The 72,089-nt window shown below is 42.5% G+C and overlaps 1 protein-coding gene across 1 annotated transcript; it reads right to left on the bottom strand.

Moving 5' to 3' along the window:
* Positions 1–29,177: 29,177 nt before the first annotated feature.
* Positions 29,178–60,687, bottom strand: CCZ1 (CCZ1 homolog, vacuolar protein trafficking and biogenesis associated). The gene is made up of 16 exons (XM_063428867.1): positions 60,584–60,687; positions 55,395–55,485; positions 53,336–53,433; positions 53,142–53,235; positions 52,075–52,149; positions 49,787–49,834; positions 49,163–49,246; positions 48,141–48,316; positions 40,313–40,394; positions 38,699–38,760; positions 37,951–38,062; positions 37,404–37,437; positions 35,543–35,660; positions 33,655–33,813; positions 33,303–33,430; positions 29,178–29,492 (listed from the first exon to the last, which is right to left on the bottom strand). Exons 2-16 carry the CDS (start codon positions 55,482–55,484, stop codon positions 29,437–29,439), a joined length of 1,416 nt encoding a protein of 471 aa, XP_063284937.1. The 5' UTR covers position 55,485; positions 60,584–60,687; the 3' UTR covers positions 29,178–29,436.
* Positions 60,688–72,089: the final 11,402 nt, after the last annotated feature.

Here is a 72,089-nt window from a genome sequence, read left to right as displayed (position 1 = left end):
AGACTGTGTGCGTTAGAGCCAGTGTGTATGTGTAAGCAGTATGTGTGTAATGGTCAGTGAGTGTGTGACGCAAGGGGGTAAAGAAGAGTGGGATGAAGACACAAAACACATAAAAATGAATGCCAAACGGGATACAATATACAAAAAGGGAAAACGAGAAAAAGGTGGTAAGATGCACAAAAGGGGCAAAAGAATGGGTAAGAGGGGCAAAAGTGTGAATATTAGACAGACAGGTGAAGATAAATTTTGGGGGCAGCAAAATGTGTCTCCGCCTGTGTAGACAGAAGTCCTTGCCCCGGCCCTGCAGATAGTGTGCTAAAGCTCAGGGTTAACTGAAGTCCCTTATTTGAAAATAATACCCTCTTGCTATGGTTGTGGATGTGATTTGGTAACCAACCCTTTGAGAGTAATCAAGTTGTGTCTAAAAAATTTAGTGAAGAAATATCAGGTGAGATCTGATCTGTCTTTCTAAGTTTATACCATATGATCAATGTTGTGTTAATTGTAGTATGCCAATCATGACAACAGTGTTGTATTGACGCTAATTGTCAAGGTTAAGTTGCTAGTGTTAGTAAAAAGGAAGAAAGCTTCAAAAGGGGACCACGTTAGATAAGGGGGTGTTACCCCCATTCAGTCAACTTAAAGGGACACTATAGTCACCAGAACAACTACAGCTTAATGCCGTTGTTCTGGTGAGTATAATAGCTCCCTTCAAGCTTTTTTCATGCAAACACTGCCTTTTCAGAGAAAAGGCAGTGTTTACATTGCCTCTAGGAACACCTCAAAGTGGCCACTCCTCCTATTGCCACTGGAGGGGCTTTCTGGCTCAGGGCTGCACAGTAGGCAGCTCTGCATGGGAGACGCTGAATTTTCCTCATAGAGGTGTATTGATTTTTAAACATTTATAGATGGGCTAAGGATGCCTCAATCCATGGAGCCAGGACTCCAATATTCCTAATGTAGAATTGGAAAGCCCTATTAATATTCGGTATTAGCCAAAATACCATAGTATTGCTGTATGCAATTGTACATTTTTCATTGGTCTAACACAGGGGTCGGCAACCTCTGGCGAGTGGCACGCGGGGTGCATTTGAGCGTCACGCGAGGCTGCCGACCGATCTACACTGAGGGAAACCGGAAGGGAACTTGCGCGGCGGTGGAATTTCCAGCATCACAAGAACTTGCGATCTGGAGTTCCGCCTATAAGGCTGTTCTTACCTCAGCTCCAATGATCTGTGCCTCGGCTCCAGCCCTGCCACTCCGTCAGCAGCATCCTCAGCCCCGCCTCCTGCCTGGTCTTTAGCCTCAATCCCTATAAATTCTATCAAACGTAAATTTCTGAACCATAATGTATCCAAACATTTTGCTGAAGTACACAACGGAGATCCGAGAGGTATAGAATTTATAGGGATTGATATGATTAAAACCCACTGGAGAGGTGGGGATAAAGAATACACCTTAGGATACGCAGAGATGAAATGGATGTTCGAGCTGGACACCATGGTTCCAAAAGGTCTGAATGTTGACTTTGAAATTAATAAATATATTTAATTTTATTCCATTTTATCTTTTGTTTTTTTTAGATTGTATTTATTTAAAAGCAGTAATTTAGTATTTTATCTTTTCTTATATATCCTAAATTCTAAATTGGGGGAATTATACCCTTTAATATTTTACTTTGTATTATGCTTTAGCTCATTTATTATCACATTATGTGGGACAAAGATGCCTAAGTATTATCCATTATGATGTGTTTTCTCTCTTCTCCTTTTGCTCTTATGGTCTTATTTGGTAATTTTCATGTTCCATATATTGAAAATGTACGGACTTTTTTCATGACGGTTCCCACACGTCATTCTCGACGAAACCGGAAGTAACGTCAGGACGTGATGACGCAGGACACGTCCTGACGACAGAACCCGGAAGTAAAGTGCCGGGTAGACGGCGAAAATGGCGCCAAATCAGGCTTAAAAGGGACTTTCCGCCTGAACAGAATACAGCACCTCTGATGAAGGCTTTGTGCCGAAACGCGTAAGGTGGACTCTAAGGACATTTTGGGACATTTTCCATATTCATGGGACTTTCCATATTTTAATAGATTGTTTTATGAAGTTTTGTTTTTACTAGTTTATATTAAAAGTTTGTGTGCAATCTTCAACCTGCGTTCCTAACTTTTGCATCAACTCTGGGAAGACACCCATCAATACATTTTTGTTCCAGTCCTTAGGAATATTTCTGTTCAAGGCGTTTAGCTTGAGCCAGCTTCCAATTGGCTCCGTGTATGTGAGTGCAATTAATCCATTTTGATATTTGGTTTATTTGACGTTATTACCCTATATTATTTTCTGTTTCTTTCAGCGTTATCCTAAACAGTGGGTAATATTTTTCTATATTGAGTGCTCTCACCACTTTGTTTCATTTTATCACTTGTGTTTATTTTAGTGGTTATTGTGGGCTCTGTGATATGTTCATACACTGCATTTATTACATTCATATTACTGTGATTGTTTTTGCAGTTGAGCTGTGTGATACACTCAAACTCCTTACATACATGAACATTTTATTGCTGTAGGGCTCTGTAATACATTCAGCGATGCATTTACCGTGAGGCTAACAAGGTATTTGCGTTGGGCAGCACTTTCCAGGGGACGGCAAAAAACACAGCTCCAAATGCCCATGCCTTGTCAGCCTTGTTTTATGGGGGCCTAAGAGCTGACCGGTTAGCCAGTGTTGGGCCGCCGTGGGGCGGACAGCTAGTTGTTTTCCATGTGGGCTTCACGGATCGCTGACCTGTGAGCTCTTCCTGCTTAGTGTTGCTCCGAGCTGAAATACAACATCATATTTCAGCTCCCGGCATCAGTAAGTGGCATGCAAGCAAGCGAGCAAAGCAAGAGGATCACAGCTCCCTCGCTGCCTACTTTGCAAGCCCATCTGCCTGCCCGCCCATGAGCCCCACTGGACCCCAGGTAAATAATCCACCCAGTTTTCTCAACAGTAATGAGGCTGGGTAGATTATTATTTTTTTTTTTTTAAAGAAATAGCAAAAATTTGTGACTGTTGGGGAAAAATGTGTGTGTATGTGCTTGTCAGTGAATATATGTGTGTCTGTCTGTCAGTACGTGTGTGGGTCTTTGAGTGTGTGTATTTATATCTTTCCGTGTGTCTTTGAGTGTTTGAGTGAGTAAGTTTGTGTCTGTCAGTGAGTTTGTGTCGGTCTGTCAATGAATGTGTGAGTGTGTGTGCCTGTAAGTGAATGTGTGTGCGGGTCAGTGAATGTGGGTGGATGGGTGTGTGTGTCTGTGAGTGAGTTTGTGTATGTCTGTCAGTGTGTGTCTGAGTGAGTGTGTATGCGTTTGTCAGTGAATGTGTGTCTCTGAGTGATTATACGTGTCTGTCAATGAATGTGTGAGTGTGCGTGTCTGTCAGTGCATGTACGCTTCTGTCAGTGTGTGTCCGAGTGATTGTGTGTGTCTGTCAGATTGTGTCAATTCAATTTAAATGTCAATTCAGTGAGTGTGTGTGTGTGTGTGTCAGTCAAAATGTGAGTTAATCTTTAACAGGAAAGGTGGGGCAAATTTAAATTAGAGGGTTCCCAAGTTCATCATGCCTTGGGCAGCACAAATCCAAAATATGCCACTGAATACATTAATAAACTCCGTACATAGTTTCAGAACTGTGATAAACTGTCAACTAAGCACTCTCAGTCAATCACTGTCTTAATCTCTGATATGTCTTGAGATGGAAGCATAGTTCTGTCTCCTCTGCATCATCATTGGAGGCCGGATTACTGGGGACCAACCTGCACTGCTAAATGGTAGTGATGTGGATCCTGGCACCCACGGACTCCAGGTAACATAACAATGGTTGTTTTTGGGGACTCTAAATCAATATTGCAGTAGCTCTAACCTGGGCTTACCCGACTACTGGCGACAAGCTGTGATTGTGGCTGACAGTCCTGGAGGGGGCTCCGAGCATATTACGGCCTGGTGTGCAGCGTGGTAGGGAGGGGCGGACAATCTCTCACCTGGAGCAGCCTGTGCCAAGCCAAACACCAGCTTGTGCCCTGTTCTCCCTCCTCAGTGAGCTAGGAGCACACGACACCACCACAAAGCCAACACCATGTGGCAACTAAAATGACAGCCACCATGTGTGCTTCTGACCCAGGCAGTGGGAAATGGGATATGCAGTATCGGCTGAACCGGCTCTGACGCCTTTTGGGAGAAGCTGGCAGCTTGCCTGGAACCAGTGGCCCCAGCAGCAGCGATCACACACCTAATGTCTATGGCTGAGGCCTTCTGGGTGTACCACTATTTTCTAGATCTAATTGTCATTACATGTCTATTTTTGATTGCTCATCCACTACTACTGAAACAGACACAGACATGTAAACCTGGCCTGTTACTGCAAATAGTGAAGTATATAAAAATGGCATACAATCGTTTCATTATATGCCTTGTATGTGTTTTACTTCTCGCTGTTGTGGCAATAAAAGTTGAAATGTAATCTCATTCACAAGAAAAATAAAGAATTATAAATAAAGGAAAGAGGATCTTTGTACTTATTCAACCTCTTATGGAAACCCATTTTGTCTCTGTGTCATTTGTTATTCTCTGGTGTTATTAGACTGCGGCTGAACTCTACAGGCCTGTCTGTGGCATGTACACTACTAGTCATTTCTGACAAAATGGGACATTTACACCTCCTTTAATATTCCTTACTGCGCCTCTTGATTCATCTTATTTTTCTGTTCAATTTTTTTTGAGGGGATGGGAGATTGGTTCACAAATTTGTTGGTTCTAGTGTATAAAAGAGAGGTGCACAAATGCACCCAACAATATTTCCAACCACTGTCAGCGTGGCGGTTTTCGGAGAAAGAAAGGCAGCTTTTATGATGTTCATTTGTTTTGGGGATGTAATCAATGTTAAAAATAGAATAAAAAATAAAAAATCCAAAAGAGGAATAAAAAATATCAGAAATATGGATTTTTGTGGCACATTATAGAAACGGGGTATTTTTGCTTATTTGCAGGATCCACAGGGAGCAATGACATTGTTTGAACGAACAGTTCTTCTCAGCCTTCTCAGCTTTAGATTGCAGATCCTACTTCCATTTGCTAAAATGTCTACCGCCAAAAAGCAAAAGCTCAACATCCGCACTTTTCAGCCTTCATGGACTCTGGAATATGGAGTTGTACAGCAGAAAGATCGTGCTGTGTGTGCATTATGCTGTGAAAGTATTGTTTGCCGAACATCAAGTGTCAAAAGACATTTTCAAACTAAACATGAATCGTCATTTAATAACATGGAGGACAAAATGGAAACCATAAAAAGAGCAGTTTGTAGACATAAAAAACAAATTCAGCCAAGTAGTTGGAGCAAAGAATAAAGCTACTGAATGTAGTTATAAAATTGCTCAGTGTGTAGCAAGAAAAGGGAAACCTTTCACAGATGGTGAATATATTAAAGAAGCCTTTATAAATGGTGCTGAAGTTTTATTTGGCGATTTGCCTAATAAAGATACAATATTATCACGGATAAAAGATATACCAGTATCGGCAAGAACAATAGAAAGACGAGTGACCGAAATGACAGACAATATACAAGATAAGCAAAGAAGAAGTTTAACCCCTTAAGGACCAAATTTCTGGAATAAAAGGGAATTATGACATGTCACACATGTCATGTGTCCTTAAGGGGTTAAAAGACGCTCTTGTCTTTAGTGTCGCTGTGGATGAAAGTGTTGATGTAAATGACATGGCTCGCCTCGCAGTGATGTAGAATTATTAAAAATCTTTATTGAACTTGTATTGAATTATTGCACTAACTCCATTTTAACTTCATACTATGACAAATCCTCCATTTTGTCCTCATAACCTGACTTCTTCATTTTAAAACTACATTACATGACAGAATTTCCCAGCACATCTAACACAATGGACAAAGACTGTATTTTCTATAAAGACATGACTAACTCAGGAACTGCTGAATTTCCCCTAACTCGCAACATAGTATAAATTGAAGGCCATGAGAACACTGTAGTAATGAAATGTTCTATTCATAAGAGACCTTGCACCTGACCACAAGACCTGACATCACTGACCGTGTAAAATAACGCTCAAGCCCCCCTTTCCACCGAGTAAACCTCATGCTAAAGGAAATGGCGCTTGAGCCCCTTGTCCCCACCCGTGTCCAAACAATACCACCTCTCGGTGGGTGGACACATAGCTAACCACTTAGTTTTTGAGCCAATTAATTATATTGATAGGTGGACACTAATCCAGACACTTAACAATTAATCCAATTAATGATGTGTATTTACTGATATTCTGATAATCAATGATGACGCAAAATGCCTCTTAAAAGGGCCTGCGCGCCCGCTTTTCTTCACTTGCCAATACATTTTCTCGAAGTTATTTTAACCTGAACTCCGTGTGTCAGACTGAATTACTTCAGCGTATATACGCAATTCAATTTTCTTAATTTGGACAGGAACAGATAGACATTTAAACATTTTGGTTTACTGCTAAAAAGTACCATAACAACTTTGGCGCCCAACGTGGGGCATCGGGCTATGTCTGGCCGGTGAGCCGTCCTAAGGAAGACGCGGTTGGACGGAGGAATCCGGGGGGAAGGAAAGGAGATTGATCACCTCCAGGTACACGGTAGAGACTACTGCAGAGCCACCGGTATGTTCCGGCCCCTTTGATTGTCCCGTCCACGTGTCTGTGACTGCTTCCCGGGAGGACATCAAAGACAGGTAATATCTTGCCCGGTGTCTCGTTACTCACTTGTTTACCTGCATTTAGTCTATCTGTTGCCTGGGTGTGTTTGAATTGTTTGCCTGTTTCCCCTTTTGGGATAAAGGGGGGTGGACCTGCGGGGGTTTTGCCTGGGGTCCTTTGTTTGCCTGTTTTTCCCTTTTTGGGATAAAGGGGGGTGGACCTGCGGGGGTTTTGCCTGGGGTCCTCTGTTCGCCTGTTTGCTAGTTTACCCCTTTTGGGATAAAGGGGGGTGGACCCGGGGGATTTGCCTGGAGTCCTGTTGCCTGTTTTACTCCTTTTAGGAGCCCCGTGGCTGTAGGGAAAAAGGGGGGTTGACCTGTGGAAGTTTTCCTGGGGGTCTTCTTTGCCTGTTTAACTCTTTTAGGAGCCTCGTGGCTGTGGCTGTATGGAAAAAGAGGTGTGTTGGATCTGTGGAGATTGTGTAGACTCATAGTTTCCTGGGGATCCTTCTGGTGTTACTTTGATAGCCTAGCTAGCTTCATTGTGCACATAACTCTGCTTGCAGAGAGGTGGTACCCTCCAGCTTTGAGCGCTGAGCTGGAGTCATTCCAATTGTTATTTGTGGTGTGTGGATTCGGGCAGGCATTGCTGTCTTCATCACCACGGGGTAGTGGGACTTATGAGTGGGTTTCATAGGGGCACTACGAGGGTGAGGATAGAGGTGGCCACTCTTAGTGGACTGCTGTAACGAGGGAGGCTTACGGATCTCGGACCGGTGTCAGTTGTTTTCCGTGGCCGTTGGTGGTGAGACTTGAGGAAGTCGTTCTCCGAGCGGGGACACTACGAGGTTGAGGGAGGTGACTTTGGAGTAAGCACACGAGTAAAGGAAAGGAATTTTGAACTGTAATGCATGCACTGTATTTCAATTGTATTGTTGTCTTGTTTGTTTAATTAGGAGTCATTCAAACTCCTGTGTCTGTCTCTAAGGATTTCTCCTTACCTTTTTTACCTTCTCTACACTTCCTGTATTATTACTCTATCCACTCCTATTTCTCTTGATAGAGAAGTGATTGGTCACACACTTCTCACCTCGCTCCAATCCGTGTCTACCACCCCGGGTAGGCGGATTCAGTGACTAGTCTACGTTTTGGGAAGACGCACTTGAGGGGGACCCACCCCTATCCTCGAGTGGCAGTCGAGCATTGTAGACGTTCTTGTTCCTTTTTCCTTTTCTTTCCCTATATCTAGGACGCTGGTGTAGGGGGAGGGGGAATATGGGGCAAGAATTGAGTAAGCCCGGTAGGGGCTGGCTCGCATGTGATTTAGTTGAAGACAGAGAGGGAGAGGAAATGGTTAAAGGTGTTGAGAGAATTGCTAAAGTGTGTAAAATTGCTGTGCCTTCATGTGGTAGATTACAACCAGAAAGCTGGCGTAGATTACTGACAGAGAAGAAAGGCAAGCTCACAGATAACGATTTATTAAAGACTGCTGAAGCATGGTACAGAGTAGCGAAGGCTATTCAGCAGGAAGGTTGGGTTGAGGAAGAAATAAATCACAAAGGTGTGAAATTGTTTGTGTATCATAATAATTGTGTTGCTGGGGTATTTCCTCAGCCAGCGCCCCAAAATGGCGCCCAGGGAATGTCTATTCCCAAGGTTCAGTCAGCAATAGGTGATAGCCAGCTGACTATGTTCCCCACTCCCAATCCTCCCGATGCCCATCCCATCACCTCCCCTGTCTGCCCGGTCCTGAATTCTGATGGATCTTTCTTTTCCCCTTCCCCGTCTCTAACATTCCCATCATCCTCATCCATCCCTACACTACCTTCTGTACCTAATCCTAACATTTCCACTGCCATTTCTTCTCTACACTCTCTCTCCGTTGATAACCCTACCCTCCCTTCTGCATCCGCCCAGCTAACTACCCCCTCCTCCCTTGCTCCGGCTCCTCCTTCTGCACCCACCCCTACCAATCCCTCTCCGTCCTCTCCCGTAACCGCCTCCACCCCGGCCCAATATCCCACCTCCTTCCCAAATCCCCACCCAACTCTCCTGCCCTCCCCAGCCTGGCCATACCCTTTCCCGTATCCCATGGCCCTGCCCTATCCAAACTATCCATACCCCCTTCCCCAAGCCACTCCCCAGGTTCCGGTCATGCCCAGTACGGCACAGTCTGCCCCGGATGTGCCCACATCCAACATGGCCGCCACTTCTTCCCTTAACCCCAATGCAGCTTCCTTTCACGCCCCCAATATGGCGGCCCCCAGTCATTCAGCACCCCTGATGCCGGTACTTCCCGGTGACTACTTATCCCAAGATTATGACCCGCAAGCCACCCCTGCATCTGGGACTCCCTCTCACCCCCCGGTCCTGACACCTCAAGCAGGCCCCTCACGCAGGAGAGCCCAAATCGTAGAAATAGATGAGGAAGAGGATGACAGGGTATCCCAGGACTCATTGGAAGCTGCGGGGGCCTCAGCTCATCGTTCTATCGATGATCCCTTTGGACACAAGGGTCGGGGAGAACGGGCCCCTCCTAAGTATGTTGCCTTTAACCCCACTCAAGCTAGTGCTTTAATGAAATCACTCCCTGACCCAGAAAAGCAGCCTATGCCTTTTTATCGAGGGATAGTTCAAGTTCAAAAGACTTATTCCGCCGCATGGCGTGATTTACTGAGCATTTGTGCTATTAAAGCAGGGGATGCATATTGGCCCAGCATGGCCCGCCACCTCAGTACAGATCTGCTCACCAGTGATGTTGATTACCCCTCCGGAGTTACCTTTTGCAACCAATTAAGAGAATGGGCTAAGGACAAACTTGCAGATCAGGCTGCTGGCCTTACTGATGTTATACAAGATAAAGGAGAATCAGTGGAAAGGTTTCATGCAAGTCTGTATCAAATGTTTACAGATTTGGGGTTCGATCTTACCGATAAGATCCATTCACAAATGCTGTCTGGTGCATTTGTCCAAGGTCTTAAAGATTCCATACGTAAGGGAATCATTGCTGCACGCCCCGAATATAAGGTTGTTCCTCTGGATACTTTACTCTTGGTTGCTAGGGGTCTAGAGTCTGCCCAGACCCCCAGAAGGCCCAGTTCCGCTCCTCTTATGGTGTCCCGCACCACCCCTGTTCCCAAGGGCACCAGACCAGAGGATGGTTATTGCTTTAATTGCAAGGCTAAAGGACATTTTAAAAATGATTGCCCAGAACCTAAAAGAGAGCCAAGAAAGCCGTCCAGGCCTGCCCCGGCCCCCAAGGCCGAGACAGCGGTTCCGATAGTTGAGGAACCCGATGATTAGGAAATTGGCAAGCCTGTGTCTGTAACCCCTGTCATGGCAGTGTCTGCAGGGGATAAGGGGGGGCCACTTGCTACAGTGACTTTACCCATTGAGGGCCAACCAACCACATTTCTTGTTGACACAGGTGCAGCCCGTAGTGTTCTGCGAGAACAAGACCTGCCAGACCCATCTTTTCTGTCAAATATTGATGTCTCTTGTGTTGGAGTGGATGGCCAACCAAGACACAGCCCTTTAACAACTCCACTACGAGTTGGCTCTAGCCTGCTTGCTCGCTTTGTGGTATCCTCCACATGCCCAATTAACCTGTTAGGCGCTGATGTTCTCTCACGCCTGCAGGCATCTATCACCTTCACTCCAGATGGACAAGTAGAAATGTCTACACCTCTATCTGAATCAGACACCTCAGCCTTGTGCTCCTTACCTCTGATGCTGCATTTAGAAGGACCCCGTGGGGAAGCAGCAGAACCGAGGTCCAATTTCCCAGAAGTATTAAAAACACAGGTGCCTGCTAAATTATGGTCCTCAGGCCCAGAGGACATAGGTCACCTAAATGTCCCCCCTGTGGTGGTAAAGCTTATTCCAGGAGCTAAGTTACCCAGAAAACCACAATATCCTTTAAAACCAGCACAGGCTGCAGCCATTTCTATCCAAATCAAAGCACTCTTGGAGAAGGGTGCTCTAGTGAAATGTAAATCTGAATGTAATACTCCATTATTTCCTGTGAAAAATAAAACTCCAAAAGGTGAGCCAGAGAAGTACAGGATGGTTCAGGATCTCTGTGCCGTCAATGAAGCTACTGTCCTGGACACCCCTCTTGTACCAAATCCTCACACTCTGCTCTCTGGAGTCCCACCATCTGCAAAGTATTTCACAGTCATTGACCTGGCTAATGCTTTTTTCAGTGTCCCACTGGACCCATCCTGTCAATACCTGTTTGCTTTCACCCATGAAATGCAACAGTATACCTGGACTGTCATGCCCCAAGGGGCACAAAATTCTCCAAGTCAATTTGCAAGAGCCATGGGCACCATCCTTGACCCATGGCAAGCTGAACACCCAGAAGTTGTTTTGCTCCAGTATGTGGATGATTTACTACTCTGTGGAGATGATATACCCACTACTGAAAAGTGTTCAATTAGTCTCCTTCGCTATTTGGCAGAACAAGGATGCAAAGCTTCACTTATCAAGCTGCAATTCTGTCAACCTTCAGTAATTTTCCTTGGACATTGCCTATCTCAAGGTACCAGACATCTTACTCGGGACCGGGTAAGAGCAGTACTGGATATCCCACCTCCAAGGACTTCAAAATCTCTTCATGCCTTCTTAGGCCTCATTTCCTACTGCAGAGCATGGATCCCAGAAGCCTCTCTGCTTATGCAACCTCTCTATGATGCACTCAAGTCAGACCCATTCTGCCTGACCAATGAAGCTCTGGATAACTTCAAATCTCTTAAACGTGCAATTGCTTCTGCTCCTGCCTTGGGCCTACCAGACTATACCAAACCTTTCAAATTATTCGTCTCTGAAAGACAAGGCCATGCTACAGGAGTTCTTACCCAAACTAATGACTTAAGAGGCCGCCAGAGGCCTATTGGATATTTCTCATGTTAACTGGACATTGTGGCCAGAGGGACTCCTTCATGCCTTAGGGCTGTTTTTGCTGCAAGAGAACTCATTGAAAGAACTTCAGACCTGGTCCTTGGCCACCCTCTGGTTGTTTTGGCCCCTCATGACATCTCTGCCATTATCAACCAAGTCCAGCTCAAGCACGTGTCTCCTGCTAGACACTTGCGTCTGCAATTTCATCTTCTTCTACCTGACAACATTTCTATACAAAGATGTCAAGTCCTTAATCCATCCACTCTTCTTCCACTCCCTGAGGGGGGTATCTACTATGGATTTATCACGGATGAGACCTACATCTACCGGCTCTGTGGATGTATCAAGAAAATCATGCATCCACATTTAACATTTTACGAAGATGAGACACCTCTTTGTGAAGGCCCGGATTACGCCTTCTGTACCATGTGGTACAAGCCAAACATTACCCCTGAACCTTGCTACGAAGATGAGCTTTACCACTGGATTGATGTGAAGCTCACTGCTCAAGATTTCTATTGTGACTCTGAAGGCAATAGCATGGTTCTGATCCAATTACCTCCAGAACTCAATTACCTGTACCGTCATTGGGATACTGCTATCCCACATATTCCTGTTACCAAGTTGAAAACAAGGTCATGGAATGATCTTGGGCCCATGGCAAAGTTATGGGCCACCATGGATGAAACACAGCTACAGGAAAATGGTATTGCCAAATACCCAACAACTGACCTTCTGGAAGCATGGCCACGCCATTTCCTGGAAAAGGAATTCCAAGATCTGGTCATAGTGAATGATTATGACCCAGAAACACCTCATGACTGTTTTGAACAGATGAAAATGGAGACAGTGCACTTACCAACTGTGCATGAGAATCCATTACCAGATCCAGATTTCACCCTGTTTGTGGACGGTTCAAGATATGCTGATGAAGAAGGAAAATACCATACAGGATATGCCGTAACCACAACAGATGAAGTTATCAAATCATCATCTTTACCGCCAGCAATGTCTGCGCAAGAAGCTGAATTACAAGCCCTGACTTCAGCATGCAAAATTTCCGAAGGAAAACGTGCCAACATCTATACAGATTCAAGATATGCTCTGGGTGTGGCACATGACTTCGGCCTCATTTGGAAGACAAGAGGATTTCTTACCACCGCCGGTACACCAGTTAAACACAGCTCTGCAATCAAGGAACTAATGGATGCCCTCCTACTCCCTGAAGAAGTGGCCATTTTGAAAGTCAAGGCACATGGGAAATTGGATACAGATGAAGCGAAGGGCAACCATTTGGCTGATCAGGCCGCTAATTAAGCAGCCAGAGATTTGCAGGAAGTGGATGAAGAAGTGTCCGGACAAGAAGAAGAAGTTCCTGTTTTTGCTCTGCAAACCCTTCCTACTGATTTAAGAATTTTGCGAGAACAGCAAGCTGCAATCACCCCTGAAGAAATCCAGAAATGGAAGAAGAAAGGAGCTATCCTAAAGGACGGAATATATTACAACAACTTTAAATTCTGCCTTCCAAGAAATTTATATCCAGCAGTTGTCCAATGGGCACATGGGCCTGCACACCTGTCAAAAGACTTAATGGCCGCCCTCATACAAAAGTATTATGAAGCACCTGGAATCACAACATTGATCAACAGCTTCTGTAGGGCCTGTGTCATTTGTGCAAAATGCAATCCAGGAAAACCAATCAAAGTGCCTTCAAAACACCTGGCAAAACCCATGTACCCATTCCAGAGAATTCAAATTGACCACATTCAAATGCCCAAGAGTGGGCCTCATGAATATGCACTAGTAATAGTGGACATGTTCTCAGGCTGGCCAGAAGCCTACCCAGTGGCCAATATCACTGCAAAAACAACCGCAGATATTGTATGTAGATTCGGACTTCCAGAAGTCATTGAAAGTGATCAAGGTCCAGCTTTTACAGCAACAGTGACTAAAGAAATTTGGACTGCTCTGGGGGTGACCCTAGCCTTCCACACCCCTTACCACCCACAAAGTAGTGGTAAAGTAGAGCGCATGAATGGCACTTTGAAAGCCAGAATGTTAAAAATGTCACAAGAAACAAAGATGCCCTGGCCAGAAAGCCTGGCAATAGCTTTATTCAGCGTTAGGCACACACCTAGAGGGAAGCACTCATTATCCCCATATGAGATTCTATTTGGGACAGCACCCAGACTACGTTGTTATTTTCCGCAACAGTTACAGCTCCAATCAGATGTTTTAGTAGACTATGTAACTGAACTTGCAAGTGCCTTAAACAAAATACATGCCCAAGTTTTCTCTTCAATTCCAGATCCCGATTTGGATACAGGCACCCACAACCTGCTTCCCGGAGATTGGGTTCTGGTTAAGAAATTTGTGCGGAAAAATACCCTGGAACCAAGATTTGACGGTCCATTCCAAGTTCTTCTGATCACTGCAACCTCCGTCAAACTGGCCGGTAGGCCACATTGGATCCACGCTTCCCACTGCAAGAAGTCTCCTGCCCCAGAGGAAGCAGATACCGCACAAGCATGTACCTCTGGTACATTATCTCCTTAATTAGCCTAATTAAGGCTCAGCAAGTAGCCATCACCAAAGATGTTAGTGGGTACACCTTCTGGTATAACTCATCATGCACCCATGTGGCTACTTATACCTTTGATTATTGTGACATCGTAGAATGCCCATTCCCTACATCACAAATTCAGAATATCTATAGAGATATCCCTCATGCAAAAGACCCATATGTTTGTGTAGTTGACAAACAATGGGGGCACAATTGTGACCATTGGGGGGCGGCGGGATGGAATGCCGGGCCTGCCTGGGGTTACAAACCAAAAAGTGCCTTATCTAAAGTAGATGATCATGGTAGATCCCTTCTCCAGAGAATGACTTTGAGAAAGCCTGGGGGGGGGGGTACACCAATGAAATTAATCCTTAATATTGAGCATCCAAGTCCAACAGATGCAGACCAATATGTGATGGGAATGTATTGGGAAAATGGTTCCTACCACAAGTTAGGGCATTTCTACCTCAAAGATATGTGCAACTCTTCTGAGTGGCAAGGGGCCACTCATATGGTCCCTAACCCATTAAAACCACACATCCAGACCTTTCAAGACATGATGGCCATTGCTAACCCCACCTTTGAAGATACCATGGCCGCTGAAACAGGTTTTAATGATGTTAATCTATGGTTAGAATGGATGAAATATAATGCTAATAAGCATAATAAGACCGCATGCTATGTGTGTGGCGGTGCCCGGCCTCACCTGGGCACTGTACCTTTAACCCTGCCAGTAGATATAGAAGCATGTGTTTTGAGCCTTTTTGCCTATCACTATGATTTCAACAGGTCCATATGTAAAGCATGGACAAAGGAGTATCCTCTCCTAACCAAGGATGTCAAACCCCCAGATGGTATTACAGTATATAAAGGTAATTACACTTGTTATGCTAATTATGATGGAATTGGTAAATTCTTGGGTAACTTCTCTAAGGGGTATTGTGCTACCTACAGAAATGTCTCCATGAACTTGTTGCAGTTTCACACTAGGTCATTAGGGGATATTTACTGGTTGTGTGGGGATTTACAGCTAAGATCCAGAATGGACAAAGAGTGGTGGGGGGAGTGTACTTTGGCTAAAGCCATTATGCCCATACACATCATCTCTGACACACACCTCAACCCATGAGTCCAGACACACTAAGGTTAAGCGCGAAGCCCCAGTGAAAGGAAGCTTTGACCCTCATGTTTATATTGATGCTGTTGGGGTGCCTAGGGGGGTGCCCAACGAATTTAAAGCAAGAGATGAAGTTGCTGCAGGATTTGAATCACTTTTTACCATAGTTACCGCAAACAAGAATTTAAATTGGATAAATTACATTTATTATAATCAACAGCGTTTTGTTAATTATACCAGAGATGCCCTCCAGGGATTGGCCGAACAGTTGCAGGCCACATCCCAAATGGCCTTCCAGAATAGAATGGCCTTAGATATGATTCTAGCTGAAAAAGGAGGAGTATGTAAAATTTTGCCCGACACCATGACCTGTTGTACCTACATCCCAGAAAACACAGGCCCTAATGGTAAAGTTACATTAGCCATAGAAAAATTAAATGAACTTTCTGAAGAGTTAAAAAGGAATTCTGGGATAAAAGATCCCTGGGAAAGATGGTTTGGTTGGATGACAGGATGGCAAAAGGCTTTAATGCATATTGGTATGGCAATACTAATTTTTCTTTTTATCTTTGCTCTTCTCTTTTGTTGTGTCCTCCCTTGTCTGAGAAAATCCCTCATGAAGACTGTTGACCAAGCGGCACCCACTTTCACACATCTCGAAGTTGATGACCAAGATTTCCAAGATCTCAACTCACCCTGTTTACCGCGGCAAACTATCCCTTTTGTTGATAAAGTGCGAGAATTCTAGGAAGGGACCAGCTTAGGGACAGCATCTGTCAGTGAATGGTAAAGACCCCGTGTGGAGAAGTGGTGGGCAAGCCACCATGGGCCACCCATGGGAGTGAAGTGTTCGAGAGCCATACTGACGATGAGTTAGCCTATTAGGGTCAGATCTAGGGACAGACTTGCACTTTGCATTAACACCTAGCTAGCGGCCACGGGGTTTCTGTGCCTTTGGGTTAACACGTCTTCTGGTACTAACAAATAAAGTTTTATCTCTTAGAATCTAACATTTCATAGGGGGGACTGATGTAGAATTATTAAAAATCTTTATTGAACTTGTATTGAATTATTGCACTAACTCCATTTTAACTTCATACTATGACAAATCCTCCATTTTGTCCTCATAACCTGACTTCTTCATTTTAAAACTACATTACATGACAGAATTTCCCAGCACATCTAACACAATGGACAAAGACTGTATTTTCTATAAAGACATGACTAACTCAGGAACTGCTGAATTTCCCCTAACTCGCAACATAGTATAAATTGAAGGCCATGAGAACACTGTAGTAATGAAATGTTCTATTCATAAGAGACCTTGCACCTGACCACAGACCTGACATCATGACAGTGTAAAATGACGCTCAAGCCCCCCTTTCCACCGAGTAAACCTCATGCTAAGGGAAATGGCGCTTGAGCCCCTTGTCCCCACCCGTGTCCAAACAATACCACCTCTCGGTGGGTGGACACATAGCTAACCACTTAGTTTTTGAGCCAATTAATTATATTGATAGGTGGACACTAATCCAGACACTTAACAATTAATCCAATTAATGATGTGTATTTACTGATATTCTGATAATCAATGATGACGCAAAATGCCTCTTAAAAGGGCCTGCGCGCCCGCTTTTCTTCACTTGCCAATAAATTTTCTCGAAGTTATTTTAACCTGAACTCCGTGTGTCAGACTGAATTACTTCAGCGTATATACGCAATTCAATTTTCTTAATTTGGACAGGAACAGATAGACATTTAAACATTTTGGTTTACTGCTAAAAAGTACCATAACAGCAGTAGTTGCTCGCTACTGTGAAAATGATCGCATTTATGAAGAATTGTGTTGTCTCAAATCACTTGAAGGAACAAAAGGAGAGGATATCATGTCTGCATTTGCCGATTATTTTGAAAAGCAGAGTATAGATATCAATAAAATATTCTGTATAACTACAGATGGTGCCCCTGCCATGGTTGGAAAAAACAAAGGATTTGTAAAACTTCTCCAAGAACGCATTGGTAGTCCTGCACTAAACTTCCATTGCATAATTCACCAAGAGAACTTGTGTGCATCCTTGAACTTTGTGATGGAAACAGTTGTAAAAATTGTAAATTTTTTAGATAGCCGCTCTGCATTAATCCACAGACAGTTCAGGTCCTTACTGGAGGAACTGGAGAGTTCGTATTCTGATCTCCCTCTTTATAATAACGTTCGTTGGCTCAGTCGTGGCAAGGTATTGAGAAGATTTGTAGCATGCTTGGAGGAGATCAAGAGTTTCACCAGTGAAAAAGGTCATAATTACCCAGAACTAAGTGATATTAACTGGCTTTGCAAGCTTATGTTTCTGCCTGATATAACTGCACACCTGAATGACCTGAATTTACAGTTACAGGGAGAAGGACAAACTGTTCATCTTTATGAATACTGGATATCACTACTGAGACATACAAGTATTTTCCCAATGTAAAAGCACATTCGGCTCATTATCCAGTTGACACAGAAGTACAGTGGGGCGCTCAGAAAAGAGTTCACAGAACGATGTCAAGATTTTGAGATCCATGGGCCAACATTTTCATTCCTTATCAAGCCTGACTTAACCGAATCTACCTAATTTGAGTTAACTCTTTTTGAATGAATTAATGTGTTGATGATTTTGAAATCCAGCTTATTGAATTGAAGGCATCAGAATTATGGAGAACAAAATTTGAAGAACTGCGGAAAACTCTGCAGGGAAATTGCACAGATAGATCAGCTGCCATTGTGCAATGTTGGACCAGTCTACCTGAAAAATTAATCTGCTTAAAGAAAATTGCACTTGCGTTGCTTTCGGCCTTTGGGTCAACATATATATGTGAGCAAATCTTTTCACACATGAAGATCATTTTGAATCCGCATCGAAGCCGTCTCACAACTGCTCATTCAGAAGCCTGTGTGAAGCTTAAAGTTACGCAGTATGTTCCTGACATAGAGGAACTAAGCAAGGAAAAGCAAGGACAGGGATCTCACTAAGTTTTTCCTGTAAAAAATAAAAAAAAATGCTGTTGTATGTTCTTTGTTATTACGTTTTAAAAATATTTTCAGCACGTGTAAATGTAATTAGAAATTACATTAAAAAGCAAAAGACAAATCAATATGATTAGTTGTTCTCTTAAAACAGACCTTCTTTATTTGTTGTCATCATTAATAAAATATTAAACTTTCTTAACGATGCATTCCTCATTGAATTTATTGCCAGCACACCAAGGGACGTCAAAGTTTTATTTTGGCACAGCACTACCAAAAGGTTGCCTACCCCTGGTCTAACATAATACTTTTCCTCTCTTCCTCAGATCTGAAGCAATACTTATCAATCTGATAGAGTTTAACACTTAAAATAACTGTTGTTAGAGAAGGGGTGAGTGGGGTGTCATAAATAGCAGAATATGTGCCTAAAAGAAAAAGGTGCAGGTTGGCTGAGAATAGCCAGAAAAGGTAAGTAAACAGAGGAGAGTCAATAAGCTAGTTAAAACAAAAAACAGCAGGGCATACAAATATACAGCTGCATATATGTGTATATATTTAAATTGATCGAATAAAGGTGAAGTGGGAATATAGAAAAATAACTATACAATACATTAACCCCTTAAGGACCAAACTTCTGGAATAAAAGGGAATCATGCCATGTCACACATGGCATGTGTCCTTAAGGGGTTAAGGGGCTAAAGGGACACTATAGTCACCTGAACAACTTTAGCTTAATGAAGCAGTTTTGGTGTATAGAACATGCCCCTGCAGCCTCGCTGCTCAATCCTCTGCCATTTAGGGGTTAAATCCCTTTGTTTATGAACCCTAGTCACACCTCCCTGCATGTGACTTGCACAGCCTTCCATAAACACTTCCTGTAAAGAGAGCCCTATTTAGTTTCTTTATTGCAAGTTCTGTTTAATTAAGATTCTCTTATCCCCTGCTATGTTAATAGCTTGCTAGACCCTGCAAGAGCCTCCTGTATGTGATTAAAGTTCAATTTAGAGATTGAGATACAATTATTTAAGGTAAATTACATCTGTTTGAAAGTGAAACCAGTTTTTTTTTCATGCAGGCTCTGTCAATCATAGCCAGGGGAGGTGTGGCTAGGGCTGCATAAACATAAACAAAGTGATTTAACTCCTAAATGACAGTGAATTGAGTAGTGAAATTGCAGGGGAATGATCTATACACTAAAACTGCTTTATTTAGCTAAAGTAATTTAGGTGACTTTAGGTGACTATTAGTTTTAATGTTGGTAGTGTGTTAGAAAGCCTGAGTCTACATTAAGTCCTTCATTTCTGATGTTCAAATGTTTGATAAGTTTCATCTCAAATGTCTTCTGTTCATGAAAGTCTTTAAAATTTTAATTTAAGAACTTTAATACTGAGGTTTTAGATGGAGTGGTCATTCTGGGTGAAGTGATGACCAACAGGAGGCAGGGGGAGCTATAGTGCCAGGAACACAGCTTTGTATTCCTGGCACTATAGTATCCCTTTAAGGCCAGTTTCCCAATGTAGAAACCTTTGTCACACACTGACACACATATGCACACACTAGCACATACATACACACTGATACCCAGACACTGGCACATACAAACACACTGGCACACAGATACACACACTGCATTGTTGAATCAAAGACCAATGTTGGTTACCATACATCCAGGTATTCTACAATGCCAGAGAGCCCCTAGGCATGCTGCTTATTAGGTTCCTTGTTGCTGAGCACATTGAGCAATGCCCACATAGCCAGTAAATTTAACAAGTGAAGACAGCAGGTCACACTGGAGGCTGTGTGTCTGTACTTTCCTTGACTTCTCCAGCCAACCACTCAAATAGAACATGGCAGAAGTACACTGTGTGGGTGTGAAAACAGAAATATGCTAAAATGTCCATGTTCCTCCCGCTTCCACACAGCTCCTGCTGTGTTCTGTTGCAGAAGAAAAAAAGTTGGTTAGAGGAGAAATGATAGGTAAGCAGCAAAGAATAGATAAGCAGCAGATAGACAACTGTGGGGTGGATAGCAACTTTTATGGGGAGATTATTATTATTATTATGTTATTTATATAGCGCCATCAAATTCCGCAGCGCTTTACAATGGGTGGACAAACAGACCTGTAGTCTGTAACCAGACAAGTTGGACACACAGGAACAGAGGGGTTGAGGCCCCTGCTCGATGAGCTTACATGCTAGAGGGAGTGGGGCAAAGTGACACAAAAAGGTAAGGATAGTATTAGACTAGTGACAGTTGAAGAAGAGGAATCAGTCGGGAGCTATTAACAGTTTAATTGATTCGCTTTTATGAAGAAGCGGTTTTTTAAAGATTTTTTGAAGGAGTGGAGACTGGGTGAGCATTTAACGGAGGAGGGAAGCGAGTTCCACAGGAACGGAGCAGCCCTCGAGAAATCTTGAAGGCGAGCATGGGAGTACGGACAGAAGATAGACGTAAGTCTTCAGCAGATCGTAAAAGGCCTAGACGGGACATACTTGTTTATAAGGGAAGATTACTTAGTATTAGTAAATTCAGCCCCTACTCGCTATACCGCGAGTAGGGGCATGTCTAGTAAACAGTGAGCAGCCAGTGGCTTGAAATCCATGCAATCAGAGTGCTTTGTGTCATTTTACACAGCGTAGGAAACTTCTTTGGAATTTTCCCACGCTGTGTAAAATGACAAAGAGCACTCTGATTGGCTAGATTCCAAGCCCACCAATCAGAGTGTTATGAGTCAAATTACACAGCGTGGGAAAATTCTAAATAACTTTCCCACGCTGTGTAAAATTACACAGAGCACTGTGTTTGGATGGATTTCAAGCCACCCAATCAGAGTGCTCTGTGTCATTTTACACAGCATGGGAAAGTTCTTTGGAATTTTCCCACGCTGTGTAAAATGACAAAGAACACTCTGATTGGCTTAAACCAACCATTCAGAGTGTTCTTAGCCAAATTGCAGGGCGGGGGAAGGCTTTATAAGCCTTCCCCCGCCCTACAGAGCTCAGTCTGCGCGGAGCCCTCCATGGGTGAAGGATTATTTTTTTGGCGCTCAGGTTTTTTTTTTTGCCTGGATTTTTTTTTTTCGCTCAGGTTTTTTATTTTATTTTAAGTTCGACGGGTATGATGGTTTTTTATTTGGCCTTTTTTGGGGCTGAAAAATGAAGATTTTAGGAAAAAAAATGACGGCAAATAGTAAGTTTAATTTTTCTTTACAGGTTAGTTATTTTATTCCCCCCTCACTTTTTGTAGGGTGAGAGGGGTAGGTAGGGGGTAACTTTTTTTTTGGGGTGGGCGGGTGGGTGACTAGGGGCTTGGGGACCCCTAGTCACCTTTGATGGGGGGGGATTTGTCTTAGGGCCCCCACCTGCCGCCCCGCCCAGGGGTGGGGGCCGGGGGGAGGACATCTTTATGGCCCCCACCCGCCGCCCAGGGATGAGGGCCGGGGGGGAGGACAGTAGGTCCCCCCCCTCATTATCTTTATGGCCCCCACCCGCCGCCCAGGGGTAAGGGCCTGGGGGGAGGACTGTAGGTTCCCCCCCTCATTATCTTTATGGCCCCCACCCACCGCTCAAGGGTGGGGGAGGACAGCAGGTCCCCCCCTCATTATCTTTATGGCCCCCACCCACCGCTTAGGGGTGGGGGCCAGGGGTTTGAGGACAGTAGGTCCCCCCCCTCATTATCTTTATGGCCCCCACCCACTGTAGGTTCCCCCCATTGTAATTTACGGCCCCCATCCAGCGCGCAGGGGTGGGGGCCAGAGGGAGGACAGTAGGTCCCCCCCATTATCTTTATGGCCCCCACCCACCACACAGGGGTGGAGGCCCAGGGGGGAGGACAGTAGGTCCCCCCTTATTGTTATTTAGGGCCCCCACCCACCGCGCTGTTTTGTTTTTTTTTAAACAGGCTGCTCACTGTTTAGTAGACATGCCCCTACTCAGAGTATAGCGAGTAGGGGCATTCCGGAGATTTTAATCTCCCTTATGCTGTTATGGGGGTCATAGTGACCACCATAGAGTGAGGTAGGACATGGGGGGCTTATGAAGTGGTGGGGAGCTTATATATTTACATATTACAAGGAGAGAGCTGCTTGCCGGTAGCTCCCTCCTTGTAATAAACTGAACGAACACGGATATTCAGTGTTTGTTTGTTCGTCTGACATTTCTATTCATTCATTCGTCTTTCTGACGAATGAATGAATAGATGAAATTCCCGTTCGCATGCCCAAGGGTTTAACTGGGCATGTGCGGGAATCTCACAGCGCTATCTAGTGTTGGCAGATGACATGTCCCACAGGGACTTCATCTACCCACACAAAGATGGCGGCACCCTGAATATAGATCTGGGCGGAAAATAGAGATTAAAAATAGGTAATCTGGGGGGCTTAGGGGGTCAGTTAGATGTAGTGGAGTCGGGAGGGGGGTTAAAAAAAAAACAGGATTTCACTACAGAGATAGTTTTATTTTCGTATGCTTGTTTACCCTTTATGTTATATTCTAGCTGATACCTACCTCCATTACATTCCTGTATTTCATTTAAAATCAGTGGTGGGGGGCGGGGCCTGGCAGCCAAGATGGCCGGTTGTGCTCTCTGAGTGCTCCTGCACTAGCTGGCACATAAACGCGAATCTCATCGAAAATAATAATGCCAGCAGCACACGATGCCCAGAGAGTGATGCAGGTCCACAAGAGGAACAGACAGATACCCGTCTGGCACCGATGCGCAATGAAACCATCTGTTCCGGGCATGAGGCCTACACTGGAGCGGAGCCTGCAGCCTGGGGGAAGCGGCCGATCTCCTGGCGCGGGAGCCGCTCACAAGCGTGAAAATAACACAGCCCTGCTACCCCCCCCTCTGGACCGGTGGGGGTCATCCCGGTCCTCGCTGGGGGCAAACACCCCCGCAACACAGCCTGAAACCCAGCGGTCTTGTTGTGCCCCTGGGTCTGCCGCTATGACAGCACTCGAGCAACCCGGGGATAGCACGGAGTTAATGAACGCAAGCCTTACCGACGAAGCTGATTACAAAACACGGCTGGACGCAATATTCGCAGCATTCTGGCTCAGGCTGGAGAGGCGCCTGCAACCACACGCAGAAATTAAGCATGGCACCCCCTCACAACCACAGCCACGAGGACGGCACAAAATGGCCACTGCGAAACAACAGCGACGCACGCGAGGCCAACGAAACCGCCCAACCCAACATAACCGACGAAGATTCCACCTCCCCACTCGGTACAACAAACCTCCTTCTGGGCAGGGAGGCATACCGGAACAAAATCCGACCCACAGTCCACACACCCAAAGGGGCTTCGGGAGAGCGAGGTTCTGGAGGGTCCATGGCCCCACCACGTACGGCATGGGGTCCAGAGGACACAGGGAAGTGCTTCCCGCAACACCCCGGGCTGGAGGATCTGAGTGGGTGCAGCCCCGATGCAACAACCTCCCGGGATACGATCGTCCAAAAAGCTCTGAAATAGACGACGGCTGCCACACGGCAACAACACCGGCATGGCCCGCAAGAGGGGTCGGTTGAATGAGGGTGAGATACACGCCCTACAGCACGAACTGGGCACCAGGACACTCTATACATGGCCAAACCGAGCAGCAGGACAAAGCTTACAACGAGACAGGTCTCCGCAAGTGGTTCATTGATATGGGACTGTAACACTTCTATGCTAGTGGTAACCAGACTGACCCGACATGAAACAAACAGGACTCGCTGGCATATTAATCGGAATCAGCACAGCACTCCCTCATAGAGGTTACATGCCTGAATTGCTTATTATTTATAGATGCTCGGTGGTGCAGGGTAGGCTAGCTGGGGGGTAAATCTCACATGTTCTGACTTAAGGCTGCTGACAAAAAGCCCAACACCACTAGTTTTGACTGCTTACTTAACAGATACCTGTAATACTCAAGCTGTTCTTAACCTAAAGCCTTCTAGCCTGTATATAGTTTACACATACGGCCACAACCAATGTTATGCAGTAGGGCCCGCTTATAACGTAAACACACTTGACCGATACTTGTGTTACAATGACTCACAAGACCTGGCCTGTAAACCACTTACAATTCAAACGCGATAGCCTGTATAAATAACTACTATTATATGTACGAAAACCCTGTGTTATCCATTGCTTAGTTTCAACAATGTATACTGCCTGGCAATTTCTTGGTATTTCCTTCCTCTCCCTCACTGTAACTCTGCTATGGTGCCTTACTTTTATATAGTGCAGCACCGTCTTCAGCCTGAGTTTAACAATTGCCACATGTATGGGTATGTTCATGATATGACAGGATGTACTCATCCGTGCCTATGATTGCTCCGAGTGACAACCTAGCCCGTGAAAAAGCATAATGTACAATAAGCGTACCGCTGATATACGAGTAACCTACCCTTAACCTGTAACTAGTTTTCTTTAACATGTGAGCGGAACACGGCGCAGCTTGGTAATACTCACTGTTTAATGTTTACCATGTTCCATAATCGGATTCTCATAACAAAAATGTGCAAAGTTTCTTAATACCACACTGTTATACTTGTCTGCATATTAGCTTACATTTGCTGTTGTGGCAGTGCAAGCATGTTTGTTATCTCAATGCACAAATAAAATAAAGATTGACAAAAAAAAAAAAAAAAAAAAAAATATTTCAAAAAAAAAAAAAAAAAATCAGTGGTGCAGCAAACTATGATACATAAAATGTCTCCAACTTGACAATAGTTTTCTATTTTAGCCTAAAATTTTATATTTGGATTTCAGGTTTCAAAAATGTAGGGCTTTTTTTTAAAAGGGAAACTCCAGTGCCAGGAAAACAATCCGTTTTCCTGGCACTGGAGGGTCCCTCTCCCTCCCTCCCACCCACCAATCCCCAGTTACTGAAGGGGTGAAAACTCCTTCAGTCACTTACCAGAGGCAGCGGCAATGTCCCTCGTCGCTGTCTCCGCCTCTGCGCCGCTCCTCCCTGTGCTTCCGTCGGCCAGTGGGCGAGACTGAAGAGAAACACAGAAGAGAAAATAGCACAGTCAGTAAAAAAGGGGGACAAAACTTTTTTTAGATACATAAATGAGAAAAGAAAAGTAAAACAAGGATTAGTTAGATTAAAAACAAAAGAAGGAAGGTATGTAGAAGAGGATAAAGGTCTAGCTGACTGCCTCAATTAATATTTTTGTTCGGTATTCACAGATAAAAATGAAGGAAAGGGACCTCAGTTAAGAAAAAGGATAAATGCGTCATTTATTACACGTGTTACAAATAAGTCAATGGGACCTGATGGAATACACCCAAAGCTATTAAAAGAGCTAAGTGGTGTACTAGCAAAACCATTAACAAATTTATTTAACCAATCATTGATAACAGGAGTAGTCCCAGAAGATTGGAAGTTGGCGAATGTTGTGCCCATTCACAAGAAAGTTAAAAGGGAGGAGTCGGGCAACTATAGGCCAGTAAGCCTTACTTCAGTAGTGGGGAAAGTGATGGAAACCATGTTAAAGGATAGGATTGTTGAACATCTAAAAACACATGGATTTCAAGATCAGAGACAACATGGGTTTACTTCAGGGAGATCATGCCAAACTAATCTTCTTGATTTTTTTGATTGGGTAACTAAAATTATAGATCAGGGTGGTGCAGTAGACATTGCTTACCTAGATTTCAGTAAGGCTTTTGACACTGTTGCACATAGAAGGCTTATCAATAAATTGCAATCTTTAAGTTTGGATTCCAATGTTGTTGAATGGGTAAGTCAGTGGCTGAGTGACAGGCAACAGAGGGTTGTAGTGAATGGAATATATTTGAAGCTTGGGCTTGTCACCAGTGGGGTACCTCAGGGATCTGTACTTGGACCCATTCTCTTTAATATTTTTATTAGTGATATTGCTGAAGGACTTGATGGTAAGGTATGTCTTTTTGCTGATGATACTAAGATATGTAACAGGGTTGATGTTCCAGGAGGGATAAGCCAAATGGCTAATGATTTAGGTAAACTAGAAAAATGGTCAGAGTTGTGGCAACTGACATTTAATGTGGATAAGTGCAAGATAATGCATCTTGGACGTAAAAACCCAAGGGCAGAGTACAGAATATTTGATAGAGTCCTAACCTCAACATCTGAGGAAAGGGATTTAGGGGTGATTATTTCTGATGGCTTAAAGGTAGGCAGACAATGCAATAGAGCAGCAGGAAATGCTAGCAGAATGCTTGGTTGTATAGGGAGAGGTATTAGCAGTATAAAGAGGGAAGTGCTCATGCCATTGTACAGAACACTGGTGAGACCTCACTTAGAGTATTGTACGCAGTACTGGAGACCGTATTTTCAGAAGGATATTGATACCTTAGAGAGAGTTCAGAGAAGGGCTACTAAACTGGTTCATGGATTGCAGGATAAAACTTACCAGGAAAGGTTAAAGGATCTTAACATGTATTGCTTGGAAGAAAGACGAGACAGGGGGAATTTGATAGAAATCAGCACAGTAAATGAGGAGACTATATTTAAAAGAAGAAAAACTACAACAAGAGGACATAGTCTTAAATTAGAGGGACCAAGGTTTAAAAATAATATCAGGAAGTATTACTTTACTTAGAGGGTAGTGGATGCATGGAATAGCCTTCCAGCTGAAGTGGTAGAGGTTAACACAGTACAGGAGTTTAAGCATGCGTGGGATAGGCATAAGGCTATCCTAACTATAAGATAAGGCCAGGGACTAATGAAAGTATTTAGAAAATTGGGCAGACTACATGGGCCGAATGGTTCTCATCTGCCGTCACCTTCTATGTTTCTATGGTGTTTTTTGGTGAAATCAACATGTTTAAACAAATTTCCCACGCTGGGGATGATGTGAAAACTGTGTAAAACATTTGTGATAAATCGGTTAACATTTTGACGAACAAGTAAATGTGATGGTATTGCTAATTGACAGGCAAAAGCTTGTGGTTGGCTACGCAGAGGCTTGTTTGTCCCGGGAAGTAAGTATACAGGAAGCCATACTATTAAGCAAGCATGTGCCCACTATGCGTAGATATACATATATTGCATCGACATGTGAAGCAAATTTCGGTATGTCTGGGTTAATACTTGTCTGATATGAGGAGCGCCCAAAACCTCTGTCTCCTGAACCAAGTTGTATGTAAAGTATTCTGTGCGTTTGTATTAATATATGGTCCATAAGTTTGCAGGTAATCTGCTAATCAGCAGTCTGGTTAGTTTCCGTTGTGGTATTGCTACCGGTGGGAAAGGCATGAAGCAGGTGTGTATATGACGTGCGTAGCTTCCGTAGTGTCGAGTAGCACAACAGTCAGTCGTATCTCTTGTTAATAACGAGGTTGCGTGTCTATGTCAAATTTAGTGGAATGTGTCAGGGGTATCTGTCGAAGTTCGGGGGTGGCTTGAGTCTGGGAGGCGTGCATGGCGAAGGGAGGGAAAAGTTGGGCGTGACAGAAGGTGGGGGTGGGGGGGGGGAACAACCTGTGCCAGCTTGGGCATTGCCCTCAGCGCCCCACAGGTTCACCCTCCGGTGTTCCATCTGAATCCCCTCCGCTGTTCGCATATTGTTTATCCAGCAGCTGTTGTACGAACTCGTCTGAGGTGATGTGCCTCTGCCAGTAAAACAATCGGTTTGTATATCTCTCTCTGTCTTTCATTGTGGTTGCTTTAAGATCTTCGGAGTTACTCCTGGAGTGAAGTGCTACCTCCGCTTGAGGGGTGCACTATGTCCTATTCCTATGGGGTTGTGTAGACTCTCAGTGTCTACGACCCACCGGCAGGTTCACCGCATTGGGTTAGTTAGTAGTTGAGAGGTGTGCTTTTTTAATGCGTTTTTCGCTGGGTGCCACGAGGAGCTGAAGAATTATGCGGCTATCTTTTCCGGCTGCCCCTTTGGATGTGACTGCAGGTATATATTTGAGAGGTTTTAGGGTAGTATTGTCACTTTTATTAAAACTTTCATTGAGCAGATATATAATTTGCATTGTGAGTATATTCATCCAAGTACTATCACTTTAATTGTTTAGTTTTGACACTGTTTTTATTTGCGTTTATCACATTACTTTTGTATTCTATATACTCACAATAGATATATTATGTACACTTTAGCTTATTTAGCACCAGTACTGATTAATTTGTCGCCCATGTTTGGAATTAGTGTAGGACCCACCGATATTGGGCTACTATGAAGTAGTGGTGGGCTTAACACAATATAGCCATATGGTGGAACTGAATCCCCATATTTGTTTGCCGAGATAGGCGATTTTTAGAAGCCTTATAAGATTTAAACATTTATTTTTATCTATGCGCTATAAGTTAATCTGTATTTATTTCAGATCTTTCCAGTTGGCCTTCATTCTATTTCACAAAATTTAAAACATTCATCCCCAAATGTGTGCGACAGGAAGCGACCCCAATTAAAGGGACATGCATCACTGGACATTTTTTTTTTTTTAAACCGACAAGCACTTGTACTTAAATAATAAACAAACCTTTGAAAAGTATGTAATAAACAAAACTTACTATAAACGTGGTCACATTGCATTGTTGGGCACGCCTTTCAGCTGTGGGAGTTTTTTCAGCCTCCTCCCCCCCTACACCCCCACCTTACCTGCCCATTTTAGTCTCTTCTCCCCTTGTCGGGATATTGCAAGTTGAAAAGTTCTTCCAACTGCACATGTGTAAATCAGGCAGGCATGCCCAATTGCCCAATGCATTTTCCAGCATTTTTATGTATAGGACACTTGGTTAGATCAGTGTCCGTCGTGTAGTAGGTGTGAAAGGCATTAGAAGAACTCCTGGCACTATAGCAAACTGTAGTGCTTAACGTGTCTCTTTAAATTGCATTATAAACAAAACATACACAGTTTCAAAGAAGAGAGGAATCTGAACAGTTAAAAGTATAACAATGATCTATGGATTTATTTTATCTTGGTATTCATGTAACACAAATTAAATGATCAAGAACAGATGAGCAGGAGTTCAGATAAATAGTTAAAATCTAAAAACGGTCTTTTTGCAGAGCCTACAGATAGAAATCGAGTTCTTACAAGGCAAGTATTGCCTTACAACAGTCATTCCAGTCAGTAATATGACTGATATTCTGTCCACGTTAAGAGGCTGTTATCGGCCGTTTCTGAAGACAATTGCAAGTTAATCCAGGAAAAAGATGTTACTAAACTGCGATGAACAAAGTTTCTTTATTTCTTCTGTAAAAGAAAGAACATGACAAACAAGATTATATCAAAAGAGTTGTCCCGAAAACAAATGCAATAAAAACATATTTAGTTCACAAATTAAAACCAAGTCATGAGGCAGCATAAAACAACAGCCAACCATCATGAAAAGAGTAGTTTGTGGCAGTCGTTATGTAAGCTATTGCAAGTCCTCACCCACAATTCCAAGTGTAAAAGAGTTTAGCAAGACCATTTATACAGTATTATTCAGCACTACGTAAATAGAATTCTGAAAGCCATGTACCAATCGCTCCTCTCTGGCTGTTGGTCTGGAAGCGGTTGTGAAAAACTAAAAGAGAATCTGTCCGGCACTTACATGACCATCTCTTTCCCCACCGCAATCCCCTTACAGAGGTGGGTGTTACACTTGCATAACAGCTAGCTCTGGTTCATCCATGCGCCTGCATTCGTCACTGATTTGCACTGCTTGGGATGCTTCCTCAAGCAGAGAAAACCTCCTCCATGACACCAACACATTAGCTTTGTTGCCAGAATGCTGGTTTTGGAACGGAGTGATGAGAGTTAACTCCATTCCTATGTTCCGTAGTTAGTGCTTTTAGTGCCAGCTATGGGTGGAGAGCAGAAGGACAGTCTGTAGGAGCTCCCTTCTGCTCTCCCTGACAGTCAATTCTTCAGCATAAAGTCTATGCTGAATAAATGATTGACAGGTGGGAGAAAAATAATAATAAAAAAAAAAAATCTTCCAATCTATACATTTCTTGCAATACATCAATGTATAGATGAAATTTCACTATTATTTTTACAAAGAACATGAGTAGTTTGGGGGTGACAGGATCCCATAAAATTATTTTTCATGATACTCACAATGCTGCATCTATACTATGTTGAATGTATATAAAATAAAAGGAAATACATCAAAACCACTTCTATAAGCTAAAGCTAACAAATCTATTTGCTACATTTTTTTGTAAAGCACTGTGGATAACAGCACTACATAGATATAGATATATAAATAAATATAACAATTACCAAAGTTGAAATTATAAAATACAGAATATGACAATGTTAGATGTTAAATTCTGATATTTAAGCTATGGAGTAATGGCGGTGTAAGGGGAGAAAGAAAAAATAAATTAGAGGCTTTTACTATTAATGAGTCTTCGGCGAGGTTCCAAAGTTTAACATAGAACAGATATAAGAAACCCTAAACGTAACTTGAGAAAGGTGTAGGAAAGGACGGGACGCCACAAGGTCATTTCATCCTGACTCTTTAGAAGGAGATGCACCTTCTGAATATTTTAGAACGGTACCCATCATTAGAACTTTTCTTTGGATCATCATACATGCATCATTAAAAATGGCAAATTCAGCATTCTTAATTTATGCAATCTCTGCATTTTTATTTATTTTTTTAAATAAAAATTGATATTAAGATTTACAACTAACCTGGCTTTGCTTGTGGTGCTGATGGCACTCTGCATCAGACATTTTAAACACACACTTTCTTTTCACAGCACAATGGAATGCTTGAGTGCTAACCTGTTACAAATAATGTATTTTGACTGCCTGCCGGGCCCGTAATTACATTTTTTTAAATTAAAATTCAATTACAGTATTTTTCGCTCCATAAGACGCACTTTTTTCCCTTCAAAAGTGAGGGAAAATGTCTGTGCGTCTTATGGAGCGAATGTGAAGCTTTACTTACTAGTCTTGTAGCGTGGGCCGGTAGCACAGCGCGCACCGCGGTACTGGAACTTCAATTTCAGGTTCCGGTTTCCGGTGGGACTGAAAGGAAGTTCGCACTCAGTGTGCACACTTCCTTTCAGTCCCGCCGGAAACCGGAACCTGAAATTGAAGTTCCTGTACCGCAGTGCGCGCTGTGAAGCCGGCCCACGCTACAAGACAGGTAAGTAATTATGGGACACTATGGGAGGGAAAGTGCCCTATGGGACAAGGGGAGGGGGGAGGACACTATGGGAAGGGGGGAGAACACTATGGTATGAGGGGAGGGGGAACACTATGGGATGAGAACACTATTGGAAAAGGGGAGGGGGGGGAGAACACTATTTGACAAGGGGAGGAGGGGGTTAAAGAACACTATGGGACAAGGGGAGGGGGGAGGACACTATGGGAAGGGGGGAGAACACTATGGTATGAGGGGAGGGGGAACACTATGGGATGAGAACACTATTTGACAAGGGGAGGAGGGGGTTAAAGAACACTATTTGACAAGGGGAGGAGGGGGTTAAAGAACACTATGGGACAGGGGAGGAGGGGTTAAAGAACACTATGGGACAGGGGAGGAGGGGATAAAGAACACTATGGTACAGGGGAGGAGGGGTTAAAATCACTATGGGACAGAGTAAGGGGGGGGGGTTAAAATCACTATGGGACAGAGTAAGGGGGGGGGTTAAAAATCACTATGGGACAGGGGAGGGGGGTTTAAAGATCACTATGGGACAGGGGAGGAGGGGGGTTAAAGATATTTATGGAACAGGAGAGGGGAGTGGGTGGTAAGGAACACTATGGGACAGGGAAGAAAAAAAAATATTCTTAACAAACTTTCCCATAGTAAGAAACACTATGGGATGTTTGTTCAGAATATTTTTTTTTTCTGGGTTTCCTCCTCTAAAAACTAGGTGCGTCTTATGGTGTGGTGCGTCTTATGGAGCAAAAAATACGGTAACTTTATTGTATTAATCAGAAACGATCATAGAGTGGCTATAGGTTATACAGACCATATCTTTCACTGGTAATAAATACAAATTATATTGAGCAATTAATTTTTTTTTGTTCAATATATATAGGTACGTCTAAGAAGAAGAAAGCCTTTTTAAAGCAAGAGAGGATTATTGATTTTTAAAAAAATTTTTTACAGAATTATTCTGAAAGATTGTTTTATTACAAAAAAAAAAGGAAAAAATATATAGCTTAAGTTCCCTCGCTGGCAAATAAATATCCATTGTATGATTATCCATTTAGAATTACACATGAATATTGCATTTTACTTGAATGTTTCAATGGTTCCATCTAAGATGACATCCTCTCTTAAAGGGGCACACAAAGCACCAGAACCAATACAACCTAATGTAGTGGTTTTGGTGCACAAGTGCTGCCCTTGTTTGTTTGACAATGTAAACATTACTGTTTCTGAGGCATGTTAGACCGACAGACAGCCACTAAAGCTGCTTGTTTCTTAAGATCTTCCGTTTCTGAAAGTCTTCACATTTACACATTTACATTCAGGATGATGGTGTTGAACAATGATATTTTTTTATTAATTTTTTTTATCTACAAAAAAAGTTAAATTCTAACATTAACGGTAAATGTATTTTCAGTCTTGCTTCAAGTTGCTAAAAAGAGTTCTAATTAAAAGGGACACTGTTTGCACCATAACAATTGCAGCTCATTATTATGGTTATGGTGCACTGACTATATTGTGTCGGTCTGGTTTGGAGCAGTTTGATCAGAGAATAAAAACAGGGCAACTCTCAGAGAGACCAGTCCTGCAGCCGCGCAATAGTGTTCCACCTGTTTCTGCCATCCACGTTTAAACAACTTTTGACAAAAGAAAATGAAGCATTATCGGAGTAGCTGCACAGAGGTTAGGCTTTGGGTGTCAGGAAAACTGTAGTGGTTACTGAACATTGTATAATACAAGTGGCTCTTAATAAGATAAGAGTGACTCTAGGTTAGCGAGAAGAGTTCCAGGTGTTCTCCTTCATTAATTCTATCCTTTCACAATATAAGTACTACTAAAAACTATAAATAAACATTTAGTTGGCTTTGAAGTAGACCATTCCCATCAAAGGAGACACTCACCATTCACTTCTATTAGATTGGAGTTCTTCTGATTCAGAATAACATAGAGTTCTCGCTGGTCAGACTTTTTCCCTACAATCCAGTAGTCACTCATTGCCTTAACGATGATCTCCTCATCTTCATCAGCTCTTAAGAAAGAACAATAATTTAGGCTGGAGATTCTGGCAGGTGAGTGTGGTATGTCAGGGGCCATAAAGCACTAAATGTATTTTACTGGGGAATCCTGTATATCTTGTAGACATACATTGTATTCCAGTATATTCCACTACAAAATTATGTGAATTTAGCTACGGCACTGTAGCACAAAATAATAAAATTTAAAAAACGACACACATATATATGGTTTCTCTACCTTGTAAAATCATTATTAATGTCTCCAAGAATTTTCATTAACTCTGGCTGTACAGATATATGTGACATACTCGGCGTTTTCCGAAGGTGGATTGTACTTTTTTCTGCTAGGTTCATGTGATTGAAATAAATAAATTTAAACTGGGGTTCCTTTTCAGGCCTAAAAAACAAACAAACAAATGTTTTCTATTAGTAGATTGTCGAGAGCTACATTATAAAACGTTACACATTGTTAAAGTTAATGGGATATGCAATAGGTCGGCATGGTGGCCATGGGGAATCTTTAAATAATTTATAGGAGAGAGGAAAATTACAGCTGTCACTGTATGAACAAGCAATTCAGTATTGACAAGGTTTCAATCCCCTCTTCCCTTTAGGGTTTCACAAACCAGCAGTTACATAGCCCCGATATACCTTACCAATTCTTAGACTAGGCCACGGTGGCACATGGAAACTGTTGGGTACCACTACGCTAGAGCAGTTTTTGAAAACCCTAAAGGGTTAAACAGCACCTGTCTAGTGACTTCCAATAAAATCCACTTAATGGAGGAAACATAGAATGTGACGGCAGATAAGAACCATTCGGCCCATCTAGTCTGCCCAGTTTTCTAAATACTTTCATTAGTCCCTGGCATTATCTTATAGTTAGGATAGCCTTATGCCTATCCCACACATGCTTAAACTCCTTTACTGTGTTAACCTCTACCACTTCTGCTGGAAGGCTATTCCATGCATCCACTACCCTCTCAGTAAAGTAATACATCCTGATATTATTTTCAAACCTTTGCCCCTCTAATTGTAGACTATGTCCTCTTGTTGTGGTAGTTATTCTTCTTTTGAATATAGTTCTCCTCCTTTACTGTGTTGATTCCCTTTTGTATTTAAATGTTTCTATCATATCCCCCTGTCTCGTCTTTTCTCCAAGCTATACATGTTAAGATCCTTTAACCTTTCCTGGTAAGTTTTATCCTGCAATCCATGAACCAGTTTAGTAGCCCTTCTCTGAACTCTCTCTAAAGTATCAATATCCTTCTGGAGATACGGTCTCCAGTACTGCGTACAGTACTCCAAGTGAGGTCTCATCAGTGTTCTGTACAATGGCATGAGCACTTCTCTCTTTCTATTGCTATGTGTTGCAAATGTATTATGTTTGAGTGAAGCATTGATGGAATTTTGTCTCAGTGCATCATTTCACCATGAGAATCACAGAAAAATGCAAATCAATCCAGAGAGATCCCAGATGTAAAATAATGAATACAGACTAATTTCCACTGCTGTGATACAGACTAATTTCCACTTATCACTTCTGTAATGGATTGAGCCCAACATTATGTGACCAGGGTTACTGTTTATTGTAGAAGTGAAGAATCTTTATGCACGTCTTTAAATAGGTAAAGAACTGATCTACATTACACTAGGCAAACTAAACATATGAAAGGTTTCAATATACATGTAAAAATGTAATATGCCTTTAATAAGGATGCAAAATAAAACAAACCGAAATTAAAGGACCACTATAGTGCCAGGAAAACATACTCGTTTTCCTGGCACTATGCCAGCATTTACAATCCTTTCCTATGGACGCTTGCGTGCTCTCACTGTGATTTTCACAGTGAGAATCACGCAAGCGCCTCTAGCGGCTGTCAGTGAGACAGCCACTAGAGGATTTGGAGGCTGGATTAACCCTATCATAAACATAGCAGTTTCTCTGAAACTGCTATGTTTATAAAAAAAAGGGTTAATCCTAGAGGGACCTGGCACCCAGACCACCTCATTAAGCTGAAGTGGTCTGGGTGCCTAGAGTGGTCCTTTAAGAACAATGTTATCACTTCTGCATATAGTTGTCTTTAAATTATCAGAAATTGGCATTGAGTAGCTGATTTACTAACCCTGATATCCTACGGTTATGGTTGTATTGTTCACAGATGTCAGATGCCAACACTGTAAGCTGAGGTCCTACAAGACTGTCCAATTTACGACAGAATTCTGGTGTGAGCTGCGTGGATGCTGAAAAAGCACAAGGAGGGAGACCAATCTGATGAGAACATTTGGTGGTGCAAAACAAACATAAGCTAACCTAAAGATTCAATGAACAAGAAAGCAAAGAAATAAAACAATCTAACAAATATTCAGTGTGCTATTGGAGGAGATATAGGATGTCACTCATACAGTTACTATTGGGACAGCTGCGCCAAATGCCCCACAAGAGAGACATGTTCATCTCACAGCAAGAGGAGATGATGTTAAATTACCTAGACATTTCCAGCACAATGAAGCCATTTCAAAATGCATCAGCAAGATCAACTGGGCCTTCTGTTTTTAATGCAATAAATGATACTGCACTCAAAATAAGGCAAAAAATAGTACGTATTTAATCATGTGTCACAGGGCCATTGAAGGGGCTGAAGGGTCCCGAGCGCGCAGCCCACTTATCCCACACAAGAGTTCATACTCTGGATATATTTGACCTGGACCGGCTAAGGACTCATCAAGTATCTGCCACATCTATCATTACCAAGCAACAGAGGAGGAACAGTCTACAATCTATAACGAAGAAAGTCATATTTGGGACTGGATGTTTCCATTTTCAGCAGAACATATTGGTGAGATCGATCCATATACAATAGTGTGTACAAACTGGTGACTGTATATACATTTTTTCATTCATTTTTTCATTTTTCATTTTTTCTTTTTTTCAATTTTTTCATTCATTTTTTTACCATTATTGTATATATTGTATATACTGTATACGTTTATTATACCTATATGAATTTAACTCTTGAAAGGATATTGTGTATTTTACATGACATCACACTGGTTGCCATAGGATACTTGTCATTTACAGTATCCATCTTTTCATCTTTTTTGTACATATCTATAATTTATATGAAATTGTTTCACTATCCATGATTAAATACGTACAATTTTTTGCCTTATTTTGAGTGCAGTATCATTTATTGTATTATATTATTTGGACGTTAATGGGCCACCTTGATATCTTGCACCAATACAGATATACGAGTGCCTGTACATTTAGATTTTTCTGTTTTTAATGTTATAGATGAGAAGTGCAAGCCAGGGGAAATGAGGGCAAGAAATCATCTCTGCAGTATTGTAATAACTATTATTTTATATAGGACAGCATTTTGGTTGCATTTTTTAGTTACATAGTAATCTAGGTTGAAAAAAAGACTCCAAACTATTAAGTTCAATTTAATAAAAAAAAAACATTTTTATGCTCTTGATTCAAAAGAAGGGAAACAACCCAATTTCAAGTGATGATCTATTGTGTCCCAAAAGGGAAATATTAACTCCTGAGTCCACAATGGCAATCACAAACAAATGGACTAGCTGATGATGCCAAATGTTAAGACTTTCAATTCTTCACTATGACGTGCCATTAATTGCTTTCAAAGCCCCTAGAGGTGTACTTATGTCAAAATATATGCATGGCCATATCTCTGAAACAGCAGTGTTTTACAGACGAACAAAGAGTATATTGTCTATGCATCAAAACTACATCATTAAGATGATGGGAAGCCTTTTAAATTATTGTTCTGAGCAGCTGCCTGGAATCTAATCTGCACGATGTCTCCGTTATAGAGTTCAAGGCTAGTTTTGAGTTTACATTATGCTCAGATACATCAATGATTAAGTCACAGTATGTAGGATTTATATTAAATTAAATAAACTTACACAAGACAAGGTCAATTTACTTGGTCAGCTGATAACAGAATAGATGTAACTTACCTTCAACCATGAAACATACAGAGGCGCTCATTGCCTGAAACAAGCAGAAGATATTTTGTTTAGTGTTGACGGGCTCCCTCCAGTGTCACCATTTTGTTTACAATCTTTATTTACGCACAAGTTTTACAAATGTAGGGTATTAAAGAGCTCCGGTGTCAACGTAACACAGTAAGGTTTTTTTCCCTAAACGCCAAATTGTAGCAAAGTAATATCGAAATGGGAAAATGAAGGCTAAAATAGCCAAGGCATGATTATTGCCAGGGTGGAGAATGTTTCCAGATTAGCCATTTCCCCCTTAGTTTTGCAATTTGGACTTTAACTTGCTACAATTTGGAGTTTAGTGAATATCTCAGAATAGTCTCATCAACAGTTTTCTTTGTGCTATTTTGTGTCTTGCTTTCTGCCTGCATTTGCATCATGTTCTTAACAAACCAATAACCCCCCACCTTTATGTGTCTTCTATCCAAGAAAAAAAAAAAAAGAATAGCAAATATGGCGTTGAAGAGACCATCAATAATTGTTACAGACAGCATGGCAGGCACATCACCTTGTAAACGATCAGATGAAGTTCTTCGTACACGTCTTCTGTATTTACAAAGATTTTGGGGAACCTAAATTTTGCATCAGCGTCATTGAGGTTTACAGGTCCAGTGAGAAATCTGTAGACCAAAATAAATAAAACCATATAAACTTGCGGGGAAAATCATGTAAGTAATTTCTGGGTCAATCGGACTATCACACCTTGGGCTCTTACTTCCAGTAGCCATGAACCAGAACCTTAACCCCTTAAGGACCAAACTTCTGGAATAACAGGGAATCTTGACATGTCACACATGTCATGTGTCCTTAAGGGGTTAATAGAATTAACACAGGAATAGCAGAACCGGGGTGGGATGAGTTTAATCACTATGGAGTGAATTGCCAGGCATGTAAATTTTTTGCCAAAATAGTTGAATTTACTTTCAATAACCCTGTCTACGATGATATCACATAAGCCAAATCATTTGTTTCACTCAGATCTCGCTCTCAAAGCTAGTCAGTGTTTAGTGCAAGCATGAAAGGAATACATTTCATTACATCAGCATCCCTAGTGTCCCATCACACTGTTGAAATGTTAGCTTTTGAAAAGACACTAAGGGGGCTGCAGGGTAATCTTTCCAACTGGCTGATGGGTCGCACACAATGATTCCAGCAGGGACAAGGTGCATTAAACATAGAACACACAACCCTTTGCATGAGCACTGCACACATACAAGACATAAAGACACAATACAAATGAGGCAAGAGCATTGTACCTTCCATAGTGCTGTAAATTGCCAGGCATTTCTGGGCGTAAAGGAGAATCTCTTCCAGCTAGCTACAAGAGGGGAAAAGAGAGCATTGTGGGCAATTCTGCAAAACCACAATACACACATATAATTGACTAATAAGGGTGAGAATTGTTTTATATTCGTTCAGCAACAGCCAGCCCTCTGGAAACTGTTGAATTAGTGGACATTTAGTCCAAATAACTGAAGGTGTACGGTGAACAGCTTGGCCAAAACTATTCCAACCATATGCCTGGTCAGGCCTCCACTAGTTATGCTTTTCCTTTTACCCATAACACTATTCGTGACATTTTTCTAATCCTTTAAATTGCTTTCCAAATAATATATTGGATGCATCAAAACAAAGTAGTTTACAGTGAGAAAAAAGAAAAAAACCTAAGCCCCCCACCTTTTTTTCTTCACACAAACGAATGAAAAAGTAACAATCTATTAGGTCTCTGGCGGTCTATTTGCCAGGAATTTATATATAAAAAAAAATTAAAACTTGTATTATTATTTTTTTCCCATTCTACATTACTATATAAATATGTAGTATGTAACTATAACAATTAACCTTGCACAAGCAGCCCGGCACTTGCAAGGTTAAAGGAACACTCCAAGCACCATAACCACTGAAGTGACTCGGTGACAGAAGTGCTCTCAGCCAATGAGCCAACTGACTACTTACTTTTGAGAGGGGCAGGGGTGCCAGGGCTCTACTGGCACATAACCACTTCAGTGTTTTGTAGTACTTATGGTGCTGGAAACAGGTAAATAACCAAATAAGTGGCTTCTCATTGAGTAGCCTCTGAATCTATACCCTCTGTGCGCACGCTGCAGCTATGGTCAGGAAGGACATTGATCTGAGATAAGATCTGTGGTGCTGGGGAATGGGGCAGGCGCTCAAGTACAGCTTGCCTGCCACTTCCTTTTACTTAGGTTTGCTAATGGAAGAAGGAAGAAAATCTCCCTAGCGGTTTGACTGACAGCCAGGAAAGTGTTTCAGATGTATAAAAGTGTTGATTTTCTCATGGAAATCGGCGCTTATATAAACATGCAATTAAAATGGGATACCCCATGCACATAAAGCATTTTAACAAGCTGAGGTCCTTTGTGTGTGGAGTGGTCATTTAACACCTAACCCTGCAAAGAGTGTGGTGACTGGCCACAAGGTGGCACTCAAGAACTATATTGGATAGACAATTGTAATATTGCATAAAACATAAATCTATGCTGAAGGCTGAACTTGATAGACGCAAGTCTCTTTTCAGCTATGTAACTGCTGAGTAATCAAAAAAAAAAAAAAAAAGAATACAAGAGTACTAAAACATATGAAGGCAAGCAAATTAAAAGGCATGGAAGCCGATCTTTACTAGCTAGCAGGCTTTGGTGACCATGTCACTCCGTTATCCCTCCTTATTTCAGAGCCGTGTAAATTTTGAAGTGGCTTTTTGGCTACAATGTGACCAAAATCTACATTGTGATCTTGTAATACAATGCACAGTAATGCATTAATTCACATTTCTGGGATCCAAAGTCTTTACCATGCATGCCATAAACACTATCTTTACAAAACATTAAATAAATAAACACTGTCTTTACCTCGGGTTCTAGATGCCTAGGAAATAAAGACGTAATGAGGTATTTGTACACGATTCTCATATCCTCTTGTTCTAATCCGCTCCTGAAAGAGAAAGAAAGAGTCAGAGCTCTACAATCATTATAGCCAGGCTTGTACTGTTAACAAAATGAGAGTAGACTTGTGCAAAAATTCTGAATAAAATTCCTTTTAATCCACACCCCACTGAATTGATCAGTCTAGGATTCACCTGTGGAGTCTCTTTGAACGAATAAGGCACAAGTAAATCCCAGATGGATCAATGTGTTCGGGTGTGGGTTAAAAGGAATTTGGTTTGGATAAACTGCTCAAATTAATTTTTGCGCAAGTCTCATTGAGAGTGAGAGAGAGAGTGAGAGAGAGAGAGAGAGAGAGAGTATGATGCTCAGTCAGGTTAAGCATCAAGGGATTGTGAAATTGTGACAGAGTATTACGGTAGTGTAGTTTAACAGTTGTTGGTTTGGAGATGGATGATAGACTGTCTCGTCCAATCTCAAACCTGTGCGCTTAGAAACTTCTTTTGTAGGAGTATACAAAATGTAAACAAAAGAGATAATACTCGAGGAGGCTGGAATGAACCAGACTAGTCGAGTATATTCCTGGAGAGAAAATCGATAGATAAATAAATGAATAAATGAATAGATAATTAAATAAATAAATAAATAAATAAGTAGATCTATATACAGAATAACTACCTTCTACTCTGAAATAGGATAGGTAGATGCACCAACACACAGTGTTATCTAGCCTTAATGGCTCACCTCCATTAGTTCCCTACTTACCTAATGTCCTGATCACTCTCACAATTGCTACTGGATACTGACTTTAATCGGCAATTTAGCATGGTCAAGTCCAGTAGATTAGAGTGTGGACCATAGGTAGTTTGTCAGATAGCTGACCCGGGTATTCAAGAGAGGTCACTACAGAGTCTAATATATGGATAGATGCCGGGTGGCTATTAGTCGATGCCAGTACAAACCGAGCCTAATATATTACGGCTACGGGTACCTGGTTAAATCAAACATACGCCCAAATACAGCATTTGCAGTGGCATATAACTACACCTATATCTAGTAGCTATTATGCTAAATTACTAGCCTCTGTGTAGTTATCATAGCCATAGAGTGGTTAAACATGCTTGAAGAATTCTTGCCATATACCCCAGAGAAGATACCTGGGTAGACTCCAATGTACAGAAGTGACCAGACAAAGAAAGGAGGTGAAAGAGATAATTAGATTAAAGTGCCTCCATGTGCAGAACCATACTTAGAATGTTGGTTACCTGCACATGGTGATAGATAGCTACGGGTGAAACAAAATGTGTGCGTGAGAAAAGAGCCCAAAAAGCCCGACGCGCGTTTCGGTGCTGTCTTGCACCTTCGTCAGGGGCTGACTGGAGACTAGTCCATAGTCTCCTTTTATGTGTAATCACTAGCTTGAACCTCTAAGCTTTGTCCAATCAGACAGCCGGTGGTCCGATCATTCCGGCGCCAAAAACCCCCACGTGGTGGTATGTAAATGAGCTGCCTCCTTTAGCCAATCCCATATCAATGTTGATCTATCTCGGTAACAGCCTGTGTTAACCCTCTCAGTGCTGGGTTAATTCCCTGATGCAGAGGTGGCTGTATAGCGATATTACAGTGAATACTGTGATTCTCATATCTCGTAGCTCTGGGAGCATGGTCGGTTCCGTTCATAAAGTATGCATTATAAGGATATAGATTCTATATCTTTGTATTATTGCTAAAAGCCGAGCATGAAAAATGGGATTTATCATCCCAGAATGGATAAAAGATAGACGTTCTTAATAAAGCCTAGACGTGAGATATAGAAGAGGATGGGATATATGTGATATACAGAAGTGCCCTGCGAGCCCTATTTTGGGATGATGTGGAAACAACTTGAGGAGTCTGTCAGCGAAATGCCCAGTCCTGTTCACCTCCTTTCTTTGTCTGGTCACTTCTGTACATTGGAGTCTACCCAGGTATCTTCTCTGGGGTATATGGCAAGAATTCTTCAAGCATGTTTAACCACTCTATGGCTATGATAACTACACAGAGGCTAGTAATTTAGCATAATAGCTACTAGATATAGGTGTAGTTATATGCCACTGCAAATGCTGTATTTGGGCGTATGTTTGATTTAACCAGGTACCCGTAGCCGTAATATATTAGGCTCGGTTTGTACTGGCATCGACTAATAGCCACCCGGCATCTATCCATATATTAGACTCTGTAGTGACCTCTCTTGAATACCCGGGTCAGCTATCTGACAAACTACCTATGGTCCACACTCTAATCTACTGGACTTGACCATGCTAAATTGCCGATTAAAGTCAGTATCCAGTAGCAATTGTGAGAGTGATCAGGACATTAGGTAAGTAGGGAACTAATGGAGGTGAGCCATTAAGGCTAGATAACACTGTGTGTTGGTGCATCTACCTATCCTATTTCAGAGTAGAAGGTAGTTATTCTGTATATAGATCTACTTATTTATTTATTTATTTATTTAATTATCTATTCATTTATTCATTTATTTATCTATCGATTTTCTCTCCAGGAATATACTCGACTAGTCTGGTTCATTCCAGCCTCCTCGAGTATTATCTCTTTTGTTTTCATTCTGATCTGAAGGGGTTAAGCCCCAGGACACTCCTGGAGTGTCCAATAAGGTGTTGTTCCACCAGTGAGGTGGTGCCAATTTTTTTGACCCACCATCGTAAGTGGAACCTCTCTGTATACAAAATGTAGATGACCAGCTGCTGTATAACTACAAGGGTTAGTATATACTATTGGCCACTCATAATCTATTAATAATTTGAATGGAAACAAGCACTTGTGATTAGTTTGGGACATGGAAACAATACGACAGTGTATTCAATGAAAGTGGGGTTAAAAAATTCCTATGTAATATTCAAGATTATGTACCTATCTGAATGAAATGTTACCAATTTCATTTGTGGTGTTCCAAAACATTTATTACTTTAATCTAGTTTCAAAACAAGGTTGGCCAATTTTATGGATGTCAAATACAGACAGGAGGCAGCCCTTTTTTATAAGTACTCATTAGAGTTGGCATCTCTCTACTCTGGTGAGGATACAATATAGGACTGAACACAGGCCTAGAAATAAACTTGATCAATAATATTGTGGTACTAGAACCCTGCCATTGAGTTTCACATCTGGATCCTACATCTATTGCAAGTGTGCCGCCTGACCTTCTATAGTATAAGATGCGTGGCGCACGAGTTCCGGATCAACAGGCCGGTTCAGGGGTTCTATCCCAGGCCCATCAGCTGTAACTACCGTTCCGGTGCGCCAAGGGTGTAAGAGTTTCCCAGATCTACACATTAAGCCAACTCACGTCTTTCTAAGGGAACCCGAACACTCTTGCTGCAGCCTGCCGGGAGCTGAGCTGGGGAGAGGCGGCCGATCACTCCATCAACTGTTCCCAGCACAGACTTACTGCATAGCGCTCTCTCCCCTACCCACCCCTCTAGACCGGCAGGGATATCCCGGTCCCACTAAAGCTGACCAGGCACCAAACGCTGCTGCACTCACTTGTGACCCACAGTGGAATTCCTATGGCGAGTCCTATACCAAGCCTCACTAAAATGGCGGATGGTCCTACTCCAGCCTCTGTCAAACTCAGAGATCCAACAGCGGAGCTATGGAAACCATACAGCAACGATTGGATGCCATATTCCAGAACTTCTGGCTCAAGATATCTTCATGCATGGCTGCATCAGCAACCTCACCGCATGAGGGCTGCCACAAGCCTAGTTTCCCAGAGGCAGGCGCTACCACTCAAGGCTCTACAACTTCACAAGCGCCTACCATCATTATGGCACACCATCCAAGACCGCGAGCTTCAAGAGCCTATGCCTCCACACATCGACCACGCAGACCGAAGATCAACCGCAGTCAGCGGCACGTTCCATCAAGATCTCACGAACACCCCTGAAGGGGAATTACCTTGGCACCCATAAGACTGAGTGCATGGCTTGCGGATGCCCGCTCTCCCTCGGGCCTGGAGGGTAATCCCGCTCTGGAGCTGCTCTGTGGATAATCCCAAGCACCACAGAAGCTACACTCTACCTTGGCATCCTGTAGGGATCGGCTGACAGGGACTCTGAGCCTTACTACTTTCGCAGGTCGGAGAAGGATGCATAGCTGGCTAGATAGATGGCATACAGAATCTTTACTATTAGCTTGTATTAACCTTAGTTTCCCCTCTTTCTTGCTATTTCATCCAGTGCAGAGAGTTAGCAATGTATAACATTTCAGTGGCAAAAGCATATAGTTATCTTACAAGTCTGAAAAGCTTCTTGCATAAACAAAGCTTGTTATACCATCTTAATTTGGTTTACATCTATTAACACAACCGTTTAGCCAAAGTATATCTTGCATACATATTTATCTAAAAAGGTGCAGTTATATCTATTGCCACACTTATTTATGTGTTTTTTCGCTCTTACCTCTGCTATTGTGGCAGTGTAATAAGTTTGTAATCTATGCACAACAAAAAATAAAATAACAAAAATAAAAATGTTAAATAATACTGGAAATTGTGAACTTATTATGCCTTTCAGTTCCATGTAAAGAAGATAGTTTGCAGTATGTGCTGTAATCCAAGGATGATCTGGACAATCTGAGACCAAAAGCAGACCAGTGCCATTGTGCCAAGTCTTAACAGGAGACCCGAGAAAGAAGAGGCTTTTGATGACAGTGGTGACAAAGACTCTTACCAGTTTCACAAGTATTTCTGACAGTATGGCCTATATTTAATATTGTTTGATAAAGACTCCAAATTCGTAAAAAAAATAATAAAAAAAAATAATAATTATTATTATTTGATTTTAAAAATAGAAAAAAAGTATTAGATTTTGATATTTTTTGTATACAACATATTTTTTGATATTTGAAATTTTTGAAAACATTTAGCCAAAAATATTACCGCAAGTCATTAGGGAAGCTTATCCAGCAATATTAAACCAAGGCCTATGTCAGAAGACATTGCTTTCTACAGTTTTCTTCCTGTTCCAAAGTTTAAAAGGTTTTACAAAAATCTCAAGATTCTAAAATGGTCTAACATTTTCCTAAATAATAACTACTCCTTAAATGATAAGGCAATCGTAGCCAAGGTGCAAGGTAACTTTTAGGACAATGACAATCACAAAGCATTATAACACAAGACACAGACACTGCATGGGGAAATATGTATTGGCCATTTACAAAAAGTGAAATGTTTCCATTCAGATCAGTGTTAAGCCCTGGGTGTACAGGTACCTAAAGCTCTGTCACTTCTTGCATCATATTCATGTCATTTGTGACGCAGACTACATGCTAAGTCCTAACCTGCATAATTCAGGCATCAATTTAAATGTAAGACTTGAAAAACAGGGTCGTAACCTCACAAACTTACTGGGACCTACCTATTTTCCAAAGGGTGTACGCAACGGAGATAATACATGTGGACAAATGATCCCAGGTAAGACTTTAGCTCACCCACATACTGACAAAAATGTTCAAATTAGAAATAAGATCACCTGCACCTAAAGTTTTGTGATTTTTAAGTTACAATGTCCTTGTGGGTTACCATATGTGGATAAGACTTATAACTCCTAACTAGCATAATTTAGCAGTGAAATTGCAGAGGCACGATCTATACACAAATACCACTTTATTAAGCTAAAGTTGTTTTGCTGCTTAGAGTATTCGTTCAAACACTGTGGATTAAACAAAAACATCCATATTAAAAAAAAAAAATTAATGAACTGAGCACTACATCGTTTATCGAAGCAGAAAAATCTGACAGAGTTTGTGGGAACGAACCTCAAGGGCAAGGTTGCAACATAGTTTAAAAAAAATAAAAAAATACAAATTTAAATGTTTAAATGTAACTAAATCTCTGGTTCCACCATAATAGCAATACTTTACACAACAGTATGTAAAAACAGTCCACAGGATTCAATGCAGTAAAAATGAAGAAATTAAAATAAATGCACCCCAAATAAATCAAATGGAAGTTACTCAGTGCTTGGCCATACTCCCATATACATATATTTTCCAAAATGTCAGCACTCCAGGGATTTTATTCCAAAATTCTTCCTTATTTGGAATGCACAAATAATGTATTCACATGAATAAATGAAACATGTCCTGATGCAAGTTCATTTAGAACTAAAATGTCACCTTCACTATGTAAATACATTATTTGTGCATTACAAATAAAGAAGAATTTTGGAATAAAATCCATGGAGAGCCCTGGTACCTTCATTGGAAAGAGATCGATATATATTATATACACATACACTCTCTCTACTAAGCGCTTTTGCAAAATCTTGAAATAACCTATAGCTTTCTCGTTTTTAGAGAATCTTACTTTTGTTTTTTGGGTTTTTTTTTGTTTTTTTTAAGAGAGCATTTTACTTTTCTGAACTTTCTTTCTAAATAAAAGTCAAACTTCAAGTGAAATGGATGGATACTATAAAAATATGGAGAGATTGATCCTGTTTTGAGGAAATGTATTCAATAGGCTTTTGAAGAAAACCCATTGCAGATGATCAAGAAGGCTGCCCTATTTAGCCACCTCTTTACACCTGTCACTTTGCAAACAGGATATCTTACAGACAATACGGCTGATCATGGACGCATTCAACCTGTTCTCTCCTTTCACACCAATTCACACCTAGGCTGTAAATAATTACTGCAATTTCTCCTCTTGCAAAATTTGGACACGAACTTGGAAGGTGAGAAGTGTACGGTGATCGCCTGATATTTCAAGTCGGATCAGGTGGGATTCCCTTGAGCAATAGGCATCCTATACATTAATGATACAGCTGCGACTGCACTCATGATATCTGTTTACTGGACAGTAACCTTAGAAGTCTTCTGACGCCATCAATAGCAGCTATATTACCGTTGAATTAGCAGATTGTGAGCCCATCCTTAGTGTTTTAAGAGAGACTGCCTTCACAAATGTTCTTTCCTTCCTCAAATTCATATTGCACTTAAACTCTCTATATGTATCTACCGAATGGCTAGTGAAAACGTGGAGCCCTAGTAGACCGGGTGTCTGAGAGCCAGGGGGTGTAGCAAAGTTAATTTAGAAAAGTGCCAATTTCTATTAAAATCTGCATTTTTGGTAAAATGGAAAAAACATAAAAAAAAAAAAAAAAAACTGAGGACAGACCCTTCGCACATAAAGCACTTCAGAAACCTGTCCTTTTAAGTACCGCATTGCAGTGCTTCTCTGGCAAGATTTGATCACTTATTGTGAACCTTTATGTAAAATATATTCTGCAGAAATACCAGTGCAATCAAAAGAAATGCATATTGCTAAACAGGCACTACAATGTCATATCTATTGCTTTAACATTTACAAAACACTGCAAACATTTTTAAAATGGTTCATTTCTGCTACCAGGCTTTGCCACATCCCAGCAGCCATCACTCCCAAAGCCTAATGGGATCACACATCTGCATACACAAATTGAAAATTATCGTTACTAATGGGGTTGCACAACATATTATAGTTATGTTTACAGTAGTTTGGTTTGATTAATAATATAAAATATATGTACACACCAAAACTATATATATATATATATATATATATATATATATACACACACACATATATATATACACACACACACACACCAAGACTATATATTTGATAAGTTTGTTACAAACAAATTCAGGAAAATATATGTTATTAAAAGAACATCAGGTTTTAGCATTACCAGATGATACCTGCCGTAATTATAACATTTATTAGGAATCACATAGAGCTTCAGTTGGTACTTACCAGATGAGCTGGTCGTTGTATAGGAAAGCTGTATACTTCACAATGCTTAGACTTTCTTCCACCCGGTTGATAAATGACTGGATTTTAAGATAGGTCATTTTATCTAATGGAAAGAAGCTAATGCCACCAAATATGTCAAGCAAGTCACAGGACTGGAGGTGTAAGGTTTGCAAATACTGTGGATTAAAAAAAAAAGAAAAGAAAATGAACATTAAACTCTTTAGCCTCTGTACATCATGCTTCAGCCTCCAGGTGCTGTACCAGAACCCAGACTGATAACAAGCCGATCAAATCAAATCAAGCTCAGGACACTATGGGGAAATGTATCATGGCAAAACTGGTTTTCTAGGGCAATAAGATAAATAATGACAGATTTCCATGGGAACCAACAGAATGTATCTAAATATGCTGCACTTTGCACCCAAAATAGCACCTGCTTTGCCTTGATAAATTCCCTTCCAATATTTTAGGACTACTTATTTTCAGACTTGGCTAAAGAACGCCAAGACCACTGCAGCTCTTTTTAATTTACAAATACATTGTATAACTCACTCTAAAGCAGGGGCAGGCAACCTTCAGCACTCCATCTCCCATAATGCTCTCACAGCCATAATGCTGGCAAAGTCTCAGGGTTAAAGAGGTCTCTGGAGTACCAGACATTGCCTACCCCTGATCTAGAGCAATAGAGTAAACCTGATGAGGTCATTGGACAATAATGTATCTATCTTAATGTATCTATCCTTACTTCTGACTTCTGTGAGTTATGGTCCATTAACCATTTTTATTTCCAATCTTGAATCCTCTAGCCATAAATGCACTTTAAAAGCAGACTGGGCAGTACATTCATCTCTATATAACAAACCTGGCCCTATAGATATCAGGAGATAGGAGTAGGAGAAAGGAATTTGCTAGTTAGTATTACTTTATAATCTAGTATGCAATACTGATAAGGGCAAGGCTGACAACCATTTTGCAGTTACTAAAAGTTATTAACACGTAATGTAAACTAGATGCATATTCACCCTATGGAAGAATTTCTCCAGTCTATCTTTGAGCAGTGCAACACCACCATCCTCCATTGCTTTGTAGAATGTGCCATTAAATAGCTACATTGAAATAAGAAAAGAAAAAACACAGTATTACAATTTACAAATAGAAAAAAAAAATATATATATATACACACACACACAAACACACAAACACACAAACACACATACAAACACTTAGTTGTACACAATTTATTTTACTAAGTTACACTTCGGATCAACAATCGGATTGACTGTTGAAATTTGTTTAATCATCTAGACTTTCATTCTAGTTTACCATGCACATTGAACACAAATTATAAATGATTGTGCATGAGAAGAGGCAATAGGCAAGATAGCTCTAACAGAGAATAGTATACGTATACAAAAAAATATGGGAAACCGCTGTCATTACCTATAAAGAAATAAACAATACATAGTATGAAACCATATAAAGCATATATGTAGACACGTTTTTGGAAGCACTCACAGTGTGAAGTAAATCAAAGCGCTTTGATGGTGCCACCCCTGCAAAGGGGGGTTAGTATCCCAATCCACCTTTAGCTCCTTCCTAGTTCAGGAGCTAAAGGTGGCAACAGAATCACAACAAAGGATAATTACCTTATACATTTTATAACATTGTTGCAGCACTGAGGAATACACTTTGTCCTGTAAGAAAATTAAACACATTATGACAAGCTATGGACTAAAAGGCAGAATTGCAATACTATGATTTTGTACTCAAAAGACTTCAGAGTTTAAAGGAACACTTTAGTGTTCGGCATACAAAACGTGTATTCCTAACACTATAGTACTTAACTAGCTGTTTAGGTCCCAGGCACCCATACTCCGTGGAGTTACAAGGTTGTTTTACTTAACTTTTTTCCACCTTGGCGCTGGTCTCGCCAGCGCTGTTTCCGCCACCATGGCTGAGATAATCAAGTTTGATGATCTCAGCCAATCCAATGCTTTCCCATAGGAAAACATTGGGAGGCTATTAAGCATCTGCAGCAGCAAAATGCCACGCTCCACCAATGGAATGTGTGGCTAGGTCGGCATAAACAGAAACAAAAGTGATTTAACTCATAAATGGCAATGAATTGAGCAGTGAAACTTCAGAGGCATGATCTATACACTAGAAATGCTTCATTAAGCTAAATTGTTTTGGAGACTATAGTGTCCCTTTACGCTGTATAGCAAGCTGGTCCTGGTGACTACAGTGACTTATTTATCAGCCATATAAATGAACACCATAACTGTAGAATAATTCGATAATGGCTATATTGTTTACTGTACATATAAGCTTATTGCTGCACATAGGTTTGAAGAGTACAACTCTCTAATTCCCCTGATACAAATCCGGGAAACTGCACCTAAAACTCAAAACCTACTAATCTAAATCACCCACATGCTACCCCAAACCCCACTCCCCTTAACCATATACTCCAGCCCTAAATACCCAAGACCTACTCTTACATTAACAACTTATTTATAGCAGAGAAATTCAGTTACAATTTGGTTGAGTCATTTGTAAATAAAGCATACTGCAGTAATGAGATCCATCCATTCAGCTAAATCCAGTTAGCGTTCAGACGTTAGTGAATACAGTGCAACACTGAGTAATTCGAACAATCGAATGCCACAGAATTGAGACAAATGTAATGAGCTGAATCTGCAAAAGTATATTTGGCATTTAGAAAATCAACCCTACTGTTTAACGTAAAGGGGAACTATAGTGCTAGCAAAACAACGTTATGTTCCTAGCACTATAGTGCCCCCCTCCGTTGCTCCCTCCATGGTGCTGAAGGCATATTGGGTCAGGTTCCACTCTGCTCCTCCTAGGTCGACGGGCCCTATTGTGCATGCATGGTGATCCCACATAGGAAAACATTGTATAATGCTTTCCTATGGTGCTTTGTGTGACGCTGGATGACCTCATGCAAAGCACGTCGATCACATTGGGATTTCCCCAAAGAAAAGCATGCTCTCCTGTGGGGTTTTAGCGGACGCTGGATGTCCTCATGCAAAGTGTAAGGATGTCCAGCATCATTTAGGGGACGCAAAGTCCGCTAAAGACCTGGAAGTGCCTCTAGTGGCTAGTAGACCGCCACTAGAGGTGGAGTTAACTCTGAAAGGTAATTATTGCAGTTTATCAAAAGCTGCTATCACAATTGCAGGGTTAAAGGACCACTATAGGCACTCAGACCACTTCAGCTCAATGAAGTGGTCTGGGTGCCAGGTCCCCCTACTTTTAACCCTGCAGCTGAAAACATAGCAGTTTCAGAGAAACTGCTATGTTTACACTGCAGGGTTAACCCAGCCTCTAGTGGCTGTCTTCCTGACAGCCACTAGAGACGCTTCCGCGATTTACACCAAGTAATTCACACTTATTTGTCGCTGGACGTCCTCACAGACCACCAGCGTCAAAAAAGATCCCCATAGGGAAGCATTGAGTAATGCTTTCCTATGGGTGTGAATGCACGTGCTCGCCTCTGGCCACGCATGCGCATTCGGCTCCACTCGGATGCTGACGTCGATGGAGGAGGAGAGGCCACCAGCGCCCAGGGAGCCTGGCGCTGGATTAAGGTAAGCAAATAAATGGTTAATTAACTATTTATTCGCCGTGGAAGGGGCCCTAGTCACCGTTTAGGTGACTAGGGCTCTATAGCGTTAGGAATACATATTTGTATTCCTAACGCTATAGTGTTCCTTTAAGGGAACAGGGGCACTGCACCCAGACCACTTTAATGAGCTGAAGTGGTCTGGGTACATATAGTGTCACTTTAAGTGTTATGCCAATAAAACAAAAAATTCAGACTGCAGCTTAAATATTTAAATCATAAAACAAATACATATGCGTACACATTTACAAATGCCCTCCCCCTCCCCCAAAAAAGAAAACAACTTACAAGTAATTCGTCCTCTTGATATTCAATAACGTTTCTACCATCTCTTTGCTTTTCCACAGCTGGATTCCTTACCACCTAAAATATGCAATCAAACAATTAATGATGCTCACAGATTGTTCAGCAAAAACTGACCATTTACTCACTGACAATTCGTTATCAACTATAATTTGCATTGAAATGTTTCAAATGGTCATAAACTTGCAAGATTTAGAGTCCGTGTTACCACTGTATAACAACATCTTTTCTTAAAAGATCTGCATTCATACTCGCAAATCCTGAGTTATTCACTAAAGTGAGAATTGTCATGAAGTCAAAGTGAAATTCAAATGTAAGACCAAAAGAGCTGAACTGGAAACAGTCAACTATGATTCCAATTCAGCTACTCTGGCCTTAAATTTGAATTTCACTTTGAACCTGCAGCAATTCTTAGTTTAGTGTCAGGATTACCCAGTGAGGTTTGTTTTTTAAGTGAATTTCAAATCTTAGGAACAAATTAAATTCACAACACGTTGAAATTCCTGACCTTGTGAATAACCCTGTCTCTGTGAGAGAAAACTCAGGAAGAAATACCAGCATCACAGATGGCGGAGTTGTAGCATCACCGGGGGACGCTATAGCAAGACTTGAACTTTGACATTTTATTGAAGTGGTTTCCAAAGTAGTTATAGTGTGCAGCTTACAGCTTACACAACTATGAAATGCAAAGGACTTGAAGCACCAGAGAACATGAGAGCTGGTTTAAGAATCACTGCTTTAAAGAATCAGATCAAGTGTGTACAGTATAGGGAAATCTCACCATGAACACAGAGACTATTGCATGATCTTTCATGTAAGGCCCCAGTCATTCCCTAGTCACGTTAATATCATACACGTAGATTTATCTGACCTTAAGCGGAAGTAGCCTAGTCTATTTTAAGAGGTCTCTGTTAAAAGTCTAATGGTGGAGCTATTGGAAGAAAAATTCTGTTGGATTTCACAGCAATTTCTCCATGTTTAAACGTTCCTATCCAATTGCTTCTAAACCTCAAGTGTACACGGATGGTATAATTCTTAAAACAATTACTTACCATAACCATCCAAAAACCTTCTTCGGGTTCGTGAAAGAACTGCCTGTTCTTCTGAGTGTGCAAAGACTTTGCTGGCTTTGTTGGGTTGAAGGTCCTTGAAAGAATATAAAGTAAGGGGAAACATTATGTAAGCTCAAAAGTGCACAGTGTAAGCTTAAAAGTAACCAATGGACGAGTTAGGCTACATTTACTACCTTGTAAACTGCACTATGGCTTCACACAAGCCAACATTTTTTATTTTGTCGTTCTTTTCTGCTTCATTTGGGTGATAGAAGAGGATCTTTTTTTCTTCCTTGTAAGGGGAAAAAGAAAATATGAACAACAGATTCACTTCTGTGATTAGAAACAGGATGTAAATAATGGAGAATGCAGCAAAGCAACCAGTTTACTACCATCTGCAAAACTATCCCACACATCCAGTCACATATGTAGAGTATGTAGCCAAGCATGCAGAATCACTACACCCACTATGCCTACAACCTACGTTCTCTAAAAATACAGTAAGTTACTATGGAATGACAGTCTAGAATGGCCATAAAGGTCAGCTAGGCTAAACGTCATGTAATCTGCATAGAAGACGACAAAATAACTGCAGCCTCCTTTATAAATGCAAGGCAGGAAAACAAAAGCCCACAAGCTAAAATGTTGCTTGATTCTATCCATTAAAGAAATACTATAGGGTCAGGAACACAAACGTATTCCTGACCCTATACTGTTAAAACCACCATCTAGCCCCCCCTGGTACCCCCTTGCCCCCCTATCTAGAGCAAAATCTTATTTCAGTCTGCAGCTGCTGGCTCTGCCCCTGATCTGCCTGCTTGGTGGACATCAACAAGAGTGTTCCTCTGAGCCAATAGCAATGCTTTCCCATTGGATTGGCTGATCATGTCAAGGAGGCAAATCAGGGGCAGAGCCAGCATAAGCCAAACACAGCCCTTGCCAATCAGCATCTCCTCATAGAGATTCACTGAATCAATGCATCTCTAAGAGGAAAGTTCAGTGTCTCCATGCAGAGGGTGGAGACACTGAATGGCAGTTCTGCACACTGTGCAGCACTGCCCCAGGAAGAACCTTGAGTAGCCATCTGAGGAGTGGCCTACTCACCTGAACAAATACAATAAGCTGTAGTTGTTCTGTAGACTATAGTGTCCGTTTAAGTCTGCCATGTGCCCAGTCCTTTCTGATTTATTTTTACTTCAGTCTGGTTGGCTCTGGACAGGATGCTCAAACTGGTTGATTTTTTTAACGTGTGCCTACCCTATTTATTTTCTACTTTGCAGTATAAATGCTGAATTTTGACAATATATATGTCATGATATTATGCAATTTGCCTAATCCCACAATATGAAGGGTTTTGTTTGCAAGCATGAGAATTATTAACACTTACTATTAATAATCTTATTAATATCATGCATTTACATACATACACACATATATATATATATTTATATTAAGGGAATAAATAAACTGAAACAATCCTATGAGGTATGAGGACACTCCTAGCAAGCTTACGATCAGTATACAATTGCTATCTTTTTAATCAGTCTGTTTAACTGCTGGGGATAAAGAAAATACATCCTAATGGATACTAAGACAAATCTGAACACTTTTGTAATAAAGAAAATGATAGGTTTTTGTCATTTTGCTGCCAAGACTTGTCTACTACAAGAAATGTTGTCACGTGTACATTTAATATTTTGTCACATGAATTCAACAAATGCCTCAGTGTTTCCAATTAACCATATTAAATTAAATAAGAATCAGCATACTGTACTCACTCAAACAGCCTTAATAGGCAAATAGAACAGCAAGAATGATATTTGAGTGGCCGGAGTCCATATAAAAACACTAGATTAAGTAGCCTTACATTTCCAGAGTATGTAAACATGAGCCCCTGACAAAATGGACATTACTGTACAGACAAGAAGAGAACAAGACAAGGCAGCCATTTTGTGTTTATATGGCACGGTCACTGTTAACATCTTGATATTGAGGACAAATAGACTACAACAAAACCGGTTCTCCTCAGTTTTATATTTCACTGAACACCTTTTAGATGTATTACTTATTAAAGTTAAATATATGAGATTAATTAACTAGGAAGGTCAATTTAGCTTTAAAAAGGAAAGTCCTGGAGTATGGATGCTATCTTCTGGATGGTACTCACTCTAATGACCTGCAAAGGATGAAAGCCTAAGTGCTTGGGAATTAATCATACTATTTCAGGTTCAAGGATGTAAAATGGACACTTACTTCTCCTTCTCTTGGACCAAACTTTGGATTATAGATGAAAAAATTTGTTAGAGAAGGAGCATATTGCTTCTCCTGCGCCGCGTGGGCCATCCTAAAAAGAAGACAAGGAAGATTAACTGCAAGGGTTATATGCATCAGAAAAAAAAAAAAAACCTGCAAAGAGTAAGTATTAGACTTGTGCTAATTATTTGCTTTGGATGGTTTGTCTGAATCAAATTCATTTTAATCCACAACCAGACAAATCAGTTGTCCAGGATTTACCTGTGGAGTCTTATTTATTGAATAGCACAGACAGTAATTCAGTTGGGTGTGGATTAAAATAAATTTGATACAGAATGAATTGTCCAATACTATTTTTCTGCACAAGTCTACTAAATGACACTGATGTCTAGTAACACCCCAAGTGACAGTCGCTGAGATGGCCACTAGAGGTGCGTCCTCTAGTGGTCAGTGCTGTGTTCAGCGTCTCCATGCTCTGAATTCAATGCATCTCAATGGGTAGACGTTAATTGGCACAGAGCAAAGTTTTGCTGCGCAAGCGCAATAGCTTTCCAATGGGGGAAAAAATGATGATCTCAGCCACTGAGGCGGGACCAGCTGTGGAGGTCGAGAAAAGGTAAATAAAATCAACTTTTCAGAGCGATCTAATGGGAGCTGGCGTCCTAAACAGCCACATAGGCATTATAGTGTACCTTTAAATTTATTGCACAGTTTATTTAAATTATCTTTATCTCCTGCTTTGGTAATAGCCCACAACAGACTTCCATGTGAATAAAGTTCAAGTAACTCTTTAGGATGGACACAAATACCCAACTTCTGGGGAAAAAAAAAGAAAAAAAAAACCTTAGAATTGGTGGTATATGTTCGTTCCACTGTAATTGAATGATTTCTCTTTTAAGTGCAGCCATACATATTATATATTGTTTTAAAAAGGACAGATAAGGCTTTCTTTTAATATCTTATATGCACACCTAACACAGCATTAAGTATTAATAAAACAAATGGGAGGGAAGGAAGGGTAACAAAACAAAACATTTTGTATAAGTGTAGAACTAAAGAAAAATAACGCAATTTTTTTACATACCAGTCCTGATTGCTATATGTTTTGGTAGTTAACAATAACGCTATGCCAACCCTACACTTACACCAACTAAGCGTACACATAGCCTAACCCTACATTATTCCTTATAATAAAACAGTATAAACCACAACCCTACACTAACACTAAATCTAGGTTAACCTGATGTCATCAGTGGGATCCCCAGCTCACACAGTCAAGAGTGATTTGGAATTGCTGCAGCTCTGGCATGCTGTCCCTGCCGATCACACAATTGGTAGGAGGCATGCAGCGGACCCTATTAGAGTCTTTCCATACACTTGGGGTCTTTAAAATTCCCATAGGAAAGCATTGAGTCAATTACGTTCTATGGGGAAGGTCTAATGCGTTCAGTGCTCGCCACACATGCGCATTAGGCTATCCCCATCAGCGCTAGAATCAGGTAAGTGTAAAAATGTTTTTACAGTTTATACACGGGGGTGGGGGGACGTCATGGAACCTACAAGGTTACTAAAGCAGGAGATTTAAAGTAAACACACATAGTGCTATAAAATCTAACTGAAAATTAAACTATTTTCTTCATGTGGGCTATGTGAGTCACAGTCAGGAGAGGTGCATAAACAGAAACTAAAATGATTTAACTCCTAACTAACAGAACATTTAGCAGTGAGAGTGCAGGGAAGTGACCTATACTCTAAAATGCTTCATTAAGCTAAATTGTTTTGGTGCTTCCTTTTAATTTAATTGAAGAATGGGTGGCTAAATGTATTTATTACTGAAGAATGAAACACCAAGGTAATGCCCTAAACACATTTTAAGTGACTTATAAAATAAAGGTGATATTCAGTGAAATGAGAATTAAATCACTAAATTACGCCCAAAACCTGTCCCTAATTGGACACAATTAATTGGTGGAGAGCTTCAGCCCATGTATTTCATGCAAACAGTCGAATTGACATCACTAATGCAGATGTTAGGGACTTCCCCATTAGTAATCTGGGTATGAGGTCTGATTGCCAGGTCCCTCAGGTTTTAACCCTTCACATGTAAACATAGCAGTTTCAGAGAAGCTGCTATGTTTACATAGCAGGGTTAATCCAACCTCTCGTGGCTGTCGTCCTGACAGCCGCTTGAGGCGCTTCTGCGATGCTGGATGCGATTTAAACATCTAGAGTGCAGAGCATCCATAGGACAGCATTGAGAAATGCTTTCCTATGGACTGTTTGAATGCGTGCACGGCACTTGCCGCGCATGCGCATTCCGCTCCACTCAGGAGCTGACATCGGCGGGGGAGGAGAGGTCACCAGCACCGAGGGAGCCCGGCACTAGATTAAGGTAAGTAACTGAAGGGGGTTTAACCCCTTCAACGCAAAGGCAAGGGGGCCCTGAGGGTGGGGGCACCCTTAGGGCACTATAGTATCAGGAAAACGGGTTTGTTTTTTGATCATTTAAGTGGCAAACCATTTGAAAACTGCTTAACTACTCACAGTGGAACAAAGTCAGGGCATTCCTGGCACTAGCAGTCTGCAGTGGTTATGGTGCCAAGACTGCCTTTTAACCCCTTAAGGACCAAACTTCTGGAATAAAAGGGAATCATGACGTGTCTCACACGTCATGTGTCCTTAAGGGGTTAAAGGGCACCTGTCTTGCCCCAAACAAGTTGCTCATTAGATTTAGTTTTGCTAGCAAATGTACAGATTAGGAGAACAACCCATGTAAAAATAAGTTTTGCTCCCAGCTGTCAGAGGGAAAGCAGAATAGACCTCCCACAAGGAGGTTCCCCTACTCACTTCCCATAGCAACTGGTTGCTATGGAAACTCCCTAGCTGTCGCTAGTATAGGAATGGAGTGAAGTCACTGTCCGACGCTGGCAACGAAGCCAGCGTTCCAACGTCACTGCCGAGATTTGCCCTGCATGGGAATATGTCTCAAGCAGGGCAAATCAAAGAAGACTTGGGAGCAGAGGACAGTTCGGAGGTGGGGGTTACACAAAGAGTGGCGCTGGAACAGAGGAAAATGGAGTAAATCTTTATATTTTACATTGAATACACTATGTATCTTTACTCAATGTGTATGGGAGCACGTTTTTCTCAGAACAGATTCACTTTAAAATTCATAATGAATGCATATAAAGCAGGTGAGATATGTTTAGATAAACCGAAGTTAATAACATGAATGCTCTCCATCTACAATCTTAAAGGACCACTATAGTGCCCTGAGGGTGCCCCCACCCTCAGGGTCCCCGTCCCGCAGGGCTCTAAGGGGTGGAAGGGGTTAAACTTTCCTCTTTCTCCAGCGCCGGGCGGGGAGCTCTCCTCCTCCTCGGCTGAATGCCAGGGTGCCAGGTCCTTCTAGGGTTAACCCATTTTTTCATAAACATAGCAGTTTCAGAGAAACTGCTATGTTTGTGAATGGGTTAAGCCTTCCCCTATTTCCTCTTGTGGCTGTCTCATTGACAGCCGCTAGAGGCGCTTGCGTGATTCTCACTGTGAAAATCACAGTGAGAGCACGCAAGCGTCCATAGGAAAGCATTATGAATGCTTTCCTATGTGACCGGCTGAATGCGCGCGCAGCTCTTGCCGCGCGTGCGCATTCAGCCGACGGGGAGGAGAAGAGGAGGATCGGAGGAGGAGAGCTCCCCGACCACCGCTGGAAAAAGGTACGTTTTAAACACTTTCCCCTTTCCAGAGCTGGGCGGGAGGGGGTCCCTGAGGGTGGAGGCACCCTCAGGGCACTCTAGTGCCAGGAAAACGAGTATGTTTTCCTGGCACTAGAGTGGTCCTTTAAGGAAGAGAAGAAAAAAAAAAAAAAACATGACCAGACACCTGGTACACTAACTCACTAACAACCATAGACCACAAGCCGAGGGAACAAGAGGGCTGAAGTGGCCTCTGCTAAAACAATCACATATACCAGAGATAACCATGTAATCCCTGCCAGACACTGTCAAACGTGCCAAAGATACCAAACGATCCATGTCGCACAGATATTGCAGGACTTGTACTAGGAGACTTTGTGCTGCTTATTGTAAAGGTGCAAAGTACCATAAATCTACTGTACAAACTAATGTATGAACTGTAACTGTGTGACCCAAATGACGTACAGCCAATGTGAACTAGCTCTTGAAAAAGAATAAAAACTGTCAAATTGTAAAAAAAAAATTGGGTTGACTCTTAACAGTAGAGCCGCTCCAGGAGATTCATGGCACCTTTATCACTACAGCTCGCCGTAGTGGTTATGGTACTTATAATTTTCCTTTAACTGGAGATCGACAGACAATGAAGTATGGGGCTGGCAAACTGGGTGAAAATCCTTGTAAACCCTAGTAAGGGATAGCTCAAACATGGCGGCCAATTAGTGGGAGTTAGGGGTTACTGGGAAAATACAGGGGGTGCGCCAAACAGACAAATTTGAGGCTCCAGAGGAGACAAAAGGTGCATAGGTTTTTGAAGTGACACACTATGGTAAGTAGCCGGGCACATGGGGGGAGGCAATACAGGCACACATTAGAGAGACTAAGTGTAGATTGTAATCTCACGGGCAGGGCCTTCTACTTTTTGTATCGGTCTGTTTATATCATATCATCTTTTTGTATTGTCCCAAATGTACAGCGCTGCGGAATACGTTGGCGCCTTATAAATGCCAGTAATAAATATAAGTATATATATATATATATGTAAATAACTGACTCCCAGCACTTGATAGTTTGTGAGTGTGTTGACTTTCTAGCCCTATTAATGCCCTAACAGCACACGCACACACACACACACACACACACACACCTGTATCATCTGGACTGCAAGGACAACATACATGTGCAGTGCTGGGAGTTGTGTTACTGGGCTGGCTGGGGGTTATAGGAGTGCCAGGGGGCGGGGGGATGTTACCATCACCGGCTGGGAGATTTACCATTCATTATATATAGACAGCATACATGTGCAGTGCTGGCACTCCAGTAGCTGGGAGTTGTGTTACTGGGCTGGCTGAGGGTTATAGGAGTGCCAGAGGGGGGGGTTACCATGACTGGCTGGGAGATTTACTATTCATTATTATAGATTAATTGGCCTATAGTACTGTACACAGAGAGAGGAGGCGCTGAGCACGCACTCAGCACAGCCTCACTCACACTCACCTGAATCCCCAGCACTTTAAATCCTATCACACATTTTCATAACACGCAGGGACAACCAGGAAGGCGTCTGCAAGTGCGACACAGATGGAGGGGGAATCCATCGTGAAGCATTGCCGAAAAGAACTTGGAAACCGCAGGCGTGACGTCAGAACCCCCCTGCCTTCGCGAATGGTTAAAGCCGGGAAAAAAAAAAGAAGTCGTCATTTGAAAAGGACGCTTGTAATAGGCTAGGGGGGGGAGACGGTGATATCGAGTTCTAGTTTACTGTACTGCAATAAAGACTTGTTTTATATCATTCCCCCTCCCAACAGTCACGGAATGGTACGAACCCCGGGATTCCGGAATCGTTTTCTATTGGCTGTCCTGTATAACCGGCTATATGTTGCTGTACAGAGGACTGATCCTTCCAGTTAGCTCTGGGAGCTGGAGGTGGTGGTACACTGGGTGCACAGTGATTACACGTTAACCATTAAAGCAAAGCCCTCTTACACCTACCATTGCACATAACCTGAATAATGGCCGTGAATTTAAATAGTAAAATGTGAAATATAGTCGGGAATTTCTAATAAAATGTATCCATCTCAGCTATAATCACAGTCTGGTTATTTTAGCCCTGAAGGATACAATTATAAGTCCAGTGCTCTATAATTTGGCACGACAACCACATTTTAGGATCCAGTTTTGCCATACTGGTTTGGTATTGTTCTCTGGTGTCCTTCATTTTAGGATTGCAGGGAAAGGTCACCCCCCCAGCACAACTGTGAGCGCATTATTAGACGCTATGCAGAGAGCCGTTCAGGCATACTTTCTTCATGGTTGCCGTACTTGGGGCCCGCCAGAGCGCTGTCTGGCAGCGATGCCCCTTTTGTGGCCAGGCCTGCTCCTTTCCCCCCATTTTGGGGTTGTTTGGTGTCCCTCATTTGAGGATACCAGAGACTAAGTACACAAGAGCAGCACAAGCCCATTGCGCGCAAAAGGTATTCAGGGCATTGAGCCCATGAGCAGAGCTCTTTATCACTCTCCATATGTACATTTCAACAAATCCTGAACAGCAGGACTAGAGCCCATATTTGGGATGCTCCTACCAAGCCAATTGGGAGATATACAAAGACATATCTAATGTTTTCACATGCATATACCTAATTTTACATTCTCTTGCTCACACACATGCATTCGTTAATGTCTACACACTACTTGTTTTTCACATGTAATAGACTGACACACATTCTAACACACAATATAATATCACACTGCCTGGCCAAAAAAAGTTGCAACCAAAAAAAAAGAGAAGGTCACACACTCTAATATTTCATTGTACCGCCTTTAGCTTTGATTACGGCACGCATTTGCTGTGGCATTGTTTCGATAAGCTTCTGCAATCTCACAAGATTTATTTCCGTCCAGTGTTGCATTAAATTTTCACTAACATCTTGTATTGATGATGGGAGAGTCGGACCACTGCGCAAATTCTTCCCCAGCACATCCCAAAGATTCTCAATGGGGTCAAAGTCTGGACTCTGTGGTGGCCAATCCAAGTGTGAAAATGATGTCTCATGCTCCCTGATCCACTCTTTCTCAATTTCAGCCCGGTGAATCCTGGCATTGTCATCTTGGAATATGCCCGCGCCATTGTAGTGGATTATTTTATGCAAACCAATAAGTTTGAATGACTATCTGTTCCTGTCCAAATTAGAAATAATAAAGTTGCGTGCACGCAGAAGTAAATTCACACTGAGACACGAGGTTCAGGTTAATGAAAGAACTTCAGGAAATTTAATGGCATCTGTTAAAAAGTGGGTGCGCAGACCCTTATAAAGGCATAATTTCATCACTAATGAAATTCAAGATAACAACAAGTAAACATTATTAATTGGTTTAGGTGTTAAGTGCTTAGTTAAATGCCCTCCCTACTGGGTGTACCATCTTGTGTCATTACTGTCGTCATGAACTTCTCCTCAGGATTCCAGCACCATCTTGTTAGCACGAGGAGTTCACTCGATGGGAGGGGGGCTTTGGCAGCCATTTTGAGTAGTTGGCACGTTAGTCTCAAGGTTAGTTTCTCAAGGCTTTTAGTAACTTCACATTTTATTAAGACTAGCTGCTACAATGTTTCACTCAACAGGAACCTAACATTTCCGCTGACACACAATTTCTATGAACAAAGCATTCTTGTAAGACTTAAACTATGGGGCCTACGGCAGAAATTTAAGGGTAGAAATTTAAAGGGGCCTAATCATTCTACAACAGTCCCCCCTTAAAATGTTAATTACTAAAAGATAAAACTTTATTTGTTAATATCGGAAGACTTGTTAGCCCAAAGACACAGAAACCCTGTGGCCGCTAGCTTGGTGTTAGTGCAAAGTGCAAGTCTATCCCTTCTCTGACCCTAACAGGCTGCAGCTCATCCGTCAGTACGGCTCTCGAACACTTCACTCCATGGGTATCCCGCAGTGGCTTGTCCACCACATCTCCACACAGTAGGCTAACCCATACAGACGGAAGCTGTCCCTGCGCTGTCCCTTCCTAGAATTTCTGCACTTCATCGGCATAAGGGAGAGTTTGTAGCGGAATACAGGGCGATGTGAGATCTTGATCACCAATCTCCAGATGAGCAAAGGTTGGTGTTGTTTGGTCTACAGTCTTCTGTAGGAATTTTCTGAGGCATGGGAGGACACAACAAACGAGAAGAGCGAGAATGAAAAACAAAATTAGTAGAGCCATACCAATATGGACTAAAGCTTTCTGCCAACCAGTCATCCAACCAAACCATCTTTCCCAGGGATCTGTCACCCCAGAATTCCTTTTCAACTCTTCTGAGAGTTTATTCAATTTTTCGATGGCCAGGGTGACCTTACCATTAGGACCTGTGTTTTCTGGAATGTAAGTGCAACAAGTCATGGTGTCGGGTAGTATTTTACATACACCCCCTTTTTCGGCTAAAATCATGTCTAAGGCCAGTCTATTCTGGAAGGTCATTTGGGATGTGGCCTGTAATTGTTCGGCCAGGCCCTGGAGGGCATCCCTGGTGTAGTTAACAAAGCGCTGTTGGTTGTAATAGATATAATTGATCCAATTAAGGTTTTTGTTGGCAGTGACTATAGTGAACAGTGATTCGAACCCTACTGCAACTTCATCTCTAGCTTTAAATTCATTAGGTACCCCCCTAGGCACCCCAATGGCATCTATGTAAATGTGTGGGTCAAAACTGCCCTTTACTGGGGTTTCACGCTTGACTCTGGCTGGTGTATGTGGAGGACCGGGTGTGTCAGAATGATTATCAGAAATAATATGAATGGGCATGATGACTTTAGCTAGGGCACATTCACCCCACCATTCAATCTCTAGCTTGGACCTTATCAGTAAATCCCCACATAACCAGTAAATATCCCCTAGTGACCTGGTATGATGCTGTAGCAGGTGCTTAGGAACAGTTCTGTAGGTGGCACAATAACCTTTGGAAAAGTTACCCACAAATTTACCAGTTCTGTCATAGTTAGTATAACAGGTGTAATTACCTTGTAAATCGTAACTCAATCTGGGGGTTTGACATTTCCAACTAAGAGAGGGTATTCTGCTGTCCATGCTTTGCAGAGGGACTGGTTAGAACCATAATGATTGGCAAAAAGACCTAGAAAACAATTCTCTATTTCCAAAGGGATAGTTAAGGGAACGGTGCCAAGATGGGGTCAGGCACCACCCATACATAGCATGCAGTTCTATTATGCTTATTGGCATTATATCTCATCCACTCTAACCACAAATTAATATCATTAAAGCCAGTTTCAGCGGCCATAGTATCTTCGAAGGTGGGGTTAGCAATGGCCATCATGTCCTTAAAGGACTGGATATGTGGTTTCAGCGGATTTGGTACCATATGATCAGCCCCTTGCCACTCTGGAGAGTGGCACATATCTTTAAGATAGAAATGACCTAATTTGTTATAGGAACCTTTCTTCCAATACATTCCCATTACATATTGGTCGGCATCCTCTGGGCCAGGATGCTCAATATTTAACATCAATTTCATAGGTGTACCTCCTCCAGGCTTTCTTAAAGTCATTCTACCTTAGATAAGGCACTTTTTGGTTTGTAACCCCAGGCAGGCCCAGCATTCCATCCTGCAGGCCCCCAATGGTTACAATTGTGCCCCCATTGCTTGTCAACCACACAAACATAGGGGTCTTTTGCTTGTGGTATATCTTTATAAATGGCTTGGATCTGTGATTTGGGAAATGGGCAATCTACAATGTCACAGTAATCAAAGGTAAATGTGGCTACGCGGGTACATGATGAATTATACCAGAAGGTGTACCCACTAGCATCTTTAGTAATGGCCACTTGCTGGGCTTTAAGGAGGCCAATCAAGGGGATAATGTACCAGAAGTACATGGTTGTACAGAGTCAGCTTCCTCTGGGGCAGATGTCTTCTTGCAATGAGAGGCGTGAATCCAGTGAGGCCTTCCAGCCAGCTTGACAGAGGTGGCGGTGATCTGAAGAACTTGGAATGGTCCGTCAAATCCTGGTTCCAGGGTGTGTTTTCGCACAAATTTCTTGACTAGGACCCAATCACCAGGGAGCAGACTGTGGTTGCCTGTGTCAGAATCAGGATCTGGAATTGAAGAGAAAACTTGGGCATGGATTTTGTTTAAGGCACCTGCAAGTTCAGTTACATAATCTACTAAAACATCAGTTTGAAGTTGTAGTTGTTGGGGAAAATAGCAACCTAGTCTGAGTGCAGTCCCAAATAGGATCTCATAAGGGGACAATTAGGGCTTTCCTCTGGGTGTATGTCTGACACTGAACAGGGCTATTGACAAGCTTTCTGGCCAGGGCATTTTTGTTTCTTGTGACATTTTTAACATTCTAGTTTTCAGGGTACCATTCATACGCTCCACTTTACCACTACTTTGTGGGTGATAAGGTGTGTGGAAAGCAAGAGTCACTCCTAGAGCAGCCCAAATCTCTTTGGTTACTGATGCTGTGAAGGCCGGGCCTTGGTCGCTTTCAATAACTTCCGGTAATCCAAGTCTACATACAATTTCTGTGAGTAGACGCCGTGCTGTTGTTTTGGCGGTAATGTTAACCACTGGGTAGGCTTCTGGCCAGCCTGAGAACATGTCCACTATTACTAGTGCATATTCATAGTTGCCACTCTTTGGCATCTGGATGTGGTCTATCTGAATTCTTTGGAATGGATACATGGGTTTAGCCAAGTGTTTTAAAGGGACTTTGGCTGTTTTCCCAGGATTGCATTTTGCACAGATGACACAAGCCTTGCAGTAATTATTGGTTAGTGTAGTAATCCCAGGAGCTTCATAGTACTTCTGTACAAGAGCATTCATCAGATCTTTTGATAAGTGTGCAGGACCATGTGCCCATTGAACAACTGCTGGGTACAAATTCTTAGGGAGGCAGAACCTGAGGTTGTTGTAATACACTCCATCCTTTAGAACTGCCCCTTTCTGTTTCCATTTTTGTATTTCCTCAGGGGCAACTGTAGCCTGCTGCTCCCGTAGGATTTTTAGATCAGTTGGAAGAGTCTGCAGAGTAAGTATGGGAGTTTCTTTATTTCCGGACACTCTTCTTTCCACTTCATGTGGTTCTCTTGCAGCCTGTTTTGCAGCCTGATCAGCCAGATGGTTGCCCTTTGCTTCATCCGAGTCCAACTTCCCATGTGCTTTTATCTTCAAAACAGCCACTTCTTCTGGAAGTAGGAGGGCGTCCATCAGCTCCTTGATTGCAGAACTGAGCTTGACTGGTGTACCGGCAGTGGTAAGAAATCCTCTTGTTTCCAAATCAGTCCGAAGTCATGAGCCACGCCCAGTGCATATCTTGAATCTGTGTAGATATTGGCGCGCTTTCCTTCAGAGATCTTGCATGCTGAAGTTAGGGCTTGTAATTCAGCTTCTTGCGCAGACTTTGTTGACGGTAAAGGTGATGACTCAATAATTTCATCTGTTGTGGTGACGGCATATCCTGTATGGTATTTTCCTTCTTCATCAGCATACCTCGAGTCGTCCACAAACAGGGTGAAGTCAGGATCTATTAGTGGATCCTCATGCACGGTTGGTAGATGTGTTGTTTCCATTTTCATCTGTTCAAAACAGTCATGGGGTGTTTCTTGATCATAGTCGTGCTTTATGACCAGATCTTCAAATTCTTCTTCCAGAAAGTAGCGTGGCCATGCCTTCACATGTTCAGGTTCAGTTGATGGATATTTGACAACGCCTATTTCCTGGAGCTGTGAATCGTTCATGGTGGCCCATAGTTTCGCCATAGGCCCAAGATCACCCCATGACTTAGTCTTTGACTTGGTTACAGGGACATGTGGAATGGCTGTGTCCCAATGATGGTACAGATGATCAAGTTCATGTGGTAATTGGACTAAAGCCATGCTGTTGCCTTCAGTATCGCAGTAAAAATCTTGTAAGATGAGCATTACCTCAACCAATTGATAAAGTTAATCTTCATAATGAGGGTCGGGGTTGATGGTCGGTTTGTACCACATGGTGCAGAAGGCATATTCTGGCCCATCGCAGGAGGGCAAATTGGAGTGCATTTTTGCAATGGTGTGTGTAAGGAGTAGGACATATCCTTCGTCCATGATGAATCCATAATAGCTACCCCCCTCAGGGAGTGGCAGAAGAGTGGACGGATTTAAAACCTGGCATCGTTGAAGGGTGACGTTGTCAGGTAGCAATAGACGACATTGGAGACGAAGGTGTCTGGCAGCTGTAACGTGTTTGATTTGGTCCTGGTTAATTATGGCCGAAATATCATGAGGTGCCAAAACAGTAAGAGAGTGGCCAAGAACCAGGTCCCCAGTACATTCAATAAGTTCTTGAGCAGCAAAGACAGCGCAAAGGCAGGAGGGAGTTCCTCTAGCCACGATGTCCAGTTGGCAGGAGAAGAATCCAATAGGCCTCTAGCGTCCGCCAGGACCATGTGGTTGGGTGAGGACACCTGTAGCATGGCCTTTTCTTTCAGACACAAATAATTTGAAAGGTTTGTCGTAGTTTGGTAGGCCAAGAGCAGGAGCGGAGGCAATTGCACGCTGAAGAATGTAGAAGTTGTCATATGCTTCTGATGACAGACAGAACGGGTCTGATTTGAGAGCATCATACAAGGGTTGCATGAGCAGAGAGGCCTCAGGGATCCAGGCTCTGCAATATGAGATGAGGCCTAGAAAGGCATGAAGGGATTTTGTAGTCTTTGGAGGTGGAATGGCCAAAACTGCTCTGACACGATCACGGGTGAGATGTCTGGTGCCATGGACAGGCAGTGGCCTAAGAAAATTACAGTTGGTTGACAAAATTGAAGTTTGAAAAGAGACGCCTTACATCCCTGATCTGCAAGATAACAAAGAAGATCCAGAGAACATTTTTCTGTTGTGGGGATCTCCACAAAGGATCTCCACAAAGGAGTAGGTCATCCACATATTGGAGTAGGACAACCTCAGGGTGGTCAGATTGCCAGGGGTCAAGGATGGAACACATTGCTTTTGCAAACTGGCTTGGAGAATTTTGTGCCCCCTGGGGCATAACAGTCCATGTATATTGTTGTTTTTCATGTGTGAAGGCAAACAGATACTGGCAGATTGGGTCCAGGGGAACACTAAAGAATGCATTGGCCAGGTCAATCACCGTGAAGTATCTAGCAGATGGTGGAACGCCAGAGAGGAGTGTGTGTGGATTTGGCACAGTTGGGGTGTCCAGAACTTTGGCCTCATTTACTGCTCTGAGATCCTGGACCATTCAATATTTCTCTGGTTCACCCTTGGGTGTTTTCTTCTTAAGTGGAGTGTTGCACGGTGATTCACACTTGACAAGAGCTCCTTTCTCTAGTAGGGCCTAGACTTGTTTAGCGATAGCTGCAGCTTGAGCAGGCTTCAATGGATATTGAGACTTCCTCGGCAGTTTGGCTCCTGGAAGGAGCTTGACCATTACAGGTGGGACTTTAAGATGGCCTATATCCTCTGGGCCTGAAGACCATAGTGTCTTAGGGACACTGTTCATTAAAGAATCTGGGAAGTTGTCCCTCAAAGCCTTTGCATTACTATGGGGTTTCTCTAGATGAAGCATCAAAGGTAAGGAGCATAGTGCTGAGGTGTCTGAATCAGATAGAGCAGAGGATAATTCCACTTGGCCGTCTGGTGTAAAGGTGATAGATGCCTGCAGGCGAGAGAGAACATCAGCACCTAACAGGTTTATGGGGCATGTGGATGATACCACAAAACGGGCAAGCAGACTTGGGCAGCTGCCAACCGGTAGAGGAGTAGTCAGGGGACTCTGCCTTGGAAGGCCATCCACTCCTACACAGGAGACATCAATATTGGAAAGGAATGAGGTGTCAGGCAGGTCTTGTTCTCTCAGAACTCTTCGGGCTGCACCTGTGTCAACAAGGAAAGTGGTGGGGTGACCCTCAATGGGTAAAGTTACAGAAGCTAGAAAGCTAGAGGCCCCCCTTGTTCCCCTGAAGACACTGCCCCTGAAGACACTGCCATAACAGGGGTTAATGACACAGGCTTGCCGATGTCCTAGTCTTCTTGGGCTGAATCAGGTGAAGGAGGTTTTGGGGCCTTTGTGGTAGCTGTAGGCCTGGATACTTGCCTGTCAGCATATGGTCTTTGGTATTTAAAGGGGTGCAGGGCAATCACTCCTAAAATGGCCCTTTTCCCCACAGTTAAAGCAGATTCCATCTGCAGGCTTGGTGCCCTTAGGGATCGGTGGTCGTGACACCATAAGAGGAGTGGGATTAGATCTTCTTGGAATCTGTGCTGCCTCTAGTCCTCTGGCAACCAGAAGCAGCTTATCAAGGGGAACCACTCTATACTCAGGGCGTGCAGCAATAATACCCTTGCGTATAGAATCTTTGATGCCCTGAACAAAGGCACCAGAAAGCATTTGAGCGTGTATTTTGTTGCTGAGTTCAAACCCTAGGTCTGTGAACACTTGGAAAAGTCTAGCATGAAACCTCTCTACGGATTCACCTTTTTCCTGGATAATGTCATTAAGGCCAGCTGCTAGGTCCGCAAGCTTATCCTTAGCCCAGGCTCTCAGTTGATCACAGAACTCAACTCCAGACATATAATCAGTATCACTGACTAGCCAATTAGTGCAGAGGTGGCGGGCAATGTTAGGCCATTAGGCATCTCCAGCCTTAATGGCACAGAGACTCAATAAATCTCGCCAAGCGGCGGAATAGGTTTGTTGAATCTGAACTACTGCTCATGGGCTGCTTTTCAGGGTCAGGAAGTGATTTCATCAGGGCACTGGCCTGCGTTGGGTTAAAGGTGACATCCATTATAGGAGCCTTGTCTCCCTGAAACTTGCGACAAAAAGGGTCGCTTAGAGAACGACGGGATGGTTGGGGCGATACCTCCCTGGATTCTGGCGGGATCTGGTAACCATGAGAGCTAACCATGTCAGACTCATCTGCACGTGTGACCCGGACTCCCGGAGGGTGTACTACCTGTGGTGTCAAGGCTGGAGGTAGAAGAGGCACCCCACCAGCCGGGGCTGCTGGTGAATTATGAGTTGGTGGTAGCAGATCATTCGGAAGGACTGGCATGAGGGGTGCTGTATTACTGGGGGACGCCATATTGGAGGCGTGGAAGGAAGTGGCGTTTGGGTTAAGTGAGGAAGTGGCGGCCATGTTGGATGTGGGCATGGTGTAGGTAGGTGTGATCGAGGTCGGCTGCGTGACTACGGGAGGTATAGGGGAGATGGATGGATAGGGCGGGAGTGCGGAGTAAGGATAGGTGAGAGGCCAAGGCATTTGGGCGGGCGCCAGGGTGGAGTAGGCGTAGGGCGGTGGCGACGGGTAGGGACTAGGAAGGGCGGAAGGATATAGAGGATACGGATATGATGACGGGGAAGAGGAGGGATGGGAAGCGGGTGGAGTAGGAGGGGGAGAGGGTGGAGTAGGAGGGACTGGAGGAGTAGGTGGAGGGGAAGGTGGAGTAGGAGGAGCTGGAGATGCAAGAGGGGGAATTAAGGGAGCAGTAGGAGGGGAGACGGATGGAGGGGATGGGTCAATAGGAGGGGAAGAGGAAGATGGGCAAGCAAGGGGGCATGCAGGTGATACAGCAAGGGAGGACGGGCGTAAGGAGGGCATATTGGAGGGGTGAAATGGGCTGGAGGGAGATGGGCGGGGTAAAGGATGGGATGAGGATGATGGGAGCTGCGGGACTGATGGAGGGGAGAATACGGATCCATCAGCATTCAGGACTGGGCAAACGGGGGCAGTGATAGGGAAGGGACCAGGGGTGGGAGCCTTGGTCAGCTGCATTTCAGTCATTGCTGACGTGATGCTGGGAGTGGCCACCTCGTGTGCGCCATAACTGGGCGCCGGCTGGGAGAGCTTCCCAGCAACAAAGTTTTTATAGTACACAAACAATTTTAAACCTTTGTGATCAACCTCTTCCTCAATCCATCCCTCTTGCTGAATAGCTTTTGCCACTCGGTACCAAGCTTCTGCTGTACGGACTAAATCATGGTCCAACAGCTTCCCTTTCTTTTCTGTCAGTAACTTACGCCAGCTCTCTGGCTGCAATCTACCGCATGGAGGTACGGTAATTCCAGACACTTTAGCAATTTTATCAACTTTTTTAACCATCTCTTCACCTTCTCTATCTTCTACCAAATCACATGCTAACCAACCCTTACTGGGTTTACCTAACTTCTGTCCCATCCTCCCTATATAAGGCGTCCCAGATATAGGGAAAGAAAAACGGAAAAAGAAGGTCTACAGTGCTCGACTGCTACGTAAGAATGAGTTCCTACGTACGTCTTCCCAAAACGTAGACTAGTCACTAATTCCGCCTACCCGAGGTAGCCGCGGATTGGAGCGTGGCAAGAAGTGTGTGACCAATCACTTCTCTCAACAAAGAGAAATAGGAGGGGAAAGTGTAAATAGTACAGAGAGTAAGACAAAAGTAAGCACAGGAATCTGTGTGACAGACCATTAAGACAACATTTCAGTGTAAATACAGTGTAAATACAGTGTATGCATCACAGTTCAAATAAAATCAACAGTAATCCCATTCCTTTACTTGTATGGACGAAGCCACCTACCTCAACCTCGTAGTGTCTCCGCTCGGGGAATGACTACCGCTAGTCTCACTACCTGGCGGCGACGGAAAACAGCAAACACCGGCCCGAGTTCCGTACACCTCCCTCGTTACAGTGGTTCGAACCCGTAACCAGCTCTTCCCTCACTCCTGTAGTGCACTTGCGGTCCCACCCGCAAGTCTCACTACCACGTGGTGATGGAGACAGCAATGCCTGCCCAAATCCACACGCCACAAAAAGTTAAACCGGAACACTTCCAGCGTCAGCGCTCGAGGCTGAAGTCTTCCACCTCTCTGCAAGCAGAGAGTCCAGTGTCCAATGAGGCTAGCTAAGCTGTCAAAGCGACCCTATGGGGAACCCCCAGGAAGCAGTGAGTCTACACCCACCTCCACAGATCCCCCCTCCTCTTTTTCCTTACTGCCGTAGCCACTCGG

Source organism: Pelobates fuscus, chromosome 8 (assembly GCF_036172605.1).
Source record: "Pelobates fuscus isolate aPelFus1 chromosome 8, aPelFus1.pri, whole genome shotgun sequence".
Classification (NCBI taxonomy): Eukaryota; Metazoa; Chordata; class Amphibia; order Anura; family Pelobatidae; genus Pelobates; species Pelobates fuscus.
Note: the sequence above shows the minus strand (reverse complement) of the source record. Positions and strands in the feature narration are given on the sequence as shown.

What these genes read in the sequence shown, in the direction of transcription:
- CCZ1 (XM_063428867.1), bottom strand. Translation starts at nt 55,484, where the DNA reads ATGGCCCACGCGGCGCAGGAGAAGCAATATGCTCCTTCTCTAACAAAT. An exon ending in CTAGGCATCTAGAACCCGAG is followed by an intron (nt 38,761 to 40,312) that starts GTAAAGACAGTG and finishes CCCCTCTTGTAG; the next exon opens with CTAGCTGGAAGAGATTCTCC. An exon ending in TTCATCTGATCGTTTACAAG is followed by an intron (nt 37,438 to 37,950) that starts GTGATGTGCCTG and finishes TGCTTGTTTCAG; the next exon opens with GCAATGAGCGCCTCTGTATG.